The following is a 72,089-nucleotide window of genomic DNA, read 5'->3' as shown; positions in this document are numbered from 1 at the left end:
ACTCTTGACACTGCTAGGAAAATGGAGAATACGTCCCATTATGTCAAAGAATTAGGTTCTAAAGATGAATTTGGTAATGTTAATGCTGTATCTACAGGTTATAAAAAATCTGATTATAAAAGCGATAACAAAGAAGTTAAACCTAGTTTTTCTAGAAATAAATCTAGTTTTACCAAAAGAGTTTGTTACAGATGTGGTAGTCAGAAACACACTGCTGATTTCAATAAATGTCCTGCTAGCAAAGTTACGTGCATTAAATGCAAAAAAATTGGTCATTTTGCCAAATGGTGTAGAACTGGTGATTACAGTAATTGGAAGCGTTCAGTAAATCTTGTGGAATCTCATGTTGACAGTGATGAGGAAGTATTTGATGGCAATGATAATGATATTGAAGTGATGATGTTGCAGGATGATTTTGTTAATGATATCTCTGAAGATTATTGTCCGCCTAAATGTGAAGTACTAATAAATGATGTCTACATGATGCTCTGGGCGGATTCATGTTCGCCGTACACCATCATTGATAAAAACATGTGGGAAAATGGAAACAAGTACACCTTAATAACCTCTGATGCACGACCTAAAGGTTATTGTGGTGTTAGATTACCTGTTTTGGGCTATTTTAATGCCAAAGTAACCTTCAAAGGTAGATCGTGTTCAACTAAAGTTTATGTTGTCGAACAGGGACGTGCTTTATTAAGTTGGAAAGATCTTAAAAAAATGGGGTTAGTATTAAATCCTAATCATCCTGACCAAGTGGTTTTGGCTAATGACTATCTTGAACATGTATTGGTAACTAATGAAGATTCATCTTCAAAATGGAAATCTGTTTTTCCCAAATTATTTAGCAAAGAGCTAGGATGTTTAATCAAGTTTGAACACAAGATCATTTTAAAAGCAGACAATACTCCATCTGTTCATAAAGTAAGGAATGTACCATTTGCCCTACAGAATCCTTTAAAGGAAGAATTAAATAGATTGTGTGATGCCAAGGTAATAGAACCTATTGAAGCTTCAAATTGGCTTAGTCCCATCGTTTTGGCTCGCAAACCCAATGGAAAAATTAGGATGTGTGTGGACCTGAGGGATTTGAATAAAAATATTTGGGTTGATAGATATCCGCTGCCACACATCAATGAAATGATTTCGAGCATTAAAGATGCCATGTATTTCTCGTCGATTGATTTGTCAAATGCATACCACCAAATCAAATTACATTCTGACTCTAGGCATTTAACATCTTTCATTACACCTGAGGGCGCTTTTCAATATCTCAGAATGCCATTTGGATTGGCATCTGCATCCTCAGTTTTATAGAGAGTCATGTGCAGTATTCTGAAGGGTGAATTGAATGTGAGAATTTTTCAAGACGATGATCTTATTTGGGGGAAAGATATACTTTCTCACGACCAAGCAGTACACGGTGTGCTGCAGAAATTACAAGATGCTGGTCTAACTGTATGTGGTGAAAAGTGCAAGTTTGGAGTGAAAGAAATTGATTATCTTGGTCATACCATTTCCAACGAAGGGGTTAAACCTAAAATGAAACTATTAGAAGCCATTGAAAAAGCACCCCACCCCATTAATAAAGATCAGTTACGATCATTTTTGGGACTTGCGGAATACTACTCTAAATTTGTCCCAAACTTTGCTGACAAAGTGTATAATTTAAGATTGTTAATGAAAAAAGGCACTTCTTTTGCATGGTCAACTTTGTGTCAACAGGCTTTTGAAAACATCAAAAAAGATATCACAAAAGCTGTAGCTCTTAAACCTTATGATCCTGATCATGTCTCGATAATTGTTGTGGACTCAAGTGCTTATGGTTTAGGTGCTGTCCTTATGCAAAGGCACAATGGAGCTGAACGAATTATAGCGTTTGCGTCTCGCACGCTTAAGGGTGCTGAACCTTCGTACTCCGTAATTGAAAAGGAGGCTTTAGCATGTTGGTGGGGTGTAGACCATTTCAAAACTTTTATTTGGGGTACTTGTTTTGAATTAAGAACAGATCACCGACCTCTCATTGACATTTTCACAACAAAAGGTGCTTCAAGAGCCACTCCTAGAATAGCGAAATGGTTATATAGATTACAGGGATATAATTTTCAAATAAATTATGTTCCCGGTCATAAAACATTAATGCAGAATGTTTATCACGTCTTCCCTTGCCGTGTGACAAGGATGATACATCTGAGGATAATGATGAGTGGTTAGTTGCCAGCATCGAGGAATCTTGTAATAATGCAATCAGTGAACAAGAATGGGTTCAAGCTGTGACTGATGACACTTTACTACAACAAATCATTAATAACCTACATGTTGGTGTAGATCTGTCATCCTTGGACAAGTCTATTTTGGCCGATTTTAAGATGGTTTGGCCAGAAATATCTTTTTATGAGGGCATTCTTAGGAGGGGCGATAGATTAGTTGTACCTGCACTTCTGCGTGACAAATTATTGAGTTTATTACATGAAGGACACAGTGGAATGACTAGCATGAAGAAGAGAGCCAGGAATGATTTTTGGTGGGCTGGAATGGACAAGGACATAGACAGGTGCGTTAGGAATTGCCTAGCATGTATGTCTAGTGACAAATCTCACAAATCCCAAGAAACTACTATTTCGGCAACTCCTTATCCTGAAAAGCCTTGGGATAAAGTTGCTATTGATATTTGTGGTCCATTTCATGTCAAAGGTATTGAAAATAAGTTTGCAATTGTCTTGATGGATTTTCACTCTAAATGGCCTGAAGTGGCTTTTGTAAGGGATATCAAAGCTTCCAATATTGTTGAGTTTTGTGAAGGTATTTTCCAAAGAGAAGGGTATCCAAGCGCTATCTTATCAGATAATGGCCCGCAATTTATAGCCGAGGAATTTCCCGCTTATCTTAATAAAGTTGGAGTAAAACACATTACCACCTCTGTATATAATCCAAGAGAAAATGGTTTAATAGAAAGATTCAACCGAGTGTTGAAGGAATGCATCCAACTTGCTAGCAACAATAATGATGACTGTAAGGATGCTGTCAAGGAGATGTTATGGTGTTACAGAAATACTCCCCACACAGCTACGGGAATTTCTCCGTTTTCTTTATTAAAAGGGCGTGAGGCTGGATCTAAGGTCAAACCTGTATGGATGTCTAGAAATATTTCTAAAGTGACTGATGGTAAGAACCTTGCATTTAAGGTTCGACAATATCAAAATAAATATGTTCAAAATCACAATTCTAAGATCAATTGTAATGCTAATGCATTTATGGTTGGTGACTGGGTACGCTTACAATTAATGGGTAATCGGAAACCTGGTTCCTCTAAATGGTCTAAACCAAAACAAATTATTCGTGTAACTGGTAATATAGTGAAATTAGATGATGGTAAACAATGGAATGTGAGAAGTATTACAAGATGTAATGATCTAGAGTGCAAACAAATGAATGGTCTGGTAGGCGATTCTCCAAAAACATCTGTTGAGAAAAGAGATGATGTACCCATTTCTATGTCTTTATCTACTAGGCCTAAGTGTAAACCAGTTTGGATGAAGGATTACATCTGTCCTTGATTGGATATTTCTTATGTGTATCATTATGAAATGTGTTCTTTGTTTTTGTTGTTTGTTTTGTTATTTTACAGAAAGGGAGATATGTTGTATCTTAGCAATGATGTCACTGTCTCATGGTCACTGTGCTCACTGGATTCCAGAGTGTGGAATCCAGGGAGCAGATCAGAGATGCACAGTTACTGAGGAAGTTGGTCCTTGAATCCTCCTGGGGTTGTTGATTGAATAAACTACTTTTCTACTTTCAACCACTGTACTCCTAGTCATTTCAGGTTCACGTTTCTGGCCGCAGACCAACTGTCTTATTGAGCATTTTATGAGTATGCTAAATAAAGCAGTACAGTGTGTAAATCTTTAGCGGCTTATTTTAAAACTGTTTTGAATTCTACCCCACAAGACTATTGTTCAACACCTCACTCATTCACATGTGAAAGTCATATGACTTTGATATTCGGGAGAGCAATGACAACCAAGTTTTCTTAATTGTCCAGCAAAAGCGAAGGAAGTGAGAATACAAGTTCAAGTTTCAAAGCTTTATTCGATTATTTAAAAACAATCATAAAAGCACAGAACAAAATGACCAATATACATACATGAACTCCACACAGTGTTAGCTAAAAACGAATTAAAACAGAGAATTGACACAGGTTCAGTTAAAAATACATCTGTTTCCTAGCATATATTGACTTCAGTATGTAAGTTGCCGTAAAGAAACAAATTTCAAAATCCGCTAGGGAAAAGAGCAACCTCATTGCTGATTTTACCAATGCTACTGCCCTTTTTCTAAATAAAGGTTTCAAATAAACGACACGTAAATGCAAATAAAGATCACAAATAAGTAAAAAATGGACAGTACCCTGTTTCGTAACCCCCTCACAAAGGCAAGGTACAGAGGGATGGTTCTTTATAGTGGGAAAGGCCACCAAATTGTGTACAATACCAAGTCTTAACCTTGTAAGGACATACCGGTGGAGTTATCCTGTAACTGCCATTAGATAATTCTGAAAGCCAATAGTATCTGTGTTTGAATAATAAAACAGCGGAATTGATAACAAATTGCTCGCCTCACTGCGTACTTCTGCCTTTTTTCTCAGATAAATAAACTTAATATCTTTCTTTGGGATCTCAGATAGGCTGACAGAATCTGTCAAAACATCTACATTAAATAGATTCCTGGCTAAAGATACAACATATTTAATCCAAGGGATCGAAAACCTTTTATGTAGGTGGAGGCAATCGCTAATAATACCCCTTGTAAAACTCGTTTCATCCTTTTGCCATATTGCTCTCCATACCACCAGTTTTCTTACACTGATTAGATCTGAAAGGTAATCTACCCCATCCTCTTCGTGCGTTATCAGATTAGAAGCTGATTTGGGTAGGCATAACAATTTCTTAATAAAACAGTTTTCTTCAATTTGTAAAGCCTCATGGCTGCAATGCCCCCAGACACCAGAACCATATAGTGCAATAGGGGCACATCTATGATGATATATATATAACATATCATAGATACGGTGGTCCCCTAGCTTAGTAGTGAATTTAAAAATTCCATGGGCACTTTTTGACATTTTTGCTTTAACATTTGGTATTTCCTGGGTCCACATTGCGTTGTTACAAAAAGTTATACCCAGATAGCAACATTTCTTTACAATTTCAATTTTTTCGCCATCAATGAAAAAAAGGCCTCAACTTCTTGTGTTTAGTCCTACAGGTCATAACAAAGGTTATATATTAATCTTTAACTTTTGCCTCCTACTGAATCCCGCGAACCTGTCCATTAGTCTCTGTAGGCCACATGGAGTTCTTTTTTTTCTTTTTTTCAAAACCTTTATTGTGCATCAATAGCATACATATACGGGCCTACAACCACCCTGGCCGGCTTCGAAAGCAATTTATAGCACATCCGTTAGCAGTAAAGCAACTCAGCAGTCCCCCCAGTACGAAATACGACAGTTTTTCCAAAATAGGACTTCAGTTTGACGTGACCATTGAGTTACAGGATTAGATAAGGTTATTTTTAATATTATGAAAATAAAAAGGATCAGATGCAGTACAATCAACCGAGGACATAGAGTGGGCAATGCACGCAACAATGTATCAACAGAACGGGTGATCATAATCGAGGTATCAGAGCTGACGTATACTTATCAGGATGAAAGAGCACATATTCAATTTCGAGCTAGTCATCGCCCACCACATGAACGTGAGGCTACCGTAGTAATAATTACAAAGAAAGAAAAAACCAGAAAGCAAAAGCGCAAAAGGCGCAATGTCTAACCGTCATGCTTACCCAAAAAAAGGAGAAAAAAGAAAAAAGACAAAGAAAAGGAGAAGGGAAGGAACAAATAGAGGCCCATGGGAACTGAAAAAAAGGACGAAACAAGAAAAAACCCAGGATCGATCCTCAGGACCAAAACCTTTCCAGTCAATCAAATAGAATAATCTCTGACCCTTCTTTTTTTAATCCAAAATTCTCTTAACCTCATACTCTTCTCCTGTCTGAACTTGAATGGGAGCTGGAGATGGATTCTGTTGGAGGTTTGGAGGATTGCGTTTAACCAATGATACGTGAAAGGTGGAATGAATTTTCAAAGATTTAGGCAGTGCTACTCGAACATTAACTGGGTTTACCATTCTCTCTACCAGTAACGGGCCCACAAATCTATGCTGAAACTTACGGTTCCCAACAAGTCTCATATGACGAGTTGAAATCCAAACTTGATCCCCTGGCTCATACATTGGGCTCTCTCTACGCTTCTTGTCTGCCTGTCTCTTATACGTTAACTTAGTTTTGGAGAGATTTTCTGTAGCCAATTGATAAGATCGTTGCAAAGTTTGCACTACTTCTTCAGCAGCCGGGGCCTCAACATCCACCCTACCCACTACCATGTTAGGATGACGACCAGAGTTCAAGAAAAAGGGGGAAAACCCAGTAGCAGAGTGTATAGAGTTATTGAAAGCAAACTCAGCAGTACTGAGCAGAGAAGGCCACTCACCCTCCTGATCCATTAAATAGAGACGCAGGTATTGTTCCAAATCTTGGTTCACCCTCTCAGTTTGACCATCAGTCTCAGGATGATAACTGGTGGACAAACGGGCATCCACTCCCAAACCCTTTAGGAAAGCCTTCCAAAAGCGAGAGACAAACTGAGGGCCCTGGTCAGAAATGACCACCTTAGGTATTCCGTGCAATTTGACAATGTGTTGAATAAACAGAGTTGCCAATTGGGGAGCAGTTGGTAGGGCCTTTAAAGGAATAAAATGACTCATCTTCGAAAACTGGTCTACAACCACCGAAATTGCAGAGTATCCCTGGCTAGAGGGGAGGTCAACAATGAAATCCATAGTAATAGAATGCCATGGGGATGGGGCAGCTGGAAGGGGCATGAGCAGACCCTGAGGAGACTGTCTGGAACTTTTTCCCTTGACACATAGTTCACAAGTGGCGATGTGCTTCCTCACCTGAGCTTCCATACCAGGCCAAAAATAAACTCTCTTCAACAGTTCCAAAGTCTTTATGGCTCCTTTATGACCTGCCAGACGATGATCATGAAACAACTGAATGACTTCCTTTTGCAGAGCTTCTGTTGGGACAAACTGCTTCCCCCGTAAAAAAGGAATTTCATCTTCCACTCGTCGATCAGGATCCTCTTCTTCCCAATTCACAAAAATTCTTCACTCGCAAACTTCTCACAAATCTTTTTGCCAATTTCATCTTCCACCACAGGGGCTATGATCTTTTCTTCAGGGATAATCAAACCCTCGACCTTAGGTTCTGAATCTCCTTCTAAACTCAAACGAGAAAGGGGATCAGCTTTTCCATTTGCAGATCCAGGCTTATAAGTCAAAACAAAATCATAATCTGCAAAAAAGAGAGACCATCTTAATTGCCTTGGGGTAAGCGTTCTGGCAGACTTTAAAAATTGCAGATTTCGATGATCCGTAAAAACTGTGACCACATGTCTGGCTCTGAACAAATAGTGTCTCCACACTTGAAATGCCTCCTTAACAGCCAGAAGTTCCTTATCCGCAATTGAATAGTTAATCTCTGCAGGGGTAAGCTTTCGGGAATGATAGGCGACAGGATGCAATTGTCCAGTATTCTTCCTGCGTTGAGAAAGGATTCCCCCAATGGCAGAAGTGGAGGTATCAGCTTCAATGAAAAAAGGTTCTCTCAAATCGGGGTGCTGCAAAATGGGAGCAGTAATAAATGCTTCCTTTAAAGACTGAAACGCTTCTTCAGTGTCATGGTTCCAAACAAACTTTTCATTCTTCTTCAACAAACGTGTTATGGGGCTCACCTTAGCAGAAAAGTTGTGAATGAATCTCTTTGACGGATCTCGGGGCAGGCCAAGCCTTGATCGCCAGAAGTTTGGAGTCATCCATATAAATGCCTTCCGGAGATAGGATAAACCCCGAAAACTCCACTCGGGAGGAATGAAACACACATGTTTCTAGTTTGACAAATAATTGGTGTTCCAACAAGCGCTCCAAAATGAGTCGAACATTAGAAACATGCTCCTCCAGACTGTTAGAAAAAATGAGGATGTCATCGATGTAGACGACTGCAAATCGATCCAAATACTCTCTCAAAACATCATTAACGAAATGCTGAAACACGGCTGGAGCGTTACACAATCCGAAGGGCATGACCTGATATTCAAACAGCCCCTGCTGAGTTCGGTACACAGTCTTCCATTCTTCCCCCTCAGCCATGCGTACCAAATGATATGCCCCTCGAAGATCCAATTTAGTATAAACACTGGCATCCTTGACTTGATCCAATAACTCAGAAATGAGGGGTAACGGGTATTGGTTCTTCTTAGTAACCAAATTTAAAGCCCTATAGTCGATGCAGGTCCGCAAAGATCCATCCTTCTTAGGAATGAAAAACAAAGGTGAGGATACAGGGGACTGAGAAGGGCGTATAAATCCACTTGCCAAGTTTTGCTCGATATACTCCTTGAGATGCAGGTTTCAGGCTCAGATAAGGCGTAGATCCGACTACACGGCAGTGAGGCTCCCGGCTCCAATTCAATTTTACAATCATACTCCCGATGGGGAGGAAGCTTCCGAGCTTCTTTTTCGTTGAAAACTTCTTTCAGGTCCAGATATTCCTCAGGGATTTCAGGAACTTCGATAGAGCAAATCATTTGCGTTTGGTCCGCCAAACTCAAACTTGCTGACAACATGGTTTGAGGGTCTTCATGTTTTCCATGAAAACAATTCTTCAAACAAAAACTCGAATTCATGGTCACAGATCGCTGAGCCCAGTCTATCTGTGGGTTGTGCTTGGTTAACCAGGGCAATCCAAGAATTAATTGAAACTGTGGAGCATCAATTAGATTGAAACGAATCTTGCTTTGATGCTCTCCCGGACCCAAGATCGTTATTACTTCAGTATCAAACACAATGGGGCCGGAGGACAAATTTGTACCATCAACCGCTCGAACAGGCTCTGGCTTGATCTTCTTTTCAAATTGGATTCCCAAAGACATAGCGAATTGTAGGTCACAAAAGTGTCCAGTCGCACCAGAATCCACCATGACGGAAACATTCTCAATTCGATCTTTTCCAAAGGCAATCTGGCTGGAAAGAATCAAATGTGGTGCGGCTGATTGTAAAGTGTTTGCCAAGGATTTTGTACTTGGAGTTGGCTCTTCGGCAGCTCCCACCAGAGCAACTCCTTTTACTGGTGGAGCCGATCTTTTACCCAAGTGCTAGACCTTGATCTCTTCGGACATTCTCGCAAAAAGTGTCCAGCCTGACCATAGTACATACATAGTTTTCCCTGAAGTCTCTTCTCTCTTTCCTCCTTGGATAAGGGGCCTCGAACAGCTCCGACTTGCATGGGTTCCTCGACCGTACTTCCTTCGTTACCCTTGCTGACCTCTGTCCTGACTCGATCAAAACGTGGCGGCAGGGGTCGAGAGTCCTTACACCTTTCACTTTGCCTTTCAGATTGACGCTGGTTGATTTGCAAAACCAAGTCTATGAGTTCGGAAACATCAGTAGGTCTCTTTGGGATTTGGGCAAGGCCATCCTTCAATTCGTCTTTTAAACCTCTGTAAAATATGGCTGCCCTCTTTTCCTCGGGCCAACTAGTCTCTACGATAAGTTTATTAAATTGAGCAAGGTAAGCTACTAACTCCCGGTTTCCTTGTTTCAAATCTAACAACTCGTTGTCGGTAGTTTGTGAAATAGTTCTTCGATCAAAAATTCGTAGAAATTCTGTTTTGAAATCTTCAAATTTATACAAAACCGGATCATTTGAAGAGACTAGCGGCAAAGACCACGCCGCGGCATCTCCACTCAGGTAAGAAAGCACAAACGCCACCTTGGATTGATCCTCCTTAAATAATATGGGCTTACACAGGAAATGTAAGGAACACTGAGTCTAGAATATTTGAGCCTTGTGTGGGTCACCTTGAAATCTCTCAGGCGGAGCTAATGGAATTGTAGGGGACATGGCATGCACTACCTGCGTAGTTAACTCTGAAGAGGACGAAGAGGATGGGACAAAAGCGGAAGACCTAATTCCTCCAAAATTGGGACTGGGACTTACGGAGAGCTCATCTATTCTTTGACGGAGATGACTGATTGGACTTTCTAACCTCCTCCCTAGTTTCACTTAGCTGCTTTTGCAACCCCTCAAGAATCGATGCCAAAGCCTTGACATCCAAACCCTCAGCCATTTCGCCTGGACGAAAAGTAATTGAGGCACTTCAATCTGTCAGAAGCAGTACCTGCAATACTGGAGTTCCTTGGAGACGATCTGCCCAATTCTTCTAGATGCTGATTCCCAACTCCAGAACCCCCCTGGTCTCGGATTTCTCCTAGCCCAGGAGAGAAGGGGAAAGGGGAAGTGGATAACAAACAACAAGAGAGACTGCCGCTCGTCTACTTCAGAATTCAGTAGAAGGGTACCTGCAACAATAAGCAAAGGATTACTAAGTTCCACCCACAGATTGATATTATCTTACTACTCTCACCGCTCCCTATTCAGCTTTACCTTTTTACTGAGCGGAGTTTGCCTCTCTCTGTTATACCAAGTAATTGACTATTAGAATGACCTCAGACTTCTCTCAAGTGGAACTGGAATCTCTCTTCCGATGATATAACTAGGTGGTAGACAGTTGTATATTTATATGCATATATCTATACCCCTATTTACTATCCTCTACTGGAGATTGCCAAGAGGAGGAGAGTTGATAGCTGGGTCATACAAGCACCTTATAAGAGTTCATAAGGGAGGCTCCGAAATTAGGACAATTACTGGCTGGTTGTTTGTTTGATTAGTCTTGTGGAATAGTCTTTGACTTAATACAGTTCACGCTCCACAAATATTACCCTCTGACTTATATCAGTTCAGTTCAGAAGAGGGTGTTGCTTTCTTTCTGCTCGAGTGTAACAAAATAACATTCAATGTCTCTATAATTTGTTTCTAAAGTAAGCGACCAAAGATACGTGACTTGTCTCGCAGGAGCTGGTTTTCAAGAACGAAAATATTTGACTTTCCAAGTTCAAAACTGGAGCAAAATAATACGCTCTTCTTACCGTTTGGCTGATAGGCAAGATTAGCGTCACCTGAGGAATGCGCTCCAATTACTTGGTCCCTCAAAACGTCGACTGACAAGGTTCCAAATACCGCTGTTCTCCAAAGGCTTTCAGGGAACACTGGATACAGATGTCAGGACAGAAAAGAGACCAAGGTCTCCAGGAAGGTTCTTCAGAAATTCTCAGGTAATACCACAAACAGAAACAAAATGAGCCGGAGCGCCAAGGGAAGGCATCCGCTCTCGAAATTCTACAGTTGAAGTGCGCTGCATTTAGAACGCGAGCGCACGAAATGGCGGGCAGGCAAAAGAACTAGAACGCCAACCTTCACAAAAAGGCGGGTCAAAGGAAGGCAATCTACGAATCCACCATTTTGCACCAAGCAGACGCCAACCTCTGTTTCCAACTCCAAAAAGGGAGTTGAGGAGTTCGAGGACTAACAGAGAATCCCAAGCGGGCTGACAAAGGCTTTTGAGGAGCTGGCTGGCGAGACCTGACAAGGAGGGCCATCCGTACGGGCTTCCGGCCACCCCGTCCCGCAAAATACACTCCTCCCCAAGATACATAACGCACAACATTAATCAATCAAGTCAATCAGTAATGGGGAGAATTAGCAACATACTGCACAAATAAGCGTATCAGAAGAGCGCGCGCCCCCACTCCCGCCAGCCACCTAAATGTCAACATTTAAGAATACAGCTTATCCTTGGCCAGTCCTTGCAAGTCCCCGGAGGCATGCCTGCCGAGTAATTCCCTCATCCGCCGATATAAGGAAACAAAGTGTCCAAGCAAGGCCGGAGAGCAACATGAGCATACAAGATGGACGTCGCTGGCCACCAACAGAGTCATCAGCACATACGGCCATCTTCTCCAACGCAGTCCCAGAACACGTACTCCACACCAGGGACGTAAGGACAAGGGTGGAAAAAGCAGGTACAGGAGCCAGCCGTTGCCGTGGCAAAGCAGAGGACGTCGGTAGCAGTACAGAGAACGAAGCCGCCATCAGCTGCTGTGAAAGGGAACCATCAGAATAGTCCAAACCATCGGATAGCTGTCGACAATTCACAGCATAGTCTAATGTCATCCTTGACCCCCCCACACACAAGGGCAGCCACAGCACCCCCATTGGAGACAGGCTGGGGTGGATCCTCGTGCACCAGGGAGTCGTCCGACCGTAAGTGCCTCAGCATGAATGTAACACCATCGAGCTTCCTCTCCAGCTCACGGGCGCCGTGTTCCCTGGCAGATCGAAAGTCACCAATAGCAGCAAGGATGTCGCCACAAGACAACGCAGGCCCTTTCTCCCATACCGCAGCGCCATTTGACTGTACACATTCCCCCTCTTGCTGCACCTCGATAGTCAGGATGGCAGCCTCCATCACTTCCCGGCGGCACCCTGGAGTTTCCATATCAAATTGGGACTGGAGATCGGTCATAGGCGAGTCCAGCTCGGTGTGACCACTATCCGAATCGCGGGGACTGTGAAGGCAGATCACCAAGGGAGCGGTCTCCTGCAGCGTTTATCGTCGCTCCGAATCTGCGCCAGCCGAAAATTCGGGAGCGGCCCGCGAATACCGGGTCGAATCCTAAACCGCGTCGGGGCAGCCACTATCTTCGTTCCACATATATACAAAGGTACCACCAGGTCACCGCCTCGGGGGTGCTCTACAGCCGCGTTGATTGGCAATTAGGACATCTGTGGTGAAAATCGGACAGACAGGCACTGGGCTCCATCAGACCGACGCCGCGCCAGTAGAGATGGCCGATGTTGTTGTCTTAGCGTCCGGCCATGTTATGCAGCAGATGTCCCGGTTACAGAGTCTTTAGGGCCGCTGACTGCCGTTGCGAATTTCTCCGACTATGGTGCCGGCAGGGATCCCGGGATCGCGCTATCAGTTTCAGCGCTCATTCCCCAACACCAAGTTGAGGCGCAATTGCAGGATGATGAGCAGGATAGTCGTGCGGGGCTCGGAGGTTCACAGAGCCGGGAGCCTACGCGTCCGTCCCGATCGCCATCTTGGCTCCTCTCCCCACATGGAGTTCTTGATAAAAGCACCGAGTCATCGGCGTAAAGCAAGACAGGAGTGTCCTGCCCTTCCACTTGCGGGGCATGGGAATTAACCATCTTTAACTCTGCATCAATTGCATTAATAAATAATGAGAAAAGGAGGGGCGCAAGGACGCAGCCTTGTCTTATGCCTAGCTTGACCCTAAAGCTATCAGTACATTCACCGCATTGACCGTATCTTATGCGGGCTGATAGCTTGATTTATAGTCTCGCCAAAAAGAAGATAATCCCAGGAGGGGCTCCTTGTTCTAATAAAATGGGCCATAGTAGGGCGTGATCAACCAGGTCAAACGCGCTACTTAAGTCGGCAAAGCAGAGAAAGAGCGAAACTGGCTTTGCACGAGTGTACTTTCCTATAATAAGGTCTCGGTTAATGCATTGTTCTACAGTTCCTAGGCCCTTTTGGAACCCAAACTGCAAACGCGCGAGTATTCCGTTGTCATCTGCCCACTCCTCCAACCTCGCCAACAGCACCCGGCTCATTATCTTGAGTGATGTATCAAGAAGGGAGATAGGTCGATAGTTTTTCGCATCAGACCTAACTCCCTTCTTGTATATCGGAACAATTAGCGATTCCCCCCAAGTAAGCGGGGTACTTTCCATGACTATAGCATTAAAAACTTTGGCCAAAACTGGGCCCCATAGTAATCCATCGGCCTTATACAGGTCAATAGGAACCCCATCAGAACTGGGGGCCATTCCTCCCTTGCTACGCCTAATAGCCAGCTCTACCTCAGAAACTGTAATATCCAGGGGAATGGCAGGCCAAGATTTTCTATCCCCAGGAAACGGGTCAACCTCTCCGTTCGGGTCAAAAATGCTCCTGAAATGTATCACCCAGGATCCTTTGCTAACCTGGGCGGTAAGGACGGGAGCATCATCATGTCTAAGAAAGGGGCGGTTCACCGTATCCCAGAAAAGTTTACTATTCGATGATTCCACAGCTTGAGATAAGCTGTCCCACGCTTCCTCCTGTAATTCTTTCTTCCTACGCTTCATTTGTTCCTTATAAGAGGTCCAAAGGTTTATAATATCCAGCCTATCCCTTGGTCTGTTAGATAGAGCCTTCTTTAATTTCCGTTGGGACTCAGTACAGGCGTGGTCAAAGTATACAGGCATTGGTTTATTATTACTGCACTTCGTTATGGTTAAGATATTGTTAATTGAAATATTAATCCTATTAAAACTAGATAGGATTCCTGCAGAATCAGTGTCCCTTTCCAAGCAATCTTGCAAATCAGGGAGACAGGCCACCACAATTTTTGCCAGATGTTTTTTTGAATTATCTTCTCTCTACTTTATCCTAGGGCCATTAGGTCTACAGGGGTCAATATCATGAACAAAAACATACCCTGGAATTGGCTTAGGGCCCCATAGAAACATTATTACCGTAATACAGTTCTGGTCACTCAGCACTAGATCCAAGACAACCGGGACATCACATAAGGTGCTGATATCGTCAGAGATCAACAGATGGTCAATAATAGTCGATGAATTCCTCCCTGTAAAAGTTGGGACAGGGTTTCCTTGGTCCGTGGACGATATTAATTACGAGGGCTTTGTTTCTTATAATTTATCTGCCCAGGTTCCGAAAATGGGCAGAGCCAAAGGTGGTCTCCTTTTTTTACTCTCGGTTGAACTACCTATGCAGGTTATACGATATGAAAAAGTTGGAAGCCACTCACAAGTGTTATGGCTGTGTCATAAGAATGGTCGGAACATCCTACTAATCAATTATTATAACAATGTGTTTGATTCATCACGCTATCTCGCTGTAAATGAATTGGAAAGGGTCCTTGACAAAATCTGCCAGAATAATAGTGTTAATTTCTCATTTATTTGGGGCGGTGACTTTAATGCCCATTTTCCTCATCTAGGGTTTGTGGGGTTTATGACGATAGAGGGGGGGAACGCCCCCACTTCATTCATAGCACCTATGGGGAATCGTTAAATGGCGCTATGGCCAAGTATGATATATTTGTATTACAGCCTGCAAATGATAGCAAGTGAGACTGCAACTTGGATGAAGAGGAAAGCCTATGCAAACAAGAGGCGACATGCAAAGAACATTGAGTTTAAGACAGGAGATCTAGTGATCACCAGATAACAGAAAATCAGATGCTCCATATAATGTTGCACTTTTCCACGTTGTATCCACCAAGGGACATATGATGACTGCAATGCACTGCTTATGACCCCACATATTACATCACTCATGACATGGTCAGTGACAAAACCAATGACATCACTGATGACTTCTCAAATGAAATCAGTGATTACATCATCCAGTGACTCTGAGTGTTTTTAAAAAGTTTATGAGTGTTAAATCAATATACCAAGGTGTAATGGTGAATCAGTGGGTATATGAGTGACTGGATGAATGACTGAGTAGGTGTGTAACTGACTGCATAAGTAAGTGATTAAGGGCCATATGTATCATACTTCCGTTTTGCGAATTTTAAATAGCGAATCTTAAGGAATCGCTATTTAGAATTCGCAAAACGGTATGTATGTAGGTAATCTAGGAATTTTTGCGATTCCTTACTATTCCTTATTTGCAAATTCGCAAATTGCGAATTCGCAAATAAGGAATACTTCCCATTCATTTCTATGGGCAAGGAGGCCCATAGGAATGAAGGGGAAATTTGTGAATCGCAATTTGCTAATCGCAAATTGTGCGAATTTTCATGGGTGCAGGGGGTGTCTCAAGAACACCCTGGTGCACCCCTGAAAATGACATGTGTGCGCATATGGCACACATACATGCCCTAAGGGCATGCATGTGCGTCACATGCCACAATGAAAAATGCCAATTTGTGCTTATTGAAAAGGAATCGCAATTTACCACCAACTTTCAGTTGGTGGTAAATTGCGATTCCTTAAACCAAATTCGCACGAGAAAAAAGCTTCTTACATAGCAATTAAGGAATCGCAAAATTGCGATTCCTTAAATGCTATGTCAAAATAAGGAATCGCAAAATTTTGCATTTCCTTATTTTGCTACTTTTTCATACATTGCAAATGTGCAAAAATGGCCGTTTCCGATTCGCAAAGGCCGAAATTCTTTGCGAATCGAAAATAGCTTCATACATACGGCCCTAAGTGCCTTAGTGAAGGTCTGGGTGAGTGACTAGTTGTGTGAATGTGTGTCTGTCAGTTGATGTCTAAGTGGGGGTATGAGTGTGTTAGAGTGTACATGGATAGATATATGTAGTTCCTATATCCCTGATAGGCTCTTCGCATTGGAATAATATACTCTATAGATGTGGCATAGGACTGAGGTCAGTATGCCTCTATCGAGTACATTAAACTTAATTACTTGTGTTTGCCAGCTAACTCAGAATTCACTAGAAACTTCTTGAATGACTAAGAAGGGGTTAGTTTCTGACAACTGAATGAACATGACAACTTTGTTTCCCTTTAGAATGAGAACAGTTCCCAGAATCATGGAATAATAGATAAAAGTTTCACTCAGTCAATCGTCCATGCTTCGTTTCTACAGAGTTTACACAGAAATAGGTAAACGGACATTTCAATAAAAAGGGTTTATTGAACAGTCTTATTTCTCGTGCAAGAGATATGAACTGCTACAATCGTAAGACAGAATGCGAAGTATAATACGTATAGCGTTAGCAATAAGATAAGATAATACTGAACAGCATGGTTTGTAGCTATGACATATATTCATAAAAGACATACATAAATAACACAGGCTAAAATGTAAATACTCGTCTGGTGCTACTAGCTAGTTCTACCCCATTATACCTACCATAAGTGTAGTACGCAGTAAGAAGTGGGTGCTGCTTTACTGTAGTGTAGTTTAGCTATAGTTTGTATTGGTATTGCCAAGATTTGCCAAAAGTTCCTCTAGGTTCTAGTCTGCTTCATACCTTAGAATGAGAGAGGCTGGAATCTTTTTCCAGGTCTTGATCTCTAACAACCCGCAAGGGGAGTCAGAAACACTGGAGCTGGATTCTCTGCGAGGAGGATGACAGCTTCCGGTCAGTGCTTCAGGCAGGGACTCAAATTCCTTCCCAACTTTCCGCGTCGAGCCGTATCAGCTGTGCAGCTGAGCCTTGGTTTGCCAGTGCAAATGCAGATACATTTATACCTAGAAAGTGTTTAGGAATGCCAGTATTGACGTAAACGTTGGGCAGAGGAACATCATGGATGAACCCCTAAGGAATAGATGTTCATGCATAATAAATGAGTTTGTGGAGAAATCAATAATCCAAGCGAGGGGAAGTCCTTAAGGCTTAAGAGTCTGGTTTTCCAAGAACTTGGTGTGACATGGATGGACAGATGTAGGTGACCGTGCCTGTATTTGGTTAGCATGGATAATGTCTAAATAAAGGTTGGATTTCTATGCCTAAAGAAGGGCAATGAGAATTGTGCCTATATAAGGGCATAAACCGGGAAACCTATATACGGTATCTAAATCGACATACAACAGTTGTCTGAGTGTCTGTGTGTGTGGTTGAGGAGGTGTTTCAATGACTGTGTGGATGAGTGGGTGAGTCAGTGGCTATATGGGGTAGTGAGTATGTGTGTGTGAAGCTGTTTGAGTGAGTGAGTGTCATCCAGCAAGCGCATGAACTCTGCCATCTGTGATTCCCATCCTGCCAAGTGGTGCAAATACAGTCCTAGGCCCTTGGAAGTGGGGTTTCCTGTGCTGCAGCAGCAAAATCCATGGAGTGCCAACTTTTCACTGGTCGGAATCAACTCATTCCCTTCAGCACCAGCACATCACCACTCAAGGACATCTCAGCACAGCAGTTCGGCAGAGCCGCTTGACGATGACGCATTGCCATCATTGCCAGGGGTTTGCCAACAATGCATAACCCAACTGCTTGGCTCGGAACCGACTCCTCCCCTACAATCCTTCATATCGGTGCTGATGTATTGCCTCCGACCCCTCCTCACAGTTTCTCCTCCATGTCTATGCTTCCTCCGTGAAGGTACTGTTTGAAGCTGGCCCTGTGTGGCTCTTGTGTCCGACCTGCACTTCAAAAATGACCTGGTCCAGCGTGACCACATAGCTGTGGCACAAATACTTTCGACATTGCCTCTTAAGTTAAGCCTGACTGCTCTGTGCCAAGCTACCAGAGGAAGTGGACTTGTCAATTTGGGGTGTGTATCTGACTTTCCCTGTCTAGGATTGTAGTTCCTGCTTGGACAGGGTGCATACCTCTGCCAACCAGAAACCCAATTTCTAACACTCATTCAATCTCACTCATTCTCATGTATTTTCACTCACTCAAAATTACTTTTTGTCACTCACAATTACACTCAATGTCCCTCACTCTCACTCATTCTCTCTTAAACAGTGTAACATCACTAACACTTATTCTTACTCATTTATTCTCACTCAACCACTACAACTCGAGTGCTATCACTCTGACTCACTTTGACTCACTCATTCTTACTGACATTCATTCTCACTCATTCTCAATCCCTACCTGTTACTTTCTGTTGCTCCATCACTTTCACTCACACACACACACATGCGCACACATACAGACACAGAGGGTCCAATTTATAAACTGCATTGTACTACTAAAGTCCTACAAAATGTGACTCACACATCTACAAGTGTAAATTTCAATCTCCAGCTCTCCCATCTTTTCTATGGAAAGATCCTCACTCATGTAAATGTGTAAGGGACAAGAGAGAGTGGCTAGAAAAAATGGCATAATTATGCATACATTTGAAGGCTTTACACAGAAGTAAGGAGGTGTTTAGTGAGGGCTAGGGGGTGTTTTGGAGGGCCACATTACCAGCCACAAAAAAATAAGGCTGTTGCTATTCACAAATGTCAAGTCAAGTCAAGTCAAGGGATTTATATAGCGCACTACATACCCAGAGGGTCACAAGGCGCTTAGGAAGGGGAGGAGGATTATTTGTCAAATATCCACGTTTTAAGTTGCTTTCTGAATGCTAGGTGGTTCTGGGTAAGGCGAAGGTAAGTAGGGAGTGAGTTCCATGTTTTAGCAGCTAGGTATGAGAAGGATCTGCCTCCCATGGTGGTCTTGTTGATGCGAGGTACAGTGGCGAGGGCTTGGCTGGAAGAACGTAGGTGGCGGGAGGGGGTGTAGAAGGACAGTCGTGAGTTGAGGCATTCTGGTCCGATGTCGTAGAGTGATTTGTGTGCGTGGGTTAGCAGTCGGAAAGTGATTCTCTTATTGACGGGTAGCCAGTGGAGGTCTTTCAGGTGACCAGAGATGTGTTAGTTGCGCGGGATGTCTAATATGATCCTGGCTGAGGCGTTTTGGGTTCGTTGGAGTTTCTTCTGGAGTTTAGCGGTAGTACCTGCGTAGAGGGTGTTTCCGTAGTCCAGTCGGCTCGTTACCAGAGCATGGGTGACTGTTTTCCTGGTTTCGGTGGGGATCCAGCGAAATGTTTTTTTGAGCATGCGAAGAATGTTGAAGCAGGATGAGGATACGGCGCTGACTTGTCTGTTCATTGAGAGTGAAGAATCCAGGATGACGCCTAGGTTCCGTGCGTGGTCTGTCGGGATGGGTGCTTTTCCAAGGGCTTCCGGCCACCAAGAGTCGTCCCATGCAGAGGGGGATGTACCTAATATGAGGACTTCTGTTTTATCTGAGTTCAGTTTCAGACGACTGTGTTTCATCCATTCGGCAACTTCTTTCATTCCTTCGTGTAGGTTAGTTTTGGCGGTGTTGGGGTCATTGGTGAGAGAAAGGATTAGTTGAGTGTCATCCGCGTAAGAGATGATGTTGAGGTTGTGTTGGCGGGCGATGGTCGCGAGGGGGCTCATGTATACGTTGAAGAGGGTGGGGCTGAGTGATGATCCTTGTGGTACGCCACAGATGACTTCAGTGGCCTCGGACTTGAATGGTGGAAGGCGGACTCTCTGGGTTCTTCCGGTGAGGAACGAGGTGGTCCATTCAAGTGCTTTTCCTTGTATTCCGATGTTACTGAGGCGTTGTAAAAGGGTGCTGTGGCAGACTGTGTCGAAGGCTGCAGAGAGGTCGAGGAGGATGAGGGCGGCTGTGTCTCCATTGTCCAGTAGAGTTCGAATGTCGTCTGTTGCTGCGATGAGGGCGGTCTCAGTGCTGTGGTTCTTAAGAGAGTTAAGAAGTTAGAGTTCTTAAGAGGGTTCTTAAATAGAGGTTCTTAAGTCAAAAGGGGACCATAACAGTAGTTAATTACTCCAGATCAAAGCTGGTGTCAACCTACTACTACTCATGGCCAATCACTGGTACTGCGGCACCCTCCCATAGAAAATAATTCCAGAGGGACGTAAAATAAAGCCCATAGGAAATAATATTACATTTGAATTTAATTAAATTAATTTTTTTTAATTATTAATTCATAATAGAAATGTGCTTTTTTACATTTGGTAGGAATATATTTGTTAATTTCAATAATAAGAATATTATTAACTATTAGTATAATTAAAAAATTTCAGAAAACAAGGAAACCGGAGCCCTACACACATACAAGGGTGCTGCCTCTATGTTCACATTGATTTCCCACCTCTGAGGCCAGGGATAGCAATGATAGTGCCAGGGGTTGAAAGAGGCAAGGCAGGAATCACAGTATAACTCTTAATGCCATGCACAGATTGCTGATAATGCTTGTGTTCATCCACCACTAAAAGCAGACCATCACCACCCCCTTTTGTACCGCTTTTGGCCGCCATAAGTGTGGCAGGGTATGCTCAGACGTGAGCCCCTTGCTCACTTTGCCACTGGATTCAAGCAAGCCGGGCTGAAGACGGCTGGAATGCCAGAAACCGGTCCTCGGAAGCTTGTTTCCGGTCCAGGGAAGACATGGCTTGGCAGTTTGGGCTGGACTGTTCCCACGAGGCACAGGGTCAGACTGATTTGCATATAGCCATGTCTGAACTGGGGTGGCAGAGTGGGCTAAAGAACGGTGATGGATTAAACCCAGATCTTTTGACTGGGTGTGAGTGTTTGATTGATTCAGATGCTCCGTCCATCACCACTCCCTTTTGTACCGCTTTTGGCCGCCATAAGTGTGGCAGGGTATGCTCAGACGTGAGTCCCTTGCTCACTTTGCCACTGGATTCAAGCAAGCCGGGCTGAAGGCGGCTGGAATGCCAGAAACCGGTCCTCGGAAGCTTGTTTCCGGACCAGGGAAGACATGGCTTGGCAGTTCGGGCTGGACTGTTCCCATGAGGCACAGGGTCAGACTGATTTGCATATAGCCATGTCTGAACTGGGGTGGCAGAGTGGGCGAAAGAACGGTGATGGATTAAACCCAGATCTTTTGACTGGGTGTGAGTGTTTGATTGATTCAGATGCTCCATCCATCACCACCCCCTTTTGTCACCACCCCCTTTTGTACCACCCCCTTTTGTACCGCTATTTGGTCAGTCCAGCATTTAATTTCTTGCTCTGCATGTAGCCAAGTAATGCAAGCTAGAAGTACTAATGTGCCAGAATTATGGATGCTAAATAATTTTTTCTCATTATTCTCCACATCACTATCTTAACCATTGGCATAGCTATCAATGGTGCAGCAGGTGTAGTGGCACTGGGAAACAGGTGTCTGAGTTCCTCCTAACCCCGGGGTATTGTACTTTGCTACCAAACATGGGGTAGAAGGTCCTAATTTTAGGTCTAGCCTAGAGTCAATGTGCATGTGCTGCTCTGTGAGACTTTATGGGCCCGATTCACAGAATGAACTTAAGACTCAATCCTAAACTTACTACTATTTTGGTATTCACAGAATGCACTTACTACTTTTGGCATTCACAGAATGCACTTACTACTTTTGGCATTCACAGAATGCACTTACTACTTTTGGTATTCACAGAATGAACTTACTACTTTTGGTATTCACAGAATGAACTTACTAATTTTGGTATTCACAGAAGTTAGGATTTTGTCGTAAGTTTGTCTTAAGACAAATTTAAGACAGACTTAAGACAAACTTAAGACAGACTTAAGACAGGCTTAAGTTAGGATTTTGTCTTAAGTCTGTCTTAAGTTTGTCTTAAGTCTGTCTTAAGTTTGTCTTAAGACAAACTCAAGACAAAATCCTAACTTCTGTGAATACCAAAAGTAGTAAGTTCATTCTGTGAATGCCAAAAGTAGTAAGTGCATTCTGTGAATACCAAAATAGTAGTACGTTTAGGATTGAGTCTTAAGTTCATTCTGTGAATCGGGCCCTATGTATCTACAATATGGGCTTAAACCAAGCCCATCAACTGCCACTCGCTGTTTGCTGTGCGAATCACAAATGATGGCCCCCTATCAGTGGACTGCTTTCTAAAGTCCGTCCCATGGGTGCTTGGTTAAACATTTTTGTTGGCCATCGTACTACTTTCAGGCTTCCTTCTGATACAGGGTGTGATAGGTCCTCCTACAGTCTGCATTGCGTTTTGCTAAAACCACGCCTCCCCGTTCCTCCAACTGCGTGTGGGATGGGATTCCAACACCATGGTTTTGAAAAGCTTAATACTTTGCGCTATGTTTATTGCAGGTTATCGGCACATCACACGATGGCCCCGTCTCCCGTGTTCCTCGTGGTTGGCAATTGCACACAACAGGAGTGGTATTTTACTGAAATGACTGGGTGTGGAGTGTGGGGGTGGGCGGGCCGGAATAACAGGCGTGGAGGCCGGATGTAGTGTGCTATGATTAGCAAGGGTTTTATTGGTATACAGAAAAGTCAAGCCCTTGGGCACGGTGTTCAGGTACAGTCCTCGGTGTTCGGGTTGGGGTTCCTCGCGAGGGGGTCCGATGAGGAGAACACAGGTAGGTCTTCTACTGCAGGGCTGGGGTTCTCCTTCCTGGTTGCGGGCGTTGGGGTGTCCCTCGGAGATAAAGGAAAGAGACACAGGGCAGTTAGTTCCAATGGTCACGGAACTCAGTCGTCTGACACCGGCACCGGGAGTTTAAGGATGGAAACAGACCATGAGGGAGGGCGGTAGGGTAGGGGAAGAGGGGAAAGAAAAGACGGGGTGTAGGGACAGAGTGCCAATAGTGGGGGGGGGGGTTGGGTGGAAGGTATTATACAGTGTAGGGGTGATTATAATATACAGTGGGGTGCGCGTGACTTCTGTACAAGATTTACACTATTTATACTAATTACACAGGGAGGGGGAAACACGGAGAATGGTAACAGTTTACTCACGTGCCCCGCCGTAACTCTCATCCGAGTTACGGCCGCTTTCCAGCCACCTCCTGAGGATGCCACCAATCCTCGCACCAAACGTCTTCCTCTTCTTCCCTCTCTCGCCTCGTCCTCTCTCCTACAGTCTTCGCTGCCGGTTCTTCGCGTCTCGCCAACTCCTGCCACGAGTCCACCGCTGGGAACCTCTCCACCTCTGTGCCGCCGGCTTTTCTATCATCCGCTCGAGTTCCTGAGGAAAGGCTTCCGGGGTCGGGCGGGTTCACTTCCGGTCCTTTAGTGGCCGTTGTACTTCCGGGGTCAATCCAGGCCGCTTCCGGTCCGCTGTGCTCCGGTGTTGCTGTCGGCGCCTGCAGGGAAACAGAGAGAGGTGTAGCCGGTTTTGGCTGTGGGTTAGTGTTGTCGCCCGTATGGGCGTTCCTACGGGATCGCTGCGCCCGGGAGGTAAGGTCCGCCCCTTCACACTGGGTATGTGTATTTTACAAACTACACCTTATGTGGGCTACAAGCATCCATGTTTTCATCACTGACTTAAATCGGAGAGCAGCGCGCACACTAGAGTCTGGGCTGCTCAACCTTAATTAAAACTGAAAAGCAGAGGGGAACTTTTTTGCAAAACACTGATTCCCTGGTCTGAAAGAACTTTTTCTTCTTTAATGGACACCCATTTGAGAGTTTGATATGGTGAGGGAGGGGGGGGTTGCTGCGGACTAATGCGTCACAGAAGCAAGTATTGGAATGGCTGTTTCTATTTCAGGTAAACCCCACATTGAAGGAGGTAGGTAATTCCCATGTAATAGACACACACCACGTGGACATGCTGCTCGCAGGCCCCTGGACAACTATCTACCATTAATATAACCTCTGGCGAAGTGTACGTCTATTTCGCCATTACCGTCTTCACATGGTTTGATACCATCTCTCTAATCAGTTGGCGCTGAGGGTTATATCCATATATTCAGTGGTCGAAGCGGGTGGGATCGGCAGGACATGGCTTACCCCTATTTTTTCAATTGAATAGAATCCCTTCCCCATCTTTTTTATTTTCAAAATATGCCCCAGGACGACATAAATAGCCATGGCCTATATATAAGGCTCGGACGTTCGTGGCCGTTCTTGGACGGGGGTGTTCAAGGACAGTCACAGCAGCAAGGCCTGCAGCACTGCCCTATGGCAAAAAACCCATAAATTAGGCTCTTTGTAGTTTTCTAACATTTTTCTTTTCCAAAGTGCATCATCAGACAGAGAGAAAAAAAGGATCAAAATACAAAAAATAACAAACTAATGCAAGACAGAGTGGTTTCAAAGTGACTAGAGGCCCAGTATGGCTTCAGAAGGGGTATTGGAACGGTGGAGCAATGTGTAAATCTAGAGCTGCTCATAGGGAAATATACACAGGCTAAAAAAGGATCACTCCATCTCTGCTTTGTCGACTTGGCCAGTGCATTTGACCTGGTAAACCATACCAAACTGTGGCAAGCCTTAGCAGAGATGGGCGCACCTGGCGACGTAATATACTTTCTCTCACAGTTATACACCCAGCTTACTTCAAAAATACGCTATAGCCAGAAAGGAGAATGCACCACGCAATTTAGGGTCACTAGAGGAATTAGACAAGGCTGTGTCCTTGCTCCCCTCTTATTGTCCCTTTATATTAATGGTATAGACTCTCTTTTACAGAGCTTGCTTGCTGATGCCCCTGTTATTGGTAAACATATCACCCCAGTTTTATTATATGCAGATGATGCAGTCCTAATATATAGGACTGCAAACAGCCTCCAACTCTTGCTTAATAATTTTACAACCTACATGATTGAAAAAAACTTAAAAATAAATCTGAGAAAACATTGGTTATGACATGCGGGAAAACAACATTGAAAAATAGAAATCACTATGTTGAGGGGACCAAAATTGAAAGAACATCTACCTTTTCGTATCTGGGGTTACTTTTTAATGGTAAGGGTGCATGGGCTGCACGTGAAAATCATTGTAAACGTAAGTTCCTGAGATCCAGTGAGGCGATCCTTAGATTTTCCGAGAAAATAGGGAATAAGCCCGTACGCGAAATACTAAAACTGTATGGGAGCAAATGCATTACGGGGGTATGCTATGGGGGTGCATTATGGGGTGTTGCAGATATTTCCCCATTACAAATTCTCGAGAGCAAATTCCTGAGACGGGTTCTATCTGTGCCTAATTCGACATCGACCTGTATAGTGCATAAGGAGCTAAATACACCGTAAATAGGCAACTTGATTGGTGTAGCCGCCCTCGTATTGTGGCGACGAATCTTCAGTAAAGAAGAAGCTCATTTCACCAAAGAAATAATTCTAGATTGCCTCACATTATATCATCATAGGAACATACCTTGGTTGCATTACATTTGTAGCCTTATGGCTGAGTGCATTATGGTAACCCACTTTAAAGACCCTGTGAGTATACAGACTTATGGTAAGATCGAGCTCAAGAGGAGATTCCTGAAATGCAGAGAAACTAAGAGGTTAACTGAACTTAGTACTAAATCAGGTATTAGATCATACTGCGAAGGACCACTTCTCTTTGGTAAACAACCATATCTCTTTTTCACAAGAAATGTACAGCACAGATTCTACCTGACGCGATTAAGGTTGGGTACACTACCTAAATCCCCATGGGATGGTACAAGCCCTCGGAGTACTTTGCACTTTATACTTTTCTGGTACTTTTACAGGGACATCAGAAAATCGATTTTAAGACCCCTTTTTATATCAAATAAATTGTATTTTTATAAGTCTGCTTTTCACCTTGTTGGTAACTTGGAAAATTCATCGATATGCAATGCAGTGATCCTTTTTACCCTGATGGCAATTAAATTTAGAAAGGATCTTATTCATCTAGAACTGCTAAATTATGAACTCGACTAGTGGGAATTTTCCACATAATTTTGTTTGTTACATATTTACGACTCAGTGTTTTTATAAATAATGTCCAGCGATTTCTTGATGTTAGATCTATATGTACTTTATTGCGTTTAATGAAGGTATGAATAGTTCATCTTGTATTTTATTTGGAAAGATTTTAAGGATACCGCCTCGTATATTTATGATGAAATATGCCCTTGCTTAAATCTGCCACATGCTTGTATCCTCCCGAAATGTTTATGATGGTTGCTTTTATTTTATATATGTAGTATGCTTTCATGGTTATATATTTATATACAGAATAAAGTTTTTTTTGTTTTGATTTGATTTGACTAGATTGGTTTTATTCACACCCAAACACATTTAGCGCAACTTTACAGAGTTTGTCAGGGAAACGATACTTTTTGGTTTCTCGTCTTTCTTTGAACAGCATTGTTTTCCCAGAGTGGGGAAGTGCACCATTCCTGAAGGTTCTGCAATACCTGGCTGATGTGTGGAGTAGAAAACGTTTAATGTGATCCTTATAAGCTTTTTCCCTTATTTTTGTTTATAAAATGTGTACCCCTGCTCTTTGTTCAGGGATGTGGTCTTTTTTAAACCATACTGCTTACGTTATGTACGGATATAAGCAATCGACCATGAAACGAGTTCCATCTGGGTCCTATAGTCATGTCTTTAACTTTTCAGGCAAAAAAAATGAATAATGAGTCTGAAAGTGTTACGGAAACCAAGTTGTTCCTGCTTACATTTCACAGGCTTTACTTAATCTTGCTATCCTTATGAGCGTTTCCTTTTTTCCAGGATGCTGTACTTTTTTTTAGACAACATATTGCTCTTGTCTAATGCATTATTTTAATTGAGTTGCATCCAAGTGTAGGTACTGGGTACATTTGGGTTGTAGTGGAAGGCAGTGCGAGTTTCTCTCAGTGGGGCAGTATGGTGTTCAGTGGGGGAGAGGATGTGGCACTATGGCCAGAGCTGCCAAATCTGGCACTGGGGAACCAGGTTCAGCCTTCATGAGTCCACCAGACCACTCTCCTGAGGGAGCACATTCCTATGATAGACCTTATAAGGCCCTGCTAGACTTTAGAAACCCTGGTGTCTTAGAACCAACAGGTGGACCCTCAGGGTGGCAAGTGTGGGTTTTCCTTGTAGGCCTGTCCACCACAATCCATACCGAAGTTCACCTCCATCTTGTGGGCAGGCCTATGAAGCAGCGCACCCAAGAGCGACAGTGACTCTGTCATTGAGGTCACAGGACCCTGGAGGCCAGTCCGCCTCACCCATTGGTGCCTCCATTGGCCTTGTTTCAGCAGTCGTAGTGAAACTGACCAGGGATTGGCACTCACACCAGACTAAGCTTGCAAACTTCACTGTCTCTCTGCTTCATGCACAAGCACTTTTAACAGGTGCCGCCTGCTGTGGGGGCACTGGAATTATGCAGCAATAGAGGATAAAACTATGTTGCAATGTTGACTAAATTATGCAGCAAAAAAGGCTGCAGCGTAATGCAGTACATTTTCTACTTTCTCTTTTTTCACATTTTTACACATACTAACAGACTCTGCTAAGATTTTGCCTCATTAGTACCAGTGGAATATACAAATGCAGCAGTGAGAAAGGTGACCAGTCAACCTTTGCAAAGGTCCATCCACTTTGCAGCAACACAGGTCATATTTGTTTGCAACTTTTGATCTGTTTGAGGTACAAACAGCTGTTTAGTTACAATTGGCTGATCAGGCAGCAGATGATGTATTATGTGGCAAATATAGCAGAGCTATAATTGTGTGGAAAACATTTGCAAACTAGGATATTTTGCCATTCATGTTTGAACTGCTATTGTAGAACAAGCATTTTCAATGCAATAGGTCCTGCATTTACGCGAGTTTAAGCGATTGGCATTGTAAATAACAATCTCTTTAATTTATGTTTTAAAAACAAAACTAAAACTAAAAGGCATTGTTATTTGCAATGTCAATAGCTAAAATAACCAGTAGACGGGAGGTAAAGGGCGGGTGAAGGAGCCCCCGCGGGCACACCTCCAGGAGGCATGACCTGGAAAGCCCTCAGAATGCCGGGGTATTAATGACGACAATACTGCTGTCATCAGGGTTTAGGGCTTTAATGAAGGCACTACTGTTGTCATCAGACTCGAAGACAATAACGGTGTCGGCAGAGATATCCGCGGGCACTCATTAATTGTGGTATTACAGCAATCCCTGGATATTTATTGCGGCAGCGGCTTCTAATCTGGGGCCATTGGTGGATATTGGGGCAACCCTAGGGCATTAATGGAATTCAAGGTGTTCCACAGGACTTAATGGGCACTCCTCCTGTAAACGCGCAACAGGGCATTCCTGGCTTTTGGGTGGCAGACTCTTAACAGGTAATGTCATGTGTGACAGTGCATTAATAGCAGGTAATACCCCTTCTGTGATAGTGTATATACAGTAAATAATGCCATTTAGTTTCAGAAAAAAGACAACGGTGGAGGATTCCCAACCGAACAGCACCTGGTCAAATATTCTCACAATATTAGCTTAAACCCACACTATCATATATGGGAAAATCTGTGTGCACACTTCTAAAACACCCACCGTTACAATGTTGGTTCAAGACATGAACTATTGTATACTTTAAACAAGGTCAAGGTGCACCACTTTAGGATTTGTAGACACTGATAACTTTTGATGAGATTAACAGCAATAATCACATTAGTTTGTTACTTGTGTTCTTTTAGAGTTCTTTATTGAGTTCAGTTGAGAGTAAAAAAACACACAGGAGCTACAGCCGACGCGTTTCGTCCTCTTGGGACTTCTTCAGGGCACAATAAAGGATGAGTTAATGTCCTAGTATCCTCTCCCGCAGTTATTTGGATTCGTAGAATTGTCTGTGACGAAAATCTGTGCTCAAATAGGCATCCTGTTCAACAGAATAGTTTTCTGTGGAGGAATCTGATCTGACCACGCTGTTCTTGATCTTAGGAGAGATGTATCTATTTGTAGTCTCGTTCTGCAACAGCTCTTTTATAGCGGGATTTCAGCTCCTGTGTGTTTTTTTACTCTCAACTGAACTCAATAAAGAACTCTAAAAGAACACAAGTAACAAACTAATGTGATTATTGCTGTTAATCTCATCAAAAGTTATCAGTGTCTACAAATCCTAAAGTGGTGCACCTTGACCTTGTTTAAAGTAAATAATGCCATTCATTTAAGAGTGCATTAACAGGGGGAAAATGCATTACTTGTGGCAGTATATTAATAGCGGATAATGCGTATAGCTATGCATACAGTATTAACGGAAACATATTGTGTTCATTGCACACTCTCGGGTGATGCGATGGCCAGGTTCAGTTGAGGACATTCGCAAGGGGCAAGGTCAGAGGTCAGGTTCCTCCTTGAACCTGGCAGCCAAAGGGTGCCTGTCTATTCTATTAGTAGCCCGACTGGAGATCTTTAATTGAATTTCCCCTCCTCAGCACTATGGAGGGGTGAGAGGAGGAACAAACGAGGGGTTGGGCATTCAGAGAGTGCTGGGGTGGGACTGTGACTGGCAGGAAGAGCTGTCAAATGGTTCTCCCTCACTCACACGGCCATGGTGGCGGTGTGCTGATGAAAGTTAAGGATCAGGTGGGGCGAAGGGAGTGAGGTTCCGTGACAATTGTAAGTGGTGTTTTCGACTCGCACGAATATGGTCGAGTCTGGTATCTATGAACCGCAAATGACGAGTTTAGTAAGTGTGCGCAGTTTCGCTGTGCTAACTTAAACCGTTCGTTTGTTATGTGGGCTTTTCATCTGTACCCACGGGTTCCATCTTAGATACGGCATCCATTTTGTCTCTTGCCCTCAAGTAGCCAGCGAACGGACGCTGTCCGCTTCGCGACCCTGGGACTCCCAAGATATTTGCGGAAGACACATGTTCTTTGTAAGTGTCTTTATGACGAGGGGGTTGCTGCTGTAAGGCAGATGGCGCCGCTCGAGGCTCATCTTGCCGCACGGACTTATTGTCTCAGCCGTGCATCTCATTAGGCACGTCCCTTTGATGCCTGTATCTCGTGTTTCCCGTTACCTCCCCTTTTACACCTTTTCCGATCTCCCCACTGTCTCCGTCTTCCTCTGCACCTGTCTTCGTTCCTATTTCGATCTACTTTACTGCTGATTGGAATTTGCTAATGGTGGGAAGATGGGTTTTTACAGTTGGGAACCGCCAAATGTTTCCGCACTTATGTTCCGGACCTTGTGTGTTTCAAAGTGACCAAAGCGACCCCTCTGGGGGCTAATTGTGGGAACCGGGTTGTAAACTTTTGTGTATCATGTTATCCTATGGGTAAAAACTGTATAAAAGGAGCGATCCACAGAACCAATTTGAAGCAGTCTCCCCAAGTTGCACGCTGTGTACTTGTCGTGATCTCTGTGTTCCCTGCAGTAAATAAACCTTGAATCTTTGACGCCGAAGGAAGTGTCCCGTGTCTCTGTGACTTGTACGCCGGAGCAGGTTACCCACGAAGGTTTCAGGTGTTGTGCCCTGGCACCGCTGGGTCCAAAAGAACCCAGTCCTTCAGTTGGCGCCCAACGTGGGGCTGCATCAGTGGTACCGGTCCAAGCCCGACGATCGTGAGGAACTTCGTGTGAAATCTCCGAGGGAAGGTGCACCCCGCTTCATCGATCCAGTTGTCGAAATAAGTGGCCCGAAGACTTTTCCCGCGAAGATTCCCGCCTCCTGACGGCTGCGACGGACTGCTGCCCTGACTGTAGACCTGTTTTGGCGCCTGGCGTAGACCTTGGTATAGCGAGACGATTGACGGGCCTTCCTGGTGACGCCATCGATCTTTGAGTTAAGTATTTGTGGGTCGCTCCCAGAGTTCTTGGTTGTTGAACACTTTAGCGAGTGTTCTTGTTGTTCACGCTGTGTGAGTGTTTTTGTCGGTGACACCTTGCTAGCGTACTTTGTTGTTGTATTATTTGACGACTGCAGCCGCCAAAAACCGAGGGTTTTGTTCTTTGCTGGGACTTGGTAAATCCCGTAACCCTTGAAGTTTGTGAAACTCGGCTAGTGTGCAAGATGCCTGGCCGCAGTACTTTGTTCAGTTGTTTCAGACCTTGTGGTGCGGATTCCCTGCTGGAGGACTCGTGTCCGATACCTCCGGTTGGAACTCCTACTTATGACTTATATAGCAAACATGGGCTAGGCCCGATTGCTTTTAACGATTATTGGATTAAATATACGAAGAAAGACGGCGACCTTCGGTGGCCACCTCACGGTAGCTTCGAAGCGTCGATCTTAGATAATCTTGAAATAAAGTTGTTCGAACGTAAATCAAGGCCGGCCATGTTTGATGCCTTTCGGTTGTGGCGCAAAGAAGCCCGACAGAAAGAGATCAGACAAAGTAAACGTAGTCAGCGAGATACTGTTGCTACCATAGTGAAGAAAGCTGAGCAGTTCCAGCGTGATAAGGAGGATAAGGATAAGGAAGTGTTTGAGAGGCTACAGCGTATGTCCATAGATAAATGTTATCCCGCTTTGCCTACGGAGTCGGATAATAAGGAAGAGGTAGTTGAGGATCCTTTAATGTCCTATCTTATGAAGTCGCCACCTCCGTACGTACAGGGTACCGCAGCTCCTGTGGTCCCTGCCGTACCTGTTCTTCCACCTATTGTTCCTCCGCCTGTTCCTCAACCTGCACCCGTTCTTCCACCTGTTCCTGCTCCTTTGTCTGTTCCTATTCCTACTGCTCCTCCGCTTCCACATACTCTTGCTCCCGCTACTGCTCCTGTGTTGTTAACCCCTGTCGCTGCTACTGTCTCTACTCCTTCTCTTGTTAGTCCTGTGTCTTACTCTTCTCCCTCTACCCGTAATCGTAATTCTCCTATTGCAACAAACTTCTTTCAGTCGCTCGGACCTGTTTTTGGGTCCGCTGGTTCTGATGGTCCTCAGAGACGTAGCCAGCTGCCTGGAAACAGAGAGCGTGTTGCGCTATATAATATGGCGATGGGTTGGATGGTAAACCCTCTTAGAAATCCACCCCGTGTTGTTCTTGAAACATTTAGTCAATTCAACATACCAACTCAGAGATATGTGTTTGACGAAATGTGCAAGTTCCTACATGATCAGATAGCGGCCAATGCGCCTGACGAGGTGCTAACCGCCCTGTCTGAGCTTCGACTTCAGTTCGCAACTGGACTGATAGTAGATACTAATGTTCGACGTGCTATTGAGCGACTGCTATCTCTTCGTCCTGCTCCCATTCCTCATGCATTGTTTGTTGAGGATATTGAAAGACAAGACGAGTCTGGCCAGTACCCCATGCGTGAAGTTCCACCAGTATGGATGCCAGGCGATGCTAATGCTGCCCCTCCGGTTCTGCCGCATTTCCAGAGAGTATGGATACATCTCCCATGGAAACGTTCGGAAGTGTTACAGGTGAAACAATCTTTGCCTGACCCTCGCAAAAATCCTGCAGGGTATTATAAGGAATTATCGCAGCTCGTAGACGCTACGATAATGAATCTCGCCGATATCGACATGTTGTTCGGTAACGTCGTACCGCAACCGGTATGGGCTAAGATTCGTCAGGAAAATCACGCAAATGAATTGGGTGGTGATTGGGCGGCCATTGTAGCGGCAGATGGGTTGCAAGTCGGTGGTGCTAAGCCTGACCAGTTGATTGCTGCTCTCCCTCAAAGAATAATAACATTAATGAAAACTCTTATGCCAGCTATGCGAGTAAATTGGGACAAATTGTCAGCTTGTAAGCAGAAGAAAGATGAGAGTGTTTCCGACTTCTTTACGAGGTTCGAGGAAGCGTTTATTGATCATAGTGGGCAAGATATGAGTACTGAGGGTGGTCAGAGGTTGTTTGTAGATAAATTTGTGTCGAACTTGCTGCCCGATTTGAGCAATAAATTGAAGAATTCGGAAAGTGCATGGGCCGTTTCTACCTCAGCTCAGATATTGGCTACGGCGCAATATTATGAGAATAGAGAGAAAGAGGAGAATGACCGCGCTGATAAAAAGACGAAAGACCTAAAAACCAAAGTGTTGTTGCAACAAGCGTATCCGCCGCGTTCTAATCAGAATGCGCCTCAACAGAATAGATCGCAGTCGCAATCGAATCGATCGCAGCCACGTAATGATTCCTCCTTCCAAAGATCTTCGTTAGGGTACAATCAATGTGCTTATTGTAGACAGGAGGGACATATTAAATTTGATTGTCCTGCTTTAGATGGACGTAATAGCGGTAATGCGTCTAAAGGAGGTCGGGGTGGTTCACAACAGGCATCCCGTGGTAGAGGTCGTGGTGCTCAGAACGATCGCTTTGACAATTCATCAAATTCTAATAATTGTTTCGATCAACGTGGATCATCGCAAGGACGATCTGCGCAGTACAATGTGGACGATTATTACGTCGATCAGGGAACTGACGATAGTAATTACTAGGACAGCCAAAGACAAGGAGAGGGAGTGGTATCAGTTCCGGTTGATCAGAGAGGGCCTTACGTCGCAGTTGCTACATCGGGCGTCGTTGAGCCTTTTCTGTTGGACACTGGTGCAGCGAAAAGTTCTATCATGCATTCGAAACTCCCTGGCGCACCTTTGTCTGGCTTAACAAATGTTTCCGTTGGATTCTCTGGCGCCCCCGTTAGCAATCCAGTTTCACGCCCTTTGCCCCTTCAAATTGGGTCGCGTGAGCTCCAAGCTCCGTTGATTTTGACCACTGGTTGTGGTGAAAATCTTTTGGGCCTGGATTTGCTTAAACGTTTGTATGCAACTTTGTATTGTTCTCCTGCGGGTGTGAAGCTTACGCTAGGAGAGAGAGTAGTCTCTCCCATGTATTTGTCCCTCGATAAACTACCACCGGAATTGAGTTCACTTCCTGCATCTTTGTGGGCGACGGGTCCAAATGACGTGGGCCTACTTGATATCTCCCCTTATGTTGTTCAGTTGAAATCGAATGTGCGATTGCCACGTATTCCCCAATACCGTATCTCCCTTGATGGTGAGCGAGCTTTGTTAGCGATCATCTATGATTTGATCAAGAAAGATGTTATTGAAGAGACCAGGGGAAACGTGTGCAACAGCCCTGTACTGCCCATTCTTAAACGTACTGATCCTACAAAACCGCCTGTTTATCGTTTTGTTATCGATTTACGGGAGGTAAATAAAATTGTGGTTCCTCAATTCCCTGTTGTGCCTGACATCACGGCGCTACTGACTCTGATTCCAGCTACTGCATCATGGTTTTCGGTGATTGACTTGAAAAATGCGTTTTTCAGCATCCCGATTGCCGAAGAGAGCAGGGACCTTTTCGGTTTCTCTCTCGGTGGACGTAGCTTCCGGTTCAAACGCGCTCCTCAGGGCTACTGTGAAAGTCCATCGATTTACAGTCAAGCCTTGAAGGGTCAACTGGATGCGTTTAGGTTGCCGGTTGGTGCGGCTTTAATCCAATACGTCGATGACTTATTGGTGGCTGCCGATACTCAGGACATTTGCAAGATTGCTACGGTGTCGTTGCTGCAACATCTCTGTGAGTTACATCATAAGGTGTCACCTTCTAAACTCCAATATTGTTGTCAAGAAGTAACCTATCTAGGTCACTTATTGTCAAAGGAGGGAAGGAGATTGACCCCAGAGAGAATTGCAGCGATCGCGCGAATGGCTGTGCCAAAAACCCAAAGAGATGTGCGTGCCTTTCTAGGTATCACGTCGTACTGCAGGCAGTGGATTCCTAATTTTTCATTGCTAGCGAAACCATTGGTGGCTCTTACGTGCAAGGATGTTTCAACTCCTTTACCATGGACGGAAGAATGTCAGAAGAGTTTTTCTGAATTACGTGATTCATTGTGTTCGGCTCCTGTGTTAGGTACCCCTGATTACAGTAAGCCGTTTGCGCTATATGTTCACGAGAGGGAAGGTTGTGCTTTGAGCGTTCTAACGCAACCTTTTGGTGGTAAGCAACGTCCATGTGCATATTTTTCCTCGACCTTAGACCCAGTGGCTAGAGCATTGCCGAGTTGTTTGAGAGCAACTGCGGCAGCTGCGGTCTCCATCCGACAATCAGCAGGATTGGTCATGGATAATATGCTTACGGTGATGGTTCCGCATGCAGTCGATACTCTGTTGAATCGTACGAAAACTCAGCACTTGACGAGTGCGAGGTTGTCTGGGTACGAATTGACGCTCTTGGCAAGCCATATTCAGATAAAACGTTGTAATGTCCTAAACCCGGCAACTTTGTTACCAATTAGTGCAGAGTCAGATGAAGTAGCAGAACATGACTGTTACTTGCGGACGGAAGAGGAAACGAAAGGTCGAGTGGACCTTAAAAACACCCCATTGGAAGATCCGGACGGCACTCTGTATGTGGATGGGTCATGTTTTAAGTTGCCGAATGGCGATGTGACTACTGCTTATGCTGTTGTAACATTGAATACTGTTGTTGAAACTGCAAGATTGAATCAGAATTCTGCCCAAGCTGCAGAGCTGATCGCTCTCACTAGAGCATGTGTGTTAGCAAAAGGGAAACGTGTGAATGTGTACACCGATAGCCAGTACGCTTTCGGTGTAGCGCATAGTTTTGGACGATTGTGGCGAGAGCGTGGGTTTTTTACGTCGCACGGTACGAAGATTCAGCATGGCCAGTTGGTGAACGATCTTTTGGATGCTTTGACTTTGCCTACACTAGTTGCGATTGTTAAGTGTAGTGCGCATCGTAAAGTGATGGATGATGTTGGTCGTGGAAATGCGTTTGCAGATGAGATTGCTAAGGAGACTGCCCGGAACCTTAGCACTCGAATGTATGTGACGAGTTCGGTCAGGTGGCCTACAGAATCGAGTATGTGTGAGGATACTATAGACAGTGTGAAAGCAATTCAGAATGAGGCCACTGAGACTGAAAAGACGAAGTGGAAAGAAAGTACGGGAAAGTTGGATGCGAGTGGTTGCTGGATTGATTTGTCGGATCAGAAAAGATGGATGTTGCCTGATGCGTATGTGCTGGCCGTTGTGACAATGGCACATGGGTTAGCACATATTAGCGCGAAAGGTATTTGCAAGTTGTTGGCTGCTGTGTGGAAGAATGATGGCATTACGAAATGTGCTGAACGTCTGGTGAAGAATTGTATGGTGTGTATAATGTACAATCCTGGCAAAGGAACCCCAACTCCCCCTGGCAGTTTTGCTCCTCCTTCGTATCCCTTTGAGGTGATTCAACTGGACTTCATCCATATGGAGCGATGCAATAACCTGAAATACGTTTTAGTTGTGGTTTGCGCATTCTCCCGATGGATCGAGGCCTATCCCCTCAAAGACAATACTGCTTTGTCTACTGCGAAAATCCTACTGAAGGAATATTTTCCTCGGTATGGAATGCCTAGAGTCGTGTGGTCAGATAACGGAAGTGAGTTTGTTGGAAGTGTGATGAAGAGTGTGTGTAAGGGCCTTGGAATTAATCAGAAATTCCACAGCGCCAATCATCCTCAGTCAGCTGGATTAGTTGAGGGGTACAATGGTACCCTTAAACTAAAACTAGCGAAGATTCAGGCTACGACTGGACTTTCGTGGCCTGACGCTTTGCCCCTAGCATTACTGTCAACTAGGGCGACTGTACACTCCCGAATAGGGCTTAGCCCCTATGAAATAGTGTTCGGCCGTCCTGCGAATGTGTGGGGGGTTCCTAGGCCAGGAATATTCTCTGATCTTGAGTATCCGATGTTGATTGACTATTTACATGACTTGACTGCTAAACTGAGGTTAATTCACCAACAGGTTTACGACGCATTGCCGACGCAGACGGAGGGTCCAGGCCACCAGCTCCAGCCCGGAGACTGGGTGGTTACACGCAACTTTTCACGAAAGAACAATCTGGACCCTAGATTTACCGGACCTTTCCAGGTACTCCTGGCCACGAGGACTGCCGTTCGTCTTGAGGGGCGGAAAAATTGGGTACATGCTACCCATTGTAAGCGAGTCCCTATTCCCTTGCCGGCAGACCCGTGGGTGAGGAAAGGCATTGCGTCAACAGAAACAGAAACATTGCCGGCGTTTGTGCCTTTCAGCGACGCACAGCCTGTTGGAGAACACTCAGCGCAGCAGAAAGCCATTGTTGAACACTTATCAGCAAAAGACTCAAGACCAGAACACTCAACTGATCAGCGGGACGCTGTCTCTTCAACGGATCCTTTGTTTGACGAGCAGACACGTCCCGGGAAACATCGATATTCTTTGCGATCTCACACTAAGGACAAATAAAATATTTTTGCTTTGCTAAATTGACAACTGCATTATCCCCGATTTTCCCGTGATCAATTTTGAACATTCGTATCATTGAAAATTTTTTGTACATATATCAAGCTTCCTTCCTTGTATCTTTTTCCTTCCACAGCTGAGAGACATTGTGCTTATATATAATACATATTGTGTATTGAAGGCCGTAGGGCCGCGCGCGTACTTCCTTCTGGACAGTAGGTCTTGACGCTAGGTTAAAGGCCGTCGGTTCCTAGGAACTCCTGGGGATTGACTATTGCTGCACAGAACGAAGTGCGTCAAGAAACGTTGCGGACGGTCGTAGGGAATGGCATTCTCGAAGCTGAATGATTTGGAAGGAGCTCAGGCGTACAGATTTAAGCTGCAGCAACTCAGTCGTACCAAATGTTTCATATTTCAGTTGTTTGTATTGTTTTTGACTGCTTCTGCATTATTGGCGGGCGGGGTGTATTACACGTTGTCCTACTTTTTACCTTCTACACCTACTCCTACTCCTTACCCTAATCTTACCACTACTGCTTCTCCCCATTCCTTTCACATGTTACCGGAACACGAGCAGGCTAGACGTGTAGAATTCCGCAACAATTCCTTTATTCAGCTCCTCCATCAACATCAGCTAGTGGTTAACACTACTAATTGTTGGGTGTGTGGGCTGATGCCACATACTACGGGTAAGGGAATTCCATATCTGGTATTACCGTATAGCTCCCAAGGGTCAGCTCGAGCATTCCAAACAATGTTTCGAAGCGCACTGGGTTTCCACCCCATTCGAGAACCACATTCCCCCTACTCTGGTCCTACCTCATATCAGAAGTCTTTATCGATGGCAATAGAGGATATGGAGGATGAGATCCATGATCCTTTTCTTATCCCTGAAGAAGAGGTACAAGCCTATAAGGTCCTAAGTAGAGGTGAATATAGTGTGTTCACTAGTGAAAAGCAGCTTAAAAGCTCACCTCCAATATGGGTCGTACCCCACACTGGTAATCTTTGTCTTATGGGTCGTGGTTCGCAAGCCCTACTTGGAACAAGTGCTTGCACTGAAAGTTACATTCTGCCAATGTTCTCGTCCCCTGTGTTTCTGGCTGCCAAGGGTACCTACTTTATCTGTTATGATCGTGCATACACATGGTTGCCCGCAGACTTCATGGGCTCATGTTTTATTGCAAATCTGTTGCCTCCGACGTTCACTGTAGATGCCGATTATCATAAGACTAGAGTTGTACGAGGCGTAATTAGCGAAGAGGATACTGCCGGTCAAGAGACAGGAGACTTTTTCAAGGGTTTCCTCCCGTTTTGGGGACCTATGGTTAATAGTAGGAACCTGAGACATTTGACTCGAGTGGTAGAATCGACAGCTAACATTACTGCCAGTGCCCTTGGTAATATCACCACAGAACTTCAGGCGGAGAGACTTATGACGTTACAAAACCGTATGGTTTTAGATGTCATCTTAGCAGATCGCGGTGGGGTATGTAAGGTGATCCATTCGAGCTGCTGCATTTTCATCCCAGATAATGCTCCTACCGTATATCAAGCCATCTTGAGGTTGCACAAGATCTCCAAATCCATACACGTGGATGTAGGGGATTGGACGCTACTTGGATGGTTTTGGGGCCTGATGTCGACTTGGGGTTGGAAGATTCTGATGATCATCGGAGTTGTGGTAGTGTTCCTGTTCACGTGTTGCCTTTGTGTGCAGTGTGGTCCTGCCTTATGTGGCCTCTGTGCTACAACGTGTATGAGACAACCATCTGTTACCAAGGGGACTCGGTTGAACAGAGCTATGCTGCAGCAACATCTCGATGGTCTGATGAATATCGAATATGATTCCGACTAGTGCTTGCCTACATGAGGGCAAAAGGAGCGTCTGAGGTTCCGTGACAATTGTAAGTGGTGTTTTCGACTCGCACGAATATGGTCGAGTCTGGTATCTATGAACCGCAAATGACGAGTTTAGTAAGTGTGCGCAGTTTCGCTGTGCTAACTTAAACCGTTCGTTTGTTATGTGGGCTTTTCATCTGTACCCACGGGTTCCATCTTAGATACGGCATCCATTTTGTCTCTTGCCCTCAAGTAGCCAGCGAACGGACGCTGTCCGCTTCGCGACCCTGGGACTCCCAAGATATTTGCGGAAGACACATGTTCTTTGTAAGTGTCTTTATGACGAGGGGGTTGCTGCTGTAAGGCAGATGGCGCCGCTCGAGGCTCATCTTGCCGCACGGACTTATTGTCTCAGCCGTGCATCTCATTAGGCACGTCCCTTTGATGCCTGTATCTCGTGTTTCCCGTTACCTCCCCTTTTACACCTTTTCCGATCTCCCCACTGTCTCCGTCTTCCTCTGCACCTGTCTTCGTTCCTATTTCGATCTACTTTACTGCTGATTGGAATTTGCTAATGGTGGGAAGATGGGTTTTTACAGTTGGGAACCGCCAAATGTTTCCGCACTTATGTTCCGGACCTTGTGTGTTTCAAAGTGACCAAAGCGACCCCTCTGGGGGCTAATTGTGGGAACCGGGTTGTAAACTTTTGTGTATCATGTTATCCTATGGGTAAAAACTGTATAAAAGGAGCGATCCACAGAACCAATTTGAAGCAGTCTCCCCAAGTTGCACGCTGTGTACTTGTCGTGATCTCTGTGTTCCCTGCAGTAAATAAACCTTGAATCTTTGACGCCGAAGGAAGTGTCCCGTGTCTCTGTGACTTGTACGCCGGAGCAGGTTACCCACGAAGGTTTCAGGTGTTGTGCCCTGGCACCGCTGGGTCCAAAAGAACCCAGTCCTTCAGGAGGGTGCGGAGGGGGGTAAAAGAGGGGAAGATTGAGTGAGAATATGTGAGCGGGAGAACGTGAAGTGGAGAAAGGGGGAGGAAGAGCTATAGAATGAGGAGAGGCGTGGGGGGGCAACGAGAGGAGCAAAGAGACAGCATATGCATAGAACTTCGAGAGGGAGGGGAAAAGTGGAAAGAGTAGAGAGTATGCATGCATCGCTGAGATTGACAGACCGAGAGAGAACGTGAGAGGAAAGGAAAGGGATAAAAACAAAGAAAAAGATAGTGAAATAGGGAGAGAGAAATAAAGGTGAAGAAGGAATGAAGGCAAGAATGTACAAGAAAGCTTGCTGCGCCGCGACCTCGCTTAAATGCATGACAGCCAGAGGCTTGGATATAATGAAGCGGGCTTGAGGGAAGCAGTGGAGGGGGGAGCGGGAGGGGTTCACTATACGATTAGACAAAAAACACAAACAAAAAAACAACAAGACCGGTAGTGGTGCACGCACGCTGTAAGTAATGCAGCAGATGCAGCTGCCATCGAAACCCTTGCGTGCCGCTGCTGGCTCCCGAGAGCAAAACACTCTGAAAGTGAACATTTCCCTAAAAGCTGGGACATATATACACTTTTGGACAATTGTATGCTGAAGTCAGATGCAAAGTCCAATAGCATGTATGCACCCCACGCATGTGCTTTTACTGAAGCTGAAGTGATTCCAAGAGGTTAATTTCCTATGCAGCGCATGCACGCTACCATAGGTTCGACCTAAAAAGGGATGAGAAGCGCTGATGACAGAATCTGCATGACTCAGACAAATGGCTTGCGATTCTAATTTTAAGCGTATGTGGAACATTCTGTGATTGGGAACCTATCCCACTTTGTGAAAATATTTTAATGTCAATATCTTATATTAAACATTAAATAAACATGTGTATCCATTGATTGTATTGAATAATGTAATAAGCTGTAACTGTGCAAGGAAATGCCAAACAAATACTGAAAATGTAGAATCTGTGCTCTTTCTGGCCGCACTGGTGACTCCTCCCACTGACCCAATCCTCTGGGTATCCCCATCCTTTGCTTCTCCCCCCACAGTTCCCCTATTTTTTCCCCCCACTTCGACCACTGCATACCTCTCTTAACAATTACGGGCAGTGCAATAAAACATCGCTTCAACTTGAGGATGGAGCACTAAATTACTGGGTGAATGAAACTGTGGTGATTGTGTGTAACGTGCAGTCCACTGTCTCAAATCCACCTTGGTTATTCTGTTGCTCTTCATCCTTCCGAGGTCGATCAACCGAGTGCCACTAAAGTGGGAATATAATAGCACTTGGATAAACTGAGTGCCGCTAAAGGGTGATTATAACGGCCCATGAACAAACTGAGTGCCGCTAAAGTGGGGTTATAATGTCACTTGCAAAAATGGATTGCAAATAAATGGAATATGAATGGCACTTAAATAAATGGAATGCCTCTAAAGTGAGATTACATTGGCATGTATAACCCCTATTTATATAGAGCATTCTTTTGTCAGGTAGTTTGAATTTTCTATAGGTAAGTACTTGATTTCAAGGAACTTTAAAAAAGTATTGAGCATAGCAGTTGAAATGTTAACTATGAAATGTGCTCTAATAATAATAATAATACTGTGATGTATTAAGCGTGACAGCTACCCTCAACACAGGGGTGTCCCGGCGCTAGAAACACTAGGTGGCTGAGGCGTCAAAGGCAAGCGTGCATATTTTCGGGTCTACAGTGCTGCTGTCCTGAAAAGCCACGTCTTCAAGGATTTTTTAAATCTTCAGGGGTTTGTGCTCTCAGACCGCCCCAGCTGTTCTGGGTTGAACTGTGGCTCAGCCTTACTTCTGAACCGTTATACCTTCGCGAAAGAAAGCGCAGAGTCGCAAAACCTGGGATCCTGTGGTCACGGATGAGGATTTCACCATTAGTCCAGTTCCTGCATTAGAACCAGGTCACACAGACGTGGACTTTGTGATACATTGATCAAAGTTCCCTATGATGGGTAATAACTCGCTATCAATGAGCATGCTGTAACATGTTCTACAGAAAAGGGCACACAGCTGGGTTCTTTGTTTTATTAAGGTGGGGAGGGCAAATCATGGCCAAGTCTATTAATATTTGCCCATTTAAATCATGTATTATGTAATTTTTAAAGAATTATTTATAGATGTTTGTGTGCCATGGAGGGCAACCCTCAACAGCACACCACATCATTAAACTACACTACATACCACTCCACAACTCAAAATACCATTCTTTATAATTACACTACAAAATACACAATCCCACTCAACATAATTCCATTACACACAATACCACATTATTACTATCCACATGATTCCACAGCACGCCATGCCACATAATTCCAATTCACAAATCCACTTCACACCACATTATCCTATGCCACACAATTACACAACTAACTAATCCAATCCAACCCGCATAATTCCACACCACACCACATACATACATCCATCTATAACACATTAGTAAAAAGAAAATGTCATTTTCAATGCCAACAAATGCAAGACATATTGCATTTCCAATGCTTGTTTACCTTGGTTGTACGGGGTCCAGGGCACCATTGCTACGTCACAGCGCTTTACACATGCAGATGTTCAATGCCAGCATCAGATTCTTGTTGTCACTCTGGATTAATTGATAACACATCAGTCTATCATTTATTCTGTATCTCTGTCAGATTGGATGGACACATATAGACCAGATACATTTCAATTCGTTTAGCTCCTATATTGAAAAAAAATCGGATCAGACTAGGGCATGATTTATAGACCGTGCTGTCTTTTGAAAAGCAGATTCATTGGCGTGTATGCCTCTCTCTGCTCTTCAGACATTAATAAGTGTTAAATACCGACAGTAAAATGAAGTCACCCGCCAGTCACCTTTGACAGATACTTTCTTTTGTCGATATATTCTTTAACTAGTCTTTTAAGTCTTAGTCAAAGATTGTTTATATTATTTTTTTCATAAAAAGGTGTTTCCGCCCGGTTTCGAACCGGGGACCTTTCGCGTGTGAGGCGAACGTGATAACCACTACACTACAGAAACTCACATTGGCCTAGTGCGTAGCCTTTCAAACTTTAAGAGACTGAAGAGCAGTCTCGCGGCACACTGTCCTAATCTGTGCTTGCATTCATAAAGCGGCTTCAGAAATTATTCCCCAAATTTTTTAACTCTGTTTATTTACTGTCTCTTTTTGTGCTGTTGTCCTGCTCCTCACCGGCTGCAGCAAATCACTCACAACATACAAATATATTCTGACTTTTTATGATCAAGCTAATTGTCCGCTGTGACTAGTAAACGGCTGTTTCAGAGACAACTCGGCTCCGAGTCAGCCGGGGGCGACAGGTGCATGCTGGGGTGTGGGGCTGACCGACCCTTCATGCTTCCAGCGCTCTGAGGCTGCTCAGCCAGATCCGGAGAAGGGCGCTACAAACCCCGAGCCCGGCTGAGCCTCGGCTGCGGGGGGGCAGAGCTCGGCTCCAGGGGTCTCTGGATCTTCTCTCCTTCGCTTTGAATCCCCCTCAGAAGCTCCCGAGGTGGCCGGGACCTGAGCCCTGGGGGGCACGAGGGGAGGGGGGGCTCAGCCCCCATCAGAGCTTGATCGAGTCACAAGGACTGAAGAGTTTCGAGTTATAGACTCTTTAGAGCTCTTTTCACTGCATTTGATTGAAAACGGAAACAACGTGAAACTGTGAACCCGGCTCCTCCTCTTCTCCAGCCAGCGTGTGCAGCAGCTGTGGGGATGAACCGCACTCACAACTGTGCAGCCCTTATTTTATTTATTTTATTTTTATTATTATTTATGCATTTTTATATAGCGCGGACTTTACCCGAAGGTGTCAGAGCGCTTCACATAAGGAACAGAAATGAAACATAATGAGAAACATTACAAAGCAGATTTCAAACGCATACGTTACAGTACATAAGGTAATAGTGACATTTGTGAGCAAACAAAATACATGAGGTAGTAAAAATTGTGAGCAGTCAAAAATACATGAGGTAGTAAAGGTAATAGTGACAATTGTGAGCAAACAAAATACATGAGGTAGTAAAAATTGTGCGCATCCAAAAATACATGAGGTAGTAAAAAGTGCACAGGAGGAAAAAAAATGACAAGTGTGCAGTTACAAGAGAAGACAAAGCCCGCTGTCTCGCGGTCTGTGTGAGCTGCACCCTCGGAGGCCAGACGGAGCTTCAGCTGCGAAGTAAAAACACAATCTTTGATGATGGATACTGTGTGACTTTACCTCTAGGGAAGCATGCCCTGTGTGAGGTCAGATGGAGTCACAGACAGCTATGAAAGCATGTCAGGATGGCCGAGCGGTCTAAGGCGCTGCGTTCAGGTCGCAGTCTCCTCTGGAGGCGTGGGTTCGAATCCCACTTCTGACATCCTTTTGTAAACATTGGTGTGCATGGCCAAACTCCTGCAAGCAAAAGCAACATCCCATTATATGGGGATGCATTTCCGTAAAGTTCCGCTGAGATCTCTTCTCCATTCCTTGGACTGGAGTTATCACCCCTCGGGGCACCCCTCGGCACCCCTCGGGGTCCCCTCGGCACCCCTCGGGCCCCCTCGGCTCGTGCAAGGGCTGTCTCTGAAGTGAGGGGCGTGGCTCCTTGTTGAAAGGCGGGGCCCTGATAACCCGCCAGTTCAGAGTCCAGGGGGGGGCTGTCCCTGGCTCAGCCTCACCACACACCGGATATAAATAAATAATCCTCAGCGCAAGTTATTGCCTCATACACGGCTTCTTAATGTGCATTCAATAATAAATCCCAAACTTAAAGGGTTAATCTGCGTTACTGGTGACGTGGGCAAAAAACAAATACAATTGCGTCGTGTTTACTGTTTGTCTATAAGATGCAGACCTTTCAGGGTACTGTTGCTGTATAAAAGAGCCTCATACATTACGTCAACACTCCATACGGGGCAGAATGACTCCCCAAGCAGCCAATGGCACGAGGCGAGAGATATGTGAGCATTCATGGGACCACGGTGTCCAGGCCCCCCCTGGGGACTTTAAGGAACAGTGAGGGGTTTTATTTATAGTCATTTCTAATGGACACTGTGTTGAGAGCAGAGTGGCTTTGTCAGAGCTCAGTCTAGGGATGTCAGGGTCAGATTTAGTTCAGAGAAATGAGGGTAAAGATTCTGGCATCGGGTTGAGTCCTGAGGAGGAGGAGCAGGGTGCGAGAGGACAAACAGCGCATGTTTATCACAGAGACAAATACAACTTGAGTGTAAAAGAAATCCACCCGAATAGGGACTTGAACCCTACACCCTCAGATTAAAAGTCTGATGCTCTACCGACTGAGCTATCCGGGCTCTTTCTACCTTGGATGGCTGTTATCGTAATATAGTGGACTATTTCTGTTCTGGTCTCCACCTCCGCTGTGCTTCATTCTTGTCAGGGCCACACCAGTGCCTTCTTTTCACACTTGCGGCCCTTTTCCTCACACACATCAGCTGTGCCCTCTTCTTGCGCTGCTTCCGTCATACGCTCTCCACCCCCAGGTACGGCTCAGAGGTGAAGCCACGGACAGGTCAGTGGCAGCGACAGGGCAGTCGCGGGCTTTCATCGTCTCTCTCATCGGCTCCTCTGTTGTATAGTGCTTAGCCTTTCTTCTATGTTAATTCTCTGGATTGTCTGTGGGTTCTATCTATGATGCCTCTGGGTGTTCCATGGGGTGGCAGTTAGAGCGCTGGCCAGATGGGTGATAGACCTGTTTATCTATGTGCTGCATTAAATCTTCTATATGTCATCTAGTAACGTGTTGGATCCTCATTTCTACTTACATCATTTGGCGACTTGGCTTGTGGATGTTTCTGGCCACTGTTTGGGATTTAGGAGCTGCAGCGGCGTCAATATAACAGAGGAACAGTGTTCTGATCCCCCAGCGAATCCTGCGTGACAGGCGTTTGCAGTAAGAAGCTTCCTGCTGGTTATCTCATCGAGCGGCACCCGAAGGAAGAGAAAAACTGAGTTTTAAAGCAGAAATTTCTTCTCGGCGTTGTCGTTGGCCGAAGGAGGTGATGTCAGCGGAAAATCACCTTGACAACTTTGACAACAACTCTGCGGTGAGATTGTTGACGTTTCTATCTCCTTGGCAACGTGGGAGGTCTTACGTGTGACGCATTATGCAAGGAATTTTTCGGGTTGCGTAGCGACCAGGCAAGCGGATTCCTTGTGCGTCTGGAGGCGTCGCAGATGAGAGGTCAGACGTGTGACCTGTGTGACGTGTGACGCTGACGGCCATTTTGCGGAAAGCATATCGGCTTTCGGAGGTCGCGTTGAAGACGCGGGTCGTTGTGGACTTGGACAAACTCAAGTTTATGCGGACACTCATTGTTAAGAGTGTTAAGAAGTAAGCGCGCGTTCTAATTTGCGCAATTTGAGGAAAGTTGACGTGTTGTTCTTTAGTTCAAAGGAAAATTGCTACTTTGACATTAGCGCTTTGATTAAAAAGCTGTCTGTGCGTTGGTGCAAGCGCTTAGGTAGTGTCATCTATTTAGTTATCGAACTGCCCAGGCTTGAGGGTGTGTTTTGGGTTATGCGCTTCGAACAAACTGAACTAACCTAGCACTTGGAATTTGTAGTAATCACTTAGAGCACTAATCTGGATTGGCATCCTACTCTCTGAGGTAAAATAGAGAGTCTAGTGAGAAACTTGTCATTCAGAATTAAAGTGAGCAATTGTGTTCTTTAGCCTGTTCTTCCTTCACTCGGACATTTGTGCTTAGTGGAATTGTAACTATGGCACAGCCAGTCAATGTGGCTCTTCCTCCGCAATTTCTAAGCGAACCAGGGAATCCATCCACTGCCTGGGAAGATTGGATTGTAATGTTCAACAACTATATAGAAGCTTTAGATGGGGAAGATTTTTCGCCAAAAAGGAAAAAGGCACTTCTAATGACAACTTTGGGGAAGGAAGGACAGCGTTTGTTTAAATTTTTACCGCAGGTTTTACCCTCTGATTCACAGTCTCCTCTGGATGAGTTTAAGGAGGCGGTTACAAGACTTGAGACTAGATTCGGGAAGGAGGAGAATCTGGTTCTGCAAAGATACAAATTTTATAAGAACAAGCAACTTGAGGATGAGAGTATTGACGATATTGTTGCGCGTTTGCGTGAGTTATCTGTGAAGTGTAACTTTGGGCAAATGACAGATGAACTCATTAGAGATCAACTTATTGTACAGGCTAACAATCGCAAAATACAGGAACGTCTGTGGGCTGCTAAAATCCCCACTTTAAAAGTGGCGATTGAGTTAGCCAAGGTGGTTGAGGAGAGTGAGAAGTGTATGAAAGAACTGCAAAAGAGTGGTTTAGAACCAAAGGTTGCAGAGGTCTCACACAAGGTTATTAATAGTGATAATAGTGATAGTGAAGCGGCTGCTATTGCTATTGTGAGGAAAAAAGGCTATGTTCTGCAAAAGAAAAATATTCCTCAACAGCCCTTTAGTAAGTCACAGTCAAAGATGTGTTCAAGATGTGGTAGCTATTCGCATGCGTCTGAAGCGAAGTTTTGTTTTGCGAATAATAAAGAGTGCTTGCGGTGTGGCAAATTGGGTAATTTTTCGAAGATGTGTGAAAACAAGGCAAACTCAAGAGTAACTGTTGTGAACGAGTATGGTGAGCTAAAACGGGATGTGAACAAAATTCTTGTTTTGTGTGATTCAGTGTGTTCCTGCCTTGAGAAAAGAGAGCGGATTCCTAAAGCTGATTTTGTGATTGATGACAAGTGTATCAATCTGATGGTTGACACTGGTTCGAAGTGGACCATCATCCCTGCGTCTTTGTTGAAGGATGTGTGGGGTGATAGGTGTCTAGAGATGTGTGACATTTTTCCCTCTGGTTACCAGAGTGAAAAAATCGACCTTCTTGGATACTTCGAAGGAAGAATTGTCTTTAAGAACAGGTCCACTTGTGGTAAGGTATATGTGTCTGTGGATGGTCCTGCTATTTTGGGACGTTCACATCAATATGATCTGCATATTGTTGTAAATCCAAGAGCGGAGGAACCTGTGTTGGTTGTAGACAATTTTACTGTGGATGATATACTTACTAGTTATAATCATGTTTTCAGGGAACAGTTAGGCGAATTGCAAGGGTATTCACATAGAATTGTGTTGAAAGAGGGTAGTATTCCTATTCAGCACAAGGCTAGAAGGGTGCCTTTTGAGTTGCGAAAAGAAGTAAAATCTGTTCTGGAGGAAATGCTGCAAGGGGGTATTATAGAGTCTGTGGAGGCTTCTCCATGGATTTCTCCTGTGGTAATTTCGCAGAAGCCTGATAATAAAATTAGGTTCTGTGTGGATCTGCGTTCTTTGAACAAGTGTGTGGTGGCTGACGTGTTTCCGTTGCCAAATATTGGTGAATTGGTTTCCACACTCAAGGGAGCGAAATTTTTCAGCAAGTTGGATTTGAAACATGCCTATCACCAGATTCGTCTGGAGGAAGGTTCAAAACATCTGACAGCCTTCATGACTGGTGAAGGGACCTTTCAATTTACAAGATTACCGTTTGGGCTGATTTCAGCTGCAAGCGTGTTTCAGAGAATGGTTACAGAAGTGTTTAAGGGTTTAGACAAGGTAATATACTTTCAGGATGATATTCTTATTTTTGGTGATTCTCTGGAGGAGCACAACAGTGTTCTACAAAATGTTTTGCGCAGGGTGGTTGATGCTGGGCTCACTCTGCGGCGGGAGAAATGTGCGTTTTTAGTTAAGGAAATTGAATACTTAGGTTTTTGTCTCTCTGCTGATGGCATTAAACCGAAAAAAAACTTGTTGGAGGCTATTGAGTTAGCTCCTCCTCCAGCTGACAAGGAGCAGCTGAGGTCCTTTATGGGACTGATTGAGTTCTATGCAAAGTTTGTGAGGGATTTTTCAACGAAAACTGCTCCCTTGAGGTGTTTAATAAAAAAGGGGGTCACATTTCTGTGGTCTGGTGAGCAAGATTCTTGTTTTAATGGAATTAAGGCTGAACTCAAATCTGCGAATGTACTTACTCCGTTTGATACTAAGCACTCCTCTATTCTGATGGTGGATGCGAGTGGTATTGGTCTTGGTGCGGTTCTTCTGCAAAAGCATGGTGGTGTGGAGAAAACTGTTGCCTTTGCGTCTAGACCGTTGACTGTGTCTGAGTCGAACTATTCTGTGATTGAGTGGGAGGCTCTCGCGGCTGCGTGGGGGGCGAGTTATTTTAGAACTTATTTGTGGGGTTCGCAGTTTATCCTTCGTACTGACCACAAGCCTCTGCTCAATGTCTTGGCACCTGGGGGAACTGGGAAGGGGTCACCCAGGTTGGCCAGATTGGCATCTCGGTTGCAGGACTATCAATTTGAAGTGGAGTTTGTACATGGTTGGAGGAATATCCAGGCGGATTGTTTATCTTGTCTTCCTGTGTGGTCTATTAAGGGGCAAGATTCATTGGACGATGTACATGATGATGCTCCGGTTGCCTTCTTACAGGATGTTTTGCTTTTGGGGGAGGGTTCCTTTTCCGCAGAGGAGTGGTCAAAAGGCATGGAGGAGGATGCTGTCCTAAAGGCTGTTGTCGATCTTGTTGTTAAAGGATCGAGAAGGGAGAGTACTGTGGAACCTCCGGTTAGGCCCTTTCTTAGGGTTTTGAGCGAGTTGTCTCTGTATGGTAGGAATGTGTTGATGAGGGGTGATCGTTTTGTTCCTCCTAGTTCTTTGAGGGGTAGGATCCTTAATTTGGCTCACGAGGGTCATTTGGGGCAGACCCTCACCCAGCGACGTGTGAAGGAGAATTTCTGGTATTCTTTGGTTGATTCTGATGCTGTGGATTATGTTGTTAAGTGTAGTTTTTGTAAGGAGGGAGAGAGGCGTCTGAAGGTTGTGGGGTCTCATTCGGTTGGGAGTATTTCTTTTAAGGATTTGCCTTGGCACAGTATTTGCTTGGACTTCATTGGTCCAATGAAAGAATTACCCTCTAATCAGCGTTTTGCCATTGTTGTAATTGATTGTTTTACTAAGTGGTTAACTGTTCGCTTTGTGAGCGAGATTACTACTGATTTCACTATCAGTTTTCTCAAGGGTGTCTTTGTGGATGAAGGTTTTCCGTCTGTGCTGATTACTGACTCGCCGAGCATTCCCGTCGAGGCTCTTGACAGACGCGCTTCCTCCTCAGACGATCACGGACCTAACTGCGAGGCCCGAATTTACATACGATCAATCGACCGCTCTATCCGGGACCCAGCCCTTTTCAGAGGCCCTGATTTTGCATACGAACCTCCGACCCCTCTATCTGATACACAGTCTTTCAGGCTAATTGATTAACTCATGAGGAGGTGCCTGATTTTGAGACTACCCAATACCTAGGATTGGGATCGGTAATTTAGACATGTAATGCCACATGTTCACCCATCGGATAGGAAACCCTAACAAGAATACAGAGACCACTTGGATAACTTCCCCGGAAACTTAAGGACTGAGTATATGTGGAGTGGGAAACATGACCATTATCTCCTAGAAGGGGTCACCAAAAGGGATCCCTATTGTCCCGTCCCCACCTGTCCTGAAGAAGACTCGCATGGCCCAGGAATAAAACGACCGAATGGCCGCTAGTCGAGTCGAAACGTCGACATTTCATTTAACTAACCTGGACCACTAACTGTATCACCCTTGCAGATATAGTGCAGACATTTTTTTGCCATTTGTTGTCTAGTAAAAATTAAGGAATTTATGCTGATCAATTGAAGTGGCCAGGTTATACGGTCCCGGCCTTCTCTGGCTGGTGTTTCTTGTGAATTGCTTGGAATATTATTTCTTAAATCTGTGTGATTCTTTTCCGTTCACTCTATCACGCTCACTTGCTTTTGACACCCCTTTCTTGTTTTACCGCACGTTCTGAATACGGGACAATGCATAAAAAAGTAAAAAAGTACATAACATTGTGAATTATGCTTTGACAATAGATTGGAACATTGCATTTTGTGTTTCCATTCCAAATCCCTGACAATAGATTAAAATATTGTGCTAACGTTTTGAGTTTGTCGCTGTTGCCTATTCTCTATCTCTCTTCATCAATTGATCTGGGCGGTTAAAATAATACACGCCCTCTGATTTATTTAATAGTGATTTTTTCATGTTTAAAATAATAGGTCTCGGACCACTGTTTGTTTATACTGATTACTGACAACGGCACTCAGTTGACTTCTGCAAAAATGGCTTCCTTTGTGCGTGAGTGTGGTATTGAACATCATCGTACGTGTCTTTACAATCCACAAAGCAATGGTTTGTGTGAGACAGTGAATCGATTAGTGAAGGGTGTGATCCAGATGTTTGTTGCGAGTGGGTGTTTTTCAAATGAGAGAGTTCAGGAGCTTGTGTGGGCCTATCGCTCAACTCCTCATAAACAGGGGGAGAAGTCTCCTTTCGAGTTGATGCGTGGTCGTCCTCCTGTGTCGAGGTTGACTCCTGCGTGGTTAAGAGGTCTGGATAATCAATCTTCTTCACCTAACTTGGCTTCTCTACCAATCTCAGTGGGTGACCTTGTCAAGGTTAAGTAGGGCCGGTATGCTAAAGGTCTTACCAAATTTAGGGGTCCTTTTGGTGTAAAAAAAGCTTTTGCCCATTTTGTGCTCCTTGATAATGGGGAAAAGTGGAATTACAGGAGGGTGGCGCTTTATCAAAAGCGTGGTGTTGTTTCTGGGGGGGATTTTTCAAGTGTCAGTGACAAGAACTGTAATGGCTACATGTTATCTTCTCAGTGTGACTCAAATGTTTTTTCTCCGTCTGCTATACGGGGGGAGGTGGGTAGTGGTGATGCTTCCACTTCTTTTGGTGATGCTTCCACTTCTTTTTGTGAAGATGGTGGTTCTACCCTTGATCTTGTTCCTGTTCACTCTGCTCCTTCTGGGATCAGTCTGAGGAGTCCTCGTTCCCATCGTCCTTCTGTCTATTTGGATGATTATATTCATTGAGGGTCTTTTTGGTCTTTTGTTTTCTTGTGTTTTTGTTTTATTTCCTTTTATGATTTAAGGGGGGGAGATATGTTGTATAGTGCTTAGCCTTTCTTCTATGTTAATTCTCTGGATTGTCTGTGGGTTCTGTCTATGATGCCTCTGGGTGTTCCATGGGGTGGCAGTTAGAGCGCTGGCCAGATGGGTGATAGACCTGTTTATCTCTGTGCTGCATTAAATCTTCTATATGTCATCTAGTAACGTGTTGGATCCTCATTTATACTTACATCATCCTCATTTTCTCATTGTGCCCTCGTCCCCACTGTCCCACCTTCTCCTGCCTGATCGCTGACTGGCCGGGCAGTGACTGTCTCTGCCCACCTCCCAGCTCTGTATCCCTCCCCCTCTCACCTTCTGACCGCACACCCCTCTCACTATTTGTGTTGTCTGTAGTTTATTTTCACTGCACACTTTTCACAAACGCATTGTTTTGTTTGTTATCTGGACACATTTCTTCTTTTGAGCTTGATGGTACCAATGATGAGATCAGGGCAATCCTGGTGAGTACCTGCCAGGTTCCCGTTTGGTGGTGCGCCCGTGAGGCGCCATCTCGCTTTCACACACTTTTTCTTATGTTTGTCTGATTCTGACACTAAGGTGTGTGATATTCGTCGTCTCACAACTGTTTGTTTTATATTAAGGGCTTGGGCAATCTATACTACTAAAATAAAGGAAGAACTTTCAGCCTTTGAGGCGGGTAAACTCGGGAACCACAGCGCCAATCCACATACCTGATACACCCTTGGAATCGTCAGGGTGTGTAGATGGTTATAGGCTATATACATTTTTTTTAAAACGTTATTTAAAAAATGTACAGTAAAAAAAAAGTAGTCCCTCCGAAGTATCGCCGGCCGCGACGTGCGTGCTCACGTCAGGAGCGCGGGGAGGAGCGGCAACCGGGAGCGCGACGAGGAGCGGCAGACATGATGCGGGGGTGGAGCGGTGACGTGAGGTGCAGCGGACACTCCAACGGCGGTGCGAGCAGCGGACAAGCTGGAGGAGCGGTGGCTGAGGTAAGGGAGCGGCGGATATGGTGCGGGGGAGGAGCTGTGATGTGAGGAGCAGCGGACAGGCCAGCGGCGGTGCGAGCAGCGGACAGGCGGGAGGAGCGGGGGCTGAGGTAAAGGGACGCATGTCAGGGCAGGCGGGGGTCGGGGCAGGCGGGGTTCGGGGCACGCGGGGGACGGGCCGGGTTGGGGCCTGGGCTGCTGGACAATGTCGGGGCGGGCGGGGAAGCCTGTTGCTCCCGGACAAGGTCGGGACGGGCTGCTAGTTTTTTAATATGACACAACATGGTTATACCTCCTACCTCAATAATTAAAATAGAGGAGTCAATATCTGTTTTTCTTTAATAAAGCTTTCAAACATAAAATAGAGGAGTCAGTTGCAAAAGCTTTGTAACAAATGGTATAACATGAAAATAATGAATTTCTAAGTGTCTTGGTGGTTTGGGTCTTTTTTTGTGATAAAAGGATATTGGGGCAACCCTAGGGCATTAATGGAATTCAAGGCGTTCCACTGGACTTAATGGGCACTCCTACTGTAAACGCGCAACAGGGCTTTACTGGCTCTTGAGTGGCAGACTCTTAACAGGTAATGCCATGTGTGACGGTGCATTAATAGCAGGTAATACCCCTTCTGTGATAGTGTATTTACAGTAAATAATGCCATTTATTTAACACCATGTGGGCGGCGGCTTTTCCCTCTGTGCGCTGAGTTTTTAAAAAACCCGCGGTTCATGACGAGCTGAGCTCGTCATGAGCGTACGACAGGCGTAACTCATGACGAGCTGAGCTCGTCATGAGCGTCGAAGGGGTTAGGAGTGCATTAACAGGAGAAAATGCATTACTTGTGGCAGTATATTAACAGCGGATAATGCGTATAGCTATGCATACAGTAGCAATGGAAACATATTCTGTTCTTTGCACACTCTCGGGTGATGCGATGGCCAGGTTCAGTTGAGGACATTCGCAAGGGGCAAAGTCAGAGGTCAGGTAAATCCTTGAACCAGGCAGCCAAAGGGCGCCTGTCTGTTCTATTAGTATCCCGGCTGGAGAGCTTTAAGTGAATTTCCCCCCTCAGCCCTGTGGAGGGGTGAGAGGAGGAACAAACGAGGGGGTGGGCTTTCAGAGAGTGCTGGGGTGGGACTGTGACTGGCAGGTAGAGCCGTCAAACGGTTCTCCCTCACTCACACAGCCAAGGCGGCGGGTGTGCTGATGAAAGTTAAGGATCAGGTGGGGTGAAGGGAGGGTGCGTAGGGGGGTAAAAGAGGGGAAGATTGAGTGAGAATATGTGAGCGGAGAGAACGTGAAGTAGAGAAAGGGGGAGGAAGAGGTTTAGAATGAGGAGAGGCGTGGGGGGGGCAACGAGAGGAGCAAAGAGACGTCATATGCTTAGAAATTCGAGAGGGAGGGAAAAAGTGGGAAGAGTAGAGAGCATGCATGCATCGCTGAGATTGACAGACCAAGAGAGAACGTGAGAGGAAAGGACAGGGATAAAAACAAAGAAAAAGACAGTGAAAGAGAAATAAAGATGAAGAAGGAATGAAGGCAAGAATGTACAAGAAAGCTTGCTGTGCCGCGACCTCGCTTAATTGTATGATAGCCTGAGGCTTGGATATAATGAAGCGGGCTTGAGGGAAGCAGTGGAGGGGGGAGCAGGAGGGGTTCACTATACGATTAGACAAAAAACACAAACAAAAAAACAACAAGACCGGGAGTGTTGCTGGCGCGCTGTAAGAAATGCAGCAGATGCAGCTGCCATCGAAACCTGACCAAAACCAGAGCCCCTGCGTGCCGCTACTGGCTCCCGAGAGCAAAACACTCTGAAAGTGAACATTTCCCTAAAAGCTGGGACATCCACACGCTTTTGGATAATTGTGTGCTGAAGTCAGATGCAAAGTCCAATAGCATGTAAGCACCACACGCATGTGCTTCTACTGAAGCTGAAGTGATTCCAAGAGGTCGATTTCCTCTGATAGCGCATGCGCGCTACCATAGGTTCGACCTAAAAAGGGATGAGAAGCGCTGATGACAGAATCTGCATGACTCAGACAAATGGCTTGCGATTCTACTTTTAAGCGTATGTAGAACATTCTGTGATTGGGAACCTATCCCACTTTGTGAAAATATTTTAATGTCAATGGGCCCGATTCACAGAACTAACTTAAGACTCAATCCTAAACTTACTACTATTTTGGTATTCACAGAATTAACTTACTACTTTTGGATTTCACAGAAGTTAGGATTTTGTCTTAAGTCTGTCTTAAGTCTGTCTTAAGTTTGTCTTAAGCCTGTCTAAAGTCTGTCTTAAGTTTGTCTTAAGACAAACTTAAGACAAAATTCTAACTTCTGTGAATTCCAAAAGTAGTACGTTCATTCTGTGAATGTCAAAAGTAGTAAGTGCATTCTGTGAATACCAAAATAGTAGTAAGTTTAGGATTGAGTCTTAAGTTCATTCTGTGAATCGGGCCCAATATCTCATATTAAACCTTAAATAAACATGTGTATCCATTGATTGTATTGAATAATGTAATAAGCTGTAACTGTGCAGGGAAATGCCAAACAAATACTGAAAATTGGGAAGCTGTGCTCTTTCTGGCTGCACTGGTGACTCCTCTCACTGACCCAATCCTCTGGGTATCCCCATCCTTTGCTTCTCCCCCCACAGTTCCCCTATTTTTTCCCCCACTTCGACCACTGCATACCTTGCTTAACAATTACGGGCAGCGCAATAATGCATCGCTTCAACATGAGGATGAAGCACTAAATTACTGGGTGAATGAAACTGTGGTGATTGTGTGTAACGTGCAGTCCACTGTCTCAAATCCACCTTGGTTATTCTGTTGCTCTTCATCCTTCCGAGGTCGATCAACCGAGTGCCACTAAAGTGGGAATATAATAGCACTTGGATAAACTGAGTGCCGCTAAAGGGTGATTATAACGGCCCATGAACAAACTGAGTGCCGCTAAAGTGGGGTTATAATGTCACTTGCAAAAACGGATTGCAAATAAATGGAATATTAATGGCACTTAAATAAATGGAATGCCTCTAAAGTGAGATTACATTGGCCTTTATAACCCCTATTTATATATATATTTATATATTATATATTCTTTTGTCAGGTAGTTTGAATTTTCTATAGGTAAGTACTTGATTTCAAGGAACTTTAAAAAAGTATTGAGCATAGCAGCTGAAATGTTGTTAACTATGAAATGTGCTCTAATAAAAATAATAATACTGTGATGTATTAAGCGTGACAGCTACCCCCAACACAGGGGTGTCCCGGCGCTAGAAACACTAGGTGGCTGAGGCGTCAAAGGCAAGCGTGCATATTTTCGGGTCTACAGTGCTGCTGTCCTGAAAAGCCACGTCTTCAGGGATTTTTTAAATCTTCAGGGGTTTGTGCTCTCAGACCGCCCCAGCTGCTCTGGGTTGAACTGTGGCTCTGCCTTACTTCTGAACCGTTATACCTTCGCGAAAGAAAGCGCAGAGTCGCAAAACCTGGGATACTGTGGTCACGGATGAGGATTTCACCATTAGTCCAGTTCCTGCATTAGAACCACATCACACAGACGTGGACTTTGTGATACATTGATCAAAGTTCCCTATGATGGGTAATAACTCGCTATCAATGAACATGCTGTAAAATGTTCTACAGAAAAAGGCCACAAAACTGGGTTCTTTGTTTTATTAAGGTGGGAGGGCAAATCATGGCCAAGTGTATTAATATTTGTCCATTTAAATGATGTATTATGTAATTTTTAAAGAATTATTTACAGGCGTTTGTGTGCCATGGAAGGCAGCCCTCAACAGCACACCACATCATTAAACTACACTACATACCACTCCACAACTCAAAATACCATTCTTTATAATTACACTACAAAATACACAATCCCACTCAACATAATTCCATTACACACAATACCACATTATTACTATCCACATGATTCCACAGCACACCATGCCACATAAAGCCAATTCACATATCCACTTCACACCACATTATCCTATGCCACACAATTACACAACTAACTAATCCAATCCAACCCGCATAATTCCACACCACACCACATACATACATCCATCTATAACACATTAGTAAAAAGCTGTCATTTTCAATGCCAACAAATGCAAGACATATTGCATTTCCAGTGCTTGTTTACCTTGGTTGTACGGGGTCCAGAGCACCCTTGCTACGTCACAGCGCTTTACACATGCAGATGTTCAATGCCAGCATCAGATTCTTGTTGTCACTCTGGATGAATTGATAACACATCAGTCTATCATTTATTCCGTATCTCTGTCAGATTGGATGGACACATATAGACCAGATACATGTCAATTCGTTTAGCTCCTATATTGAAAAAAAATCGGATCAGACCAGGGCATGATTTTTAGACAGTGCTGTCTTTTGAACAGCAGATTCATTGGCATGTATGCCTCTCTCTGCTCTTCAGACATTAATAAGTGTTTAATACCGACAGTAAAATGAAGTCAACTGCCAGTCACCTTTGACAGATACTTTCTTTTGTCGATATATTCTTTAACTAGTCTTTTAAGTCTTAGTCAAAGATTGTCTACATTATTTTTTTCATAAAAATGTCTTTCCGCCCGGTTTCGAAACGGGGACCTTTCGCGTGTGAGGCGAACGTGATAACCACTACACTACGGAAACTCACATAGGCCCCACGAGTAGCCTTTCAAACCTCAAGAGAGTGAAGAGCAGTCCCGCGGTACACAGTCCAAATCTATGATTGCATTCATAATGCGGCTTCAGAAATGATTCCCAAAATTGTTTTAACTCTGTTTATTTACTGTCTCCCTTTGTGATGTTGTCCTGATCTGAGCCCGGTGAAGCAAATCACTCACAACATACAAATACATTTTGACTTTTTATGATCAAGCTAATTGTCCGCTGTGACTAGTAAACGGCTGTTTCAGAGACAACTCGGCTAGGTCCGTCGGCTCCACATCCCTGAGGGGAAACAAACTAGCCAAACAACCCAGATCTTGCCAAACAATTAAAAAACAGGTGGGGGAAGGTAAGCGCTGCAAAGCGACGGACGGAAAGGACGAGGAGAGCCGCCACAGAACGAGGTAACAGCCCCTGAACCCATCACGAGCAGCAACAGAGCGAAGCACAAGATGGCGTCTTGATGCAAGTAGCAGATATGAAAAAGGGAAACAGAGGAAGCAGCGAGGACGCCACCACATCGAGACATCGAGCCATACTCCCTGAAGCTGAGGCCGGAGACATACCTCAAACACTACCAAACGCTTACCAGGCGCTTACTAGGCGGAGGCTCGAGATCAGCGACAGAGGGGGAGCCTGCAGTCAGCCTGCTGTCGGAGACCAGCACGAACACAAAGAGAAGGACAGGCGGCAGCGCAGGATACAGACCGGCAATCCGAAGATCCAGAGCCCCGCCATCTGAGGGCTGCGATAGGCATAGCAGGCAAAGCAAAACCGGAAGTGGCTGCAGGGAAGGACGCCATTGCCGGAAGTCTTCACGGATCCTGAGCGGAAGACGGAGCAGAGACCAGGAGCGGAAGCAGAAGAACAAGCAAACCGGAAGGGGCCGCACAAACAAGTGGAGTGCGGAGACTGGAGCCGGTGGCCAAGCGAAGAACCCCCCCGTGGGCAGGAAGCAGGCAGAGAAGGCACGGAGGAAGCGCAAACCCAGACAGCGCCCTACCGACGGAAAGCGGAAGGTAGGAGAGCGCAGGGGGGAGCGCAGGAGGAGGCAAACGAGCACCGGAGACAAACGCAGGGTGGAGAGCCAGACAGAAGCAGAGTCTGCGGCTACAATCCAGGAGGGAGGAGCCAATTCACAACACCAATAGCTCAGGCAGGCTCTAACTCTAATCTAAGCCTGAAATAGCCCCAAGATAAAAGCCACGAAAATGCTTGGTGACCAGCACAAATGACAACACTGCCACCTAAGCAAATAGGGAACGCGAGGCGATCAATTCAAGGCTGGAAGCAAGAGCCGGCACAAGAAGACTTGGAAGCACAACGTATGCATCAAGACACGCAAAACATACGAAACTGATCAAGGGGGCACTGAAACGGAAACAAGCAAACAACACTCAATGCAGGTAGAGTGGAAGAGCCAGAAGACAGACAATGGCACGTTGACCTTTGGGCATTGAGTACAGGCGAAGCCAACTAGGGAGGCACACAGTGCCACAACGCCAAACCAGAGAGAGACACAGACAAGTGTCCAGTAAACCCACTAACCACACCAACCACAACAACCCCTACACCTCCTGGCTACACAGGGTTGCCCACTGAATATTGTGCGGGCTACCCAGCCCAGAACGAAACAAAGCACACGCTGGCAGGACTAAAGGCAAAGACCAGGACAAGGCACATCAGAGAGCCCAGCAGGTGCAGACATCAAGGGAACCTCGCTGTAGCAAGAGCGATAAGCGTATCCAAGGAGCTCCAGGCAGGAAGACAGCTAAGCAACATCCTACCCAGAAGAGGCAGCGCAACGATGGCAGGCAACGAGGGGAAGAAAGGGGAGGAGCAAAAAAGACCCAAAATAGATAATCAAGTATCCCCATCAAAAACCAGAGGCGAAACAGCCACACTTGAGACCATCCTAAAGAGAATAAATGAAGGCAACGAGGTGGCGAAAGAGACTAAACTAAAGGTGGAGAATATGCAGCTCGAGCTGGCTGCCATAAGAGCAGACCTCCACAAAACAAACACAAGGATGGAAGTAGCTGAAGGCCGGATAAGCTCAGTGGAAGACGAGACACGCGAGAACACCAAGGTCATAGCAGAGCTACAGAAAGTCACAAAGAACATGCAAAAACAACTTGCGGACAAGGACGACAGGGCAAGAAGGGGTAACATACGAATCCTGGGCGTACCTGAAGGAGCGGAAGACAAAGCGGGCTCGTGCGCAGCCATGCTATAGGAGATGGTTCCACAACTCATGGGCACCACATTTGAGAGAAGGTTCGAGGTACAAAAGGCCTACAGAATACCAGCAGGGAAAGCGATGACAGCCAGGGGGCCAAGGGCGATAATCTGCAACCCACTCAGGGTGAGCCAAACAGAAGCCATCTTCGCTTTTGCCAGGAAGAACCAGAATCTGTCATGGGCGGGGAGCAAGATCGTGCTAACCCAAGACTACTCGAAGCAAACGGTAGAGTCAAGGAAAGGCTTCCTGGCTCTCAGAGATACCCTACGAAGGAGAGGCGCAACTTTCAGTTTCGTAGGCCCAGCCAGATTCAAGGTAACTGACAAATGGAAAACAATGATCTTTGATTGCCCAGACGATCTAAGGAACTACCTACGTGCACCGCCAGTGGAAGAGATGGAGGAGATAAAAAGCCCCGGGGCAACAAAAAGAAGTGCATCACCAGACGCAAGCGGGCATTCAGAATAAGACACACCGCAAACCAAGGAACACTCAGGACACAAACAACAAAGCTACCGCAAGCTACCATAAACAGCCAAACAGACAAAGAAGGCCGGGAGGATAGCCGCCAGTAGACACAAAGAGACATACCGCTGGACAAGGCAATCCCAGCGACCAAGAACGCAACAGACTTTGAACAAGACAATGATTCTTTCTCTTTTAATATCAACCTACCTTTCAACAAGGAAGAACAGAAAATCTACCTCAGGGATGATGTGAGGCAGAGGAACTTTGTCGTCGCACACCCACTCAGCAAGTAAGGGAGGGTGGGGGGCGGGAGGGGGAGGGGTGGGAGGGGGAGGGGCGGGAGGGGTGGGGCGGGAGGGGTGGGGCGGGCGGGAGAGCCAACGGGGGGGGGTGGAGCGGGGAGCGTGTACATGGGCTCTTTTTCTATTATCTCTTCTTCTTCTTCTACTATCTTCCCCTTTACATCTTCAGGTCGAGGTCCAGCAAACGCATGCATAGGTACCACAGAGTGCACACAACACAGACAGTGCAAGCACGTAAGAGAAGGCCAATTAGACCGCGAAACATGAGCGACACAAAATGACAAACACCTCCCAGAGAAGCATCGCGGCAGACATTAAGATAGTGTTCCTAAATGTCAAAGGCCTAAACGGCCCGATCAAAAGAAGGAAGGTCCTCGAGCACCTTAAGAAACTCAGAGGCGATATCTATGTGCTCCAAGAAACTAGATTAGAAGCAGCGGACATCGGGCGCATAGGTGCAAACTGGATAAGCGAGGTTGTGGGATCTCCAGCACAGAACAAGAAGAATGAGGTAGTAACAATTATCACTAAAAAATCCCAGCTAACAGTGGTAGGCTCACGAGTCGACACCCAAGGAAGGATACTGGTGACTACTCTCAAAAGGGCGGGAGAAACAATCCACGTAGCGAACATATACGGCCCTAACACGGAAGATAAATCATTCTGGGAGGGGGTGGAAACACAGCTACACACCCTACCATTAGAAGATCTGCTGATAGTGTCTGGGGACATGAACCAGGTTCTAGACTCAGTGATCGACAAACACCCAAACAGGCCAAGCCAAACAGCAAACAACCCCAATATCCTGAAGAACCTATGCGCCAAACTCAGACTGAGAGACCCATGGCGCCTAAGCAACCCAGATGCCAGAGAATACACATTCTACTCCAACCCACACAACTCCTACAGCCGAATAGATTATATCCTCATGTCAGAAACACACACCCACCTGATAGACCACACGGAGATAGGAGCCAGATCAGTATCAGACCACTCACACATAAGTCTAACCCTGGCGGGCAGGCATAACGACAAGCCAACACGTAGGTGGCGTTTCGACGACACCATACTCCATCACGTCACGGCGAAAGCCGAGATAGAGGAGGCGATAAAAGAATACCTGCTAATAAATGACACACCAGAGACAAACAGGGAGGTACTATGGGATGCACTAAAAGCCACCGTACGGGGGGTAGTCATGACTGTCAAGGGCAGATTAAACAAAGGAAGGAATAAAAAAATTGAAGACCTAGAAAAGGAAATTAAAAAACTGGAGAACAGCCACATAGCCAGACTGGAAGACATGAATACACTCACGAACCTGACTAAACATAAGTATGAACTCAACAGAATACTGAGTGAGCGAGCAGGGACCTGGATTAACAAATATAAATCTATTAACCTCTGCACTGCGAACAAGGCCGGCAAAAACCTAGCATCCTACTTAAGAGGGAAACAACGTCAACACACGATAGGAGCCATCAAAGACAGACAGGGCAAGTCCGTGACTGCAAACAAAGAAATACTAGAGGCCTTCAGAGAATTCTATGAGGGACTGTACACCAGAGATGAAACACTAAAGGAGGATGGGGGCAAGGAGCTGCTAGGGAAAATCACCACCCCGACACTATCAGACCGTGAACGAAGCATCCTAGAGCTAGACATAACGGAGGATGAGATAGCCAAAGCCACGGCAAGCCTCAAGGACAACAAAGCACCAGGGCCAGATTGCTTCACAGCCAGCTTCTATAAAACCTACATGCACATCCTCAAACCCACGATGAAACAGGTATTCACAGATTGTGCCCAGGCAGGCCACATGGCACCCTCGATGGCTGAGGCAAACATAATTGTCATACCGAAGGAGGGGAAGGATTCAACTGAGGCAAAGAACTTTAGACCGATCTCCCTCATCAATGTAGACTGCAAGATATACGCTAAAGTACTTGCTAACAGACTCAACGCACATCTACCCAAACTCATACACAACTCTCAAGTAGGCTACCTCAAAAACCGAATGTCCCACGATAACACTAGACTACTATGTCACATAATCAACCACTCCTCCAGGAGTAATGAAGCCGCGGTCATGATAGCCCTAGATGCAGAGAAAGCGTTTGACAGGGTCTCATGGCCCTTCCTAGAGCAGTGTATGGTGAAATTCGGTTTGGGACCGAACTACAGGAAGATGGTGATGGCCCTATACAGCAACCCCAAAGCTAGGGTGGTGGTCAATGGAGGCACATCTAACATACTACACCTAGGCATGGGAACGAGACAAGGATGCCCACTCTCACCGGCCCTATTCCTGTTAGCCATTGAACCGCTCCTCACGATGATCAGAATAAATGACGATATAGCAGGGATACCAATAGGGGTTGAGACCTTTAAGCTGGGGGCATATGCGGACGACGTACTAATAGTCACAGAAGACCCCGAAAGATCCATTAGAGCACTGACCGACACTATCGACAAATACGCCCAAGTCTCAGGCTACAAACTAAACAAAGATAAATCAGAGTGTAAACCCCTAAATATCCACACAACAAGAGAAGTACTAGGTAACTCTGGATTAACATGGCAACAGAAGCCCATAAAATACTTAGGCATCCTTTTTGAGAGAGACCTAAGAACTACACTGGAGCACAATGAACAGGTAACAATCAAAAAAATTAAAGAGAGAGTAGAGGGATGGTCGCCCAAATTCACCACATGGTGGGGGAGGATAGAAGCTATAAAAATGATGCTAACACCTGTGGTCAACTACATGCTAACCATGCTCCCGTTGACGAGCACAGATGATTTCCACAAGAAACTAGACAGGATACTCAACAACTTTCTGTGGAAAGAGAAAAAACCCAGAATAAGCCTACACAAACTCAGGCTCACAAAAGATCAGGGCGGCCTGAACGTAACAAACTTTAAACGATTCCAGGTAGCATGCATAGCCAGACAGGGACTACACTGGTTAAACCCAAGGAGGGAATATACCCCAGCATGGCTAACACTAGAGCGTGGACTTTTAAAAGGCATGAACCCCATTACCCTCCTCACAGCCACCAGACACCCAGCAGCCAAGGAGAACCCCATCCTGAAGAACACTAAAACAGCACTCCTGAGCATCGACAAACTACTGACATCAAGCATAAGAGGGAGCCAATCTGAATCTATATGGCACAACCCGACAGTGAAATACAGGGATAAGGTCCTAGACATGCACGAATGGTATAGACATGGCATATCCACGGCCCAGGACCTTCAGAAACAGGGTGCATACATAACTTTCGACACCATCAAAGAAACACACAACCTACAAAGCATAGAGCTCTACAACTTCCTGAAAATCAAAGTAGCCATCAGGAAGGCTAACCTCAGCAACCGCACGCCTTCGCTCATACAACTTGCAACCAGCCTCAACACACTAGGACACCAAGTAGCACACCTATACAAAGTCCTCCGTCCCAAGAACCCCAAACTAAACAGCAAGATCACAAATTTCTGGGGGGAGGTAGCAGGAAGGGAGCTAAGTGAAGCAGAGAAGGCAGAGATGTGGAGATCTTCCACTAGGAAGAAAATAACAGCAGCGCTCAACCAAACCAAATATTGACTAGTGCACAAGGCATACTGGACACCAGCCCGCCTAGCCACCCTTGGGGTTCGCGACAGCGATACATGCTGGAATTGCCACAAAGGGAGGGTAGACCTGGAACACCTTCTGCTCAGCTGCCCTAAGGTCAGAGGTTTCTGGAACAGAATTGAAACACTCATCAAGGAGATCACAGGAATAGACATACACATAGATTTCCCCAACCTAATCCTAGGCTTTATGTCACCAGCAATCACAACGACAGAGGATCGCGACCTCATCGACCTATTGCTAACGGCGGCAGTCAAAACGGTCCTAAGTAATTGGAAGGACACCTCAAAAGCTGCGCCCCAAGCATGGCTCAACTGGGTCACGTTCGTAAGGGGGGCAGATAACATCACAGCGAAACACGCACCGGGAATCCATAGGCAGGCGAACATGTGGGGACCCCTAGACCACTACCTAACATCACACAAACCCCCATAGGCGCAAAATCCGGACTCAATTGAGGGGACACACTTTCCAGCGTACCTAGCAAGCTCTCTATCAACCTCGACCTCCCTCTTCCCCTCTCCTCACTACTGTCCGGGGCTGGGAAATACCAACGAACAACGAACCGTCGCAAAAGAGGAGGAATAAGGAAACGACCAACAGAACATGAACAATCGAACTATTAACCTCCCCCCGTGTTCCTTTCCTTCTTTTTATTTTTCCTTTTCTTTCTCTAATCTTCCACTCGTGTATTACCCTGCGCTCCATGTAAATATATATTTTTTCTACTCAATAAAAAATTACGGAAATAAAAAAGAGACAACTCGGCTCCGAGTCAGCCGTGGGCGGCAGGTGCATGGGGGATGTGGGGCTGACGGAGCCTTCATGCTTCCAGCGCCCTGAGGCTGCTCAGCCAGATCCGGGCGCTACAAACCCCGAGCCCGGCTGAGCCTCTGCTGCGGGGGGGCAAAGCTCGGCTCCAGGGGTCTCTGGATCTTGTCTCCTTCGCTGTGAATCCCCCTCAGAAGCCCCCGAGGGGGCCGAGGCCTGAGCCCTGGGGGGCACGAGGGGAGGGCTCAGCCCCCATCAGAGCTGGACCGAGTCACCAGGACTGAAGAGTCTCGAGTTATAGACTCTTAAGAGCTCTTTTCATGTATTTGATTGAAAACGGCAACGACGTGAAACTGTGAACCCAGCTCCTCCTCTTCTCCAGCCAGCGTGTGCAGCAGCTGTGGGGATTAACCGCACCCACCGCACCCCCCCTGCTGTGCAGCCCTGACCCCACTCTCTCACGATCGGTGTGAGCTGCACCCTCTGAGGCCAAACTCAGCTTCAGCTGCGAAGTCAAAACACAATCTTTGATGATAACTAATGTATAACTTTACCTCGAGGGGAGCATGCCTGTTCTTAGCATAGATGGAGTCACAGGTGTCTGTATGAGCATGTCAGGATGGCCGAGCGGTCTAAGGCGCTGCGTTCAGGTCGCAGTCTCCCCTGGAGGCGTGGGTTCGAATCCCACTTCTGACATCCTTTTGTAAACATTGGTGTGCATGGCCAAACTTCTGCAAGCAAAAGCAACATCCCATTATATGGCGGATGCATTTCCGGAAAGTTCCGCTGAGATCTATTCTCCATTTCTTGGACTGGAGTTATCACCCCTCAGGGCCCCCCTCGGTTCGTGCAAGGACTGTCACTAAAGTAAGGGGCGTGGCTCCTTATTGAAAGGCGGGGCCCTGATCACCCGCCAGTTCAGAGTCCAGGGGAGGGCTGTCCCTGGCTCAGCCTCACCACACACTGGATATAAATAAATAATTCTATTACAGGACCGGAGGCTTCGGATTATGCTTCTCTTTCTTATATTTGCCACTCACAGCAGCCAATGAAAAACGTTTTGTATGCAAATAAAACTACATTTCCCATGATGCTTGTACATACATCACATCCTGTATAGCCCCATAAGAGCTGCTGTATCCTGTGTCTCCTCCTCTTTCTTTGCTGCTCACGCAGACAGTTAAGTGCTCCGAACATTTTGCTGTGACTTATGTCTTAATTGACTGTTGGATTATCTTTCATGATATTACCAGTGTTTTAATGCTATGTAAGCTTTGCGCTTATATCGCGCTATGTTTGAGGCTTGTGGCAAGAAGAGGCCTTTGTACTAAGAGTATTTATTTATTTGTTGTCTTGGCTAAGATTGCCGTACTTCTCTGGAGTCAGCGCCCGCGGGCGCCATTGATTGGTCTTCTGCTTAATGGGACGGAGCGGCTCCCGCTGGGAGCGGCGTACTGAGTGAAAGCTTTGCGGGATTACCGGTGCGGCCTCTCCGGCCAAGTTCCAAGTCCCCCGATGGTCTGCGGGCATAGTCGAATTTTTCTCGCGGGGAGCGGCGTACGGGTGTGGCGCCCTCTCCCGCAGCAGAGTCTCCACGTGGTGTGCTCGGTTGGCCCGTTCGGGCGCAGCTTCAGTCCCTGCTGGCCGCGGTATGCCACCGGCGTCAGGGCTCGCTTATGCAACAGGCAGGTGCGTCGCCTTTCATTGGCTCCTTCTGGGACTGAGAGCGCGGCGGTGTTACGTTGCACTTTTATTTCAGACAGGAGGCTGTTATTTCAGATGTTTAACTTTGCGGGGCCTTATCAGGCTTACTTATTCTCCCGCTGATATTCACATGCCGCGCTGCCCTCAATAGCCTCGCTCCCCATTTCAGGGTCTTCAGACCTCATCAGCTTCGCGAATATTGGTTCATTAAGCTTTGGCTTAACGGTTACGTGAGAAGACTGGCGCCCCAAAGGTCCCCGGTTCGATACTGGCTAGGCGCCATTATTTCAGAGGAACTGTTAACACTTTATAGGCGCCATTATTTCAGAGGAACTGTAAACACTTTAAGTGGCCCCGGGGCACGGCTGTTGCCTCTTCTCCTGTGGTGCATGGTTCGATCCCTGGCTCTCCAGACAATGTTTTTTCCGATTATCAAATGGTGATTAATATTTATAATTTATGTATTCGTGTTCTGCCTACATTTAAGTTTCATACTCTCCTGGTGTCTGTTTTTATTAGTTATACTGGAGTGCGCTTGGTATCTTTTTGGTTTCACCCAAAGAAACAACTTACACATCGCTCCTGCGGGAGTGGAGAGGTCGCTCTGCTTATGCCGGTGACATTGATCCTCATGGACGGCCTGGCCTCGGCCGCAAACTGAACCAAACGCTCCCTCTGGAGCTGAAATGCGGCGATAGCCTTGCGCCATGATGGAAAGGGTAACTGGTTTGTGTCTAGAATTTTTGCTCCTAGATTAGGTTCCAACTATGCTGTTTCCACATTGCACAAGTTTCCTGTCACTTCCATGGGTTGTTTGAATTATTGCGCGGTCTCGCGCTTTCTCCGCCAAAGGCTTTCCCTAGTAGCCGAGTGCGGTTATGGAGTCATAACGCTCCGGTGTGCGTAACCCTCTTGGGCACAATTTTGGGCTTAATTTTGAGCACATTGGCCTACGCACGTCGCAGGCGTCCCCTGTTTGTTTTGTTTGAGGTCTCAGTGCCTCCTACTTTACCTGAGCAGATTTCCTGGTAGCCTCCAGGCTTAACAATAGGCTGGCCCTCGGAGTGCGCACACGCTCCTTGTATTTTACTAAGACTCCGACGCCCTTTGGGCTGGTATAATGACTACAGCTTTGCTGAGGAGCTGATACATTATTCATTTCTCTATTTTAGTGTGCACAGGGTTGGCTCCCCCTTGACTCCTCCGTTGAGCTGTGCTTTGCACTACCATATATATTGTATACGGATGTCCCTTGGGGATGATGTTGGAATACATATATATATATTTATATATTGGAGGATGACAACTATCGATAGGAGCGCAAGAGCCTCCTGAACTAATTATGTTGACATCCAGGTTCTTCCAGTTCCTGTGTGATCAACAGGGCCTCGTGTATGACGTTACCTAACTCAGGGTGACAGGGCTTGATTGACGCCCATTTTGTTCTGCTACCACAATTCTTTAAGCATGAGTTTGTTTTTGGTCTATTTACTTATTATTTTTTCCAGCGTTTTTCCGCAGCTTCGGGCCTATAGCGTTCAGGAGAGAGTCAGGTTATCTCCTTCCCTACGTTGGCAGTTGTTCCGGTGGCGGTTCTAAGGGTTGATGCGAGGTATAGGTTATCCAAGCTCTCGGCTCCCTAGTACCCTCCGAATACCGTGTTGTTTTACCTCTCAAGTGAATTGGATACATATATGTATGATTGGTCTATTTTAACAGGCCTTGGCCTCCCTCTCCCGGACATCAGCTTGATTTGCTGGAATAGCCCGGTCATAACCTTCAGGCAATGGGGCTCTTAGTTTAGGTTACTGGTTTATCTCAATCCCACGCGACTCAGTGGTCGTACGACCCATTCTACAATGCGAGGATGACTTTCCGATGGTCTCGGTGCACGAGTTTCCCTTCGTGTGTGTGCCACGGTAGTGGTAAGTTGGGCACCGTCATTCGAACAGTTTTTCCGATCCTTCAGTTCGTCGGGCTCTTTATCGGGCACGCCTCTGGAGGCTTACTGTTCAGCATGCGCAATATCTCGGCTGCGGGAACGATCAGCGGATATGGGCATATAGGTCATCTTCTTAGTGGACTGCTTCCAGGACTCCGGCCATTCTGCCGAACCTTTCATATTTGGGTTGTTGCGGTATACCTCCTTAGCCTACATGACAGTGAAGGATTGTTCCACCCGGTTTTCCTGGTATTTCCGGCGACTGGTCGCAACTTAAGTGCAGGATGGACTCCTATTTTGAAATCCCAATGCCCCTTGGGTCGGCGGAGGCCGGCCCGGTTTCCTGCTTTACCTTACAATTTTCCCTTTTCTCATGAAGTAGCACTCATGTAGATCACGGCTGATGCCTTTATGGCTCTCCAGGGAGGTTCGGTCCGCAGATTCATCGTTGCCGTTTAGTAAGCACGGGTCTGGGTTTGACACATGGCGATGTGGTAAGTACAGTTTTCCCTAAGGGGTACCGACTTTGCTTTATTTACGATCAGATTTCTAGTATCTGCATTACTTTCTGGTATCTACATTAGTTTCCTGGATTTATTTTTCGGAACGCGCTGAGGCCGTTCTTTTCGTGTTTCTAGGTCCTTCCATTCCCGACAGACGTTTCGGCGTTAGAGTGTCGCTTTGTTGATATGTAGGCCATTGGGCGGCTGTGTTATGACTGATTTCTTTACTTGGGAATTATTTACCAATAATGTACGAGGACTTCGGTAAAGTTCACCTTATAGCGTCCTTTTTGACAGTTTTCTGCGACTCATTCTAGGTTCAGGGCAGGTTGCTGAACTTGAGTCAAATTTTTTCTTTCGAATTATTTTTGGTGGCGTAAATATTCCAAACTGGATTAATTCTCGTGATTCCTTTTATTACTAGACATATAATAGTATTTCGACTGGACATTGAATATTGTCAGGCTGTGTTACGAGCCATTTCACCTTCGGGTGTTACTATGGCGAAGCAAGCCCGCGTTTTACAGGTACAGTATGTAATCTAGGAAGTTACTCTGTCAGCAAGGTCTGAACTGCATGTGGTCAGGGCCTGTTCACATGAAGTCGAGATAATGCCCTTTATGGGTGTTTTTTCACATGCCTCATGGCTTACAATGATGATTCTCAGATTTAATATCTGAGGTTTTCGCGTATATGTTCATACGATTGTTGATGATTATTGACATGTTATATGTGAGTGCGAGGCTATTGCAGCCGATGGTTGAGAGCCTTGTGCCAAAAAAGGGTGTTAGAACCTATTGTGAGACGCAGTTTGCTCAAGTACAATACTTATCATTCTTGTTTGCTACTTCACAATGTTGTGCAAGTTTTAATTCTTCTGATGGGGTTTCTCAGACTCTATTTAAGCAGTATAGTATGTACCGTGGGAGATTTAAGACTGTAATTGTGTTGATAAGCGTTGAACTAGCATAATCCGAAGCCTCCGGTCCTGTAATAGAATCAAAAATTAGCTAGCATTCGCGCCAAGAATTTTCAATTCTATTAAGGACACGGAGGCGAGGATTATCCCACCCGGTTTATTACAGTATTGGTAATAATTACCCACCCGCATGTACTTGATATTCTGTATCAGCAGAAGTTACGGGTTTTTTCCTCTCATTCCTTTCAGCTTCGAGTAAAGAAGAAGGAACAGGTGTTCTTCTGGCTTAGAAGACGTGATCTTTCCAGTTGACGATGGTTCTCCATGTTGAAGGATGTTTATTGAGACTCATATTCCGTGAAAAGGACTGGATTTATTAATGTTGGTTCTCCATGTTGAAGGATGTTTATTGAGACTCATATTCCGTGAAATGGACTAGATTTATTAATGTGTGGACTGTATATGTTCGAGCAAAGAAAGAGGAGGAGACACAGGATACAGCAGCTCTTATGGGGCTATACAGGATGTGATGTATGTACAAGCATCATGGGAAATGTAGTTTTATTTGCATACAAAACGTTTTTCATTGGCTGCTGTGAGTGGCAAATATAAGAAAGAGAAGCATAATCCGAAGCCTCCGGTCCTGTAATAGAATTGAAAATTCTTGGCGCGAATGCTAGCTAATTTTTGATCCTCAGCGCACGTTATTGCCTCATACACGGCTTCTTAATGTTCATTCAATAATAAAACCCAAATTTAAAGGGTTAATCTGCGTTGCTGCTGACGTGGGCAAAAACCAAACAAATACAATGGCGCTGCGTTTACTATTCATCTATAAGATGCAGACCTTTCAGGGTACTCTTGCGATATAAAAGAGCCTCATACATTATGTAAACACTCCATACGGGGCAGAATGACTCCCCAAGCAGCCAATGGCACGAGGCGAGAGTCATAGGAGCATTTATGGGACCACGGTGTCCAGGCCCCACCTGGAGACTTTAAGGAACAGTGACAGGTTTTATTTATAGTCATTTCTAATGTGCACTGTGTTGAGAGCAGAGTGGCTTTGTCTGAGCTCAGTCTTGGGATGTCGGGGTCAGATTTAGTTCAGAGATATGAGGGTAAAGATTCTGGCATCGGGTTGAGTCGTGAGGAGGAGGCGCAGGGTGCGAGAGGACAAAGAGCATGTTTATCACAAATACAATTACAACTCAGTGTAAAAGAGAGCCGCCCGAATAGGGACTTGAACCCTAGACCCTCAGATTAAAAGTCTGATGCTCTACCGACTGAGCTATCCGGGCTCTGTATGGCATCGATGGTTGTTATTATGACATAGTGGCCTATCTCTGTTCTGGTCTCCGCCTCCCCTGTGTTTTCATTCTTCTCAGGGCCGCACCGGTGCCTTCTTTTCACACTCGGGGTCCTTCTCCTCACACACATCAGCTGTGCCATCTTCTTGTGCTGCTTCTGTCGTGCGCTCTCCACCCCCAGGTACAGCTCAGAGGTGAAGCCACGGACAGGTCAGTGGCAGCGACAGGGCAGTCGCGGGCTTTCATCATCTCTCATCGGCTCCTCATTTTCTCATTGTGCCCTCGTCCCCACTGTCCCACCTTCTCCTGCCTGATCCCT

The 72,089-nt window shown here is 45.4% G+C and overlaps 3 non-coding genes across 3 annotated transcripts; 2 read left to right on the top strand and 1 right to left on the bottom strand.

Annotated features, from left to right (window-relative positions):
- Nucleotides 1-43,260: 43,260 nt before the first annotated feature.
- On the bottom strand, nucleotides 43,261-43,333 carry TRNAV-CAC (transfer RNA valine (anticodon CAC)). The gene has a single exon. It is a non-coding gene; the product is annotated as a tRNA-Val (tRNA).
- Nucleotides 43,334-44,594: 1,261 nt separating this feature from the next.
- TRNAL-CAG (transfer RNA leucine (anticodon CAG)) lies at nucleotides 44,595-44,677 on the top strand. The gene has a single exon. It is a non-coding gene; the product is annotated as a tRNA-Leu (tRNA).
- A 21,328-nt stretch (nucleotides 44,678-66,005) lies between these two features.
- Nucleotides 66,006-66,088, top strand: TRNAL-CAG (transfer RNA leucine (anticodon CAG)). Its single transcript has one exon. It is a non-coding gene; the product is annotated as a tRNA-Leu (tRNA).
- The last annotated feature ends 6,001 nt before the right edge of the window (nucleotides 66,089-72,089 follow it).

Source organism: Lissotriton vulgaris, chromosome 1_1, assembly GCF_964263255.1.
Source record: "Lissotriton vulgaris chromosome 1_1, aLisVul1.2, whole genome shotgun sequence".
NCBI classification, from domain to species: Eukaryota; Metazoa; Chordata; class Amphibia; order Caudata; family Salamandridae; genus Lissotriton; species Lissotriton vulgaris.
The sequence above is the reverse complement of the archived record's forward strand: the minus strand, read 5'-3'. Positions and strand labels throughout refer to the sequence as shown.